The sequence below is a fragment of the Microcaecilia unicolor genome, chromosome 2, assembly GCF_901765095.1.
Source record: "Microcaecilia unicolor chromosome 2, aMicUni1.1, whole genome shotgun sequence".
Classification (NCBI taxonomy): Eukaryota; Metazoa; Chordata; class Amphibia; order Gymnophiona; family Siphonopidae; genus Microcaecilia; species Microcaecilia unicolor.
This window is the reverse complement of record NC_044032.1, coordinates 633,164,806-633,236,894: the sequence shown is the minus strand read 5'-3', so window position 1 is coordinate 633,236,894 and position 72,089 is coordinate 633,164,806.

Genomic DNA, 72,089 nt, shown 5'->3' with positions numbered 1-72,089 from the left:
ATTAGATGAATTAGATGCAAGGTGCTAGAAAGGTGTTGTGAGAGGCGTTTTTGATGCACCTGAGTGATTTGAGGAGTGATGTATTAAGGATGTCTTTCGTAGGCTTTGTTGAAGAGGTGTGTCTTCAAAGATGTGCGAAAGCTGGTTGGATTGTCCATATTTTTCAGGGCCATGGGTAGTGCGTTCCAGATCTGGGTGCTTTTATACGCAAAAGTAGTAGCGTATGACTGTTTGTATTTAATTCCTTTGCAGCTGGGGAAGTTTAGATTGAGGAATTTGCGGGCCAAGAATGGCATAATTCAGGAGTATTTTGGTTATGAAGAGACATCTCAGTGTTGAAAGTTCAAGGCAAATGCAACACCACATGGCTGCCATATTTAGCTTTCTACCAGACGGGCCTGTCACTCCTTCCTGCCTACGTGGAGCTATATACAGTTTAGTCTCACTTTGATCTATGGCATTAAACAGCACTTAGCCTGTAAAATAATCTTCATTCTATACAGTATCAGCAACTGAAGACATATGAAGACGAGGGGGGGGGGGGGTATGAGGTCTTAAAAGCACATCAATTGTATTTGATTGCCAGTCCTTTCAATGGTGTCACATCTATAGCGACTGCATTTTTCTCCAGTACTCCAGGATTAGTACAGGAATTAGAAGCACATTATAGCAACAGACAGAGGGGCCTGAGAGGTTTTGAGGCTGGGTTAGGTGTGTGTTTTTTTAAGGGGGGGGATATTTGTATACAAACAGGTAGTTATCAATGAAACTTCATTGTTTTGTAATGCAACAGAGGCTGTTATTGATGGACAAAAGGATGGAAATGAAGCACTGGGGTAAAGTTCACAGGATGGTGTTTACAACCCTGAAAGGCAGTGATATGGATCTGCAGCTGAGGTGAGGGACACAGGGGATGTTGCATCCATATGAGAATCTGCATGCTTAGCTACTCAAAGTAGACAGATCATTGCTAAGCAACCTAGAATGGGCCATTTTGTTTTTTGCCTGCCCTCATTAAACTCTGGAATCCGTTGCCAGAAAATTTGGTAAAGGCGGTTAGCTCAGCAGGGTTTAAAAAAGGTTTGGCCAGCTTCCTAAAGGAAAAGTCCATAGACCACTATTAAAATGGACTTGGGGAAAATCCACTGCTTATTTCTGGGATAAGCAGCATAACATGTTTTGTACTTTTTTGGGATCTTGCCAGGTATTTGTGATCTGGATTGGCCACTGTTGGAAACAGGATGCTGGGCTTGACGGACCTTTGGTCTGTCCTAGTATTTCAATACTTATGTACTCATTTACAGTTATAGCCTCCATGGTCTCTTGTTCCTTACTAGTGGTGGATTACTCTGTGGGGAGACCTGGGGCACATTTCTTCATGGGGGCATCACCATCCTATTCAGGTCTATCACCCATGGTATCACAGGGTGGTGGAAAAGGATCAGCTAGGCTGGGAGGCTACTGGCCCCTCGGTTCACTCACTTTGCCACTTGCTTCCACTTCCAAAAACTCTCTGTTCAATCTAGGTTTTGTTCTGAACAATTACATTTTACTGCGAGTATTTAAGTAATCAATACAAAAAGGAGTTTATCCGGATGCAGAATTTAAAATAGTAAAAGGTTACAGTTCCCCTTTCCTCCTCCATTTGGTTGAGAAACTCTTCTTCTTTAATATTCATTGTAGGTGGGGAATCCAGACAGCTCCAACTCCGCTTCAGACTTTGTCGTTGGATGCAGATCCCAGGCACAGGCTGCAGGCACTTCTGGCCCTCCTGGATTCAGTGGCGTAGCTACGAGGGGCCATGGGGACCTGGGCCCCCCTAAATTTCCTCTGGGCCCCTGGTTTTGCTGGCGGGGTCCCCAACCCCCACCAGCTGAAGCGTTGTCCAGCATCGGTCTCCGGCACACATAGGCGGTCGGTGGCCCAACTGTTTGGGGAGGCTAAAGGGGGCAGGGTTAGGGGTGGGGCTAGTGGTGGAGCTTAAATCCATAATTGTCTGATAACACGCAGAAAAAATAAATAAATAAATACAAAGTCACAATTAATACCTTTTATTAAATTTAGATATTAGATATGTATCATATGTCAAAGAATAAAGTGGTTGCTCAAAGCATATTCTAACCACAATCGCTCAACTGCAAAACACTATGCACAACTTTGTCCAAAAACACACTCAGAACCTTACTGTACCATAAATATTACACTGGGCAGAACCTAATACACCAATATACCACTCATACGGAAAATGCAGACCATCAACAATATGAAACAAGGGATCATATCATCACAATTCTCATGTAGAGCCATAAAACACCCTAATTCATGTTTAATGTGGGATAAAATGCCATAAATAAGTAAATAAATATATACTTTTAATGCTGAGCACCTGATTCTCAAAGTGGACATATTCCAAACACTATAATGAAAATAAAATGATCTTTTCTACCTTTGTTGTCTGGTGACTTTTTCTGATCATGCTGGCCCAGTATCCGTTCTGCTGCTATCTGTCCTCAGTGCAGGTCAGGAAGTCCTCCTCCTTAAATATCTCCCTGGCAACCTCCAGCCAACCCCCCCTGCTTTCCCAGCAGTAAGGTAAACAAACCATAAACCAATTTCTACAACTGCTAGAGGGCTTTCACTGCAGCTCCTGCTGTGAGGATGGAGGTAAATCAACAATTTAAGCCCCTCAGAGCAGCTGGACTCCACAGCTGATCCATTCTGCTGCAGCAGGGAGGAGGCTTAGCCTCTCCAAGCCTCTTATACCGGGCGCCTATGCTGGCACAGCTGCGTTGCCGGCCCCGCTCTGTCTTCCGCTCATGTCTGGCACGCTCCTTTTAGTGAAACTGAACAGGGCATGCAACACTACTGGTGCCAGAAATGGTATTCAAAGCTGACGAGTCTGAGAAACTGAATGAAATCCCTTTAAACCTGGAAGATGTAATGGCACAATTGAAGAGTAGCAAATCACCTGCATTGGATGGTATTTATTCCAGAGTACTGATAGAATTGAAAAATGGACTTTCAGAGCTATTGTTAGTAATATGTAATTTATCTTTAAAATCAAGTAACTCATTAAAGAGTCCAGAGGAAATTGGAGTGTCATGGGATAGGAGGTAGTGTTCTATTGTGGATTAAAAACTGGTTAAAAGATAGAAAACAGAGAGTAGGGTTAAATGGTCAGTATTATCAATGGAGAAGAGTAGATAGTGGAGTTCTCCAGGGGTCTGTACTGGGACCGCTACTTTTTAATATATGTATTAATGATCTTGAGATAGGAGTGACTAGTGAGGTTAATAAATTTGCTGATGACACAAAGTTATTCAAAGTTGTTAAATCGTGAGAGGATTGTGAAAAATTAGAAGAGGACTTTATGAGACTGGGCGTCTAAATGGCAGATGACATTTAACGTGAGCAAGTGCAAAGTGATGCATGTGGGAAACAGGAACCCAAACTATATCTACGTAATGCAAGGCTTCACATTATGAGTCACCGACCAGGAAAGGGATCTAGGTGTCACTAGGAAAGGAATGGAAAACAAAACTGAGGACGTTATAATGCCTTTGTATCCCACACATTGTCAGATTGTGTGGGAGCAGCCATACTATCTGTCACTGTGTGTAATGAGGTGCAGCCACTCAAAACAAAATAAGTAAAAGCCAGCATTGTTGTAGCGTGCATACCCTGACCTCTACCCCCCCCCCCCCTGCTCATAGCCCCATCTCTGATCCCTGATCCCTCTCAGCTCACATCCTCACCCTCCAAAGGTCTAAACCCTGCTCCTTAAAGATCAAAATCCAGTGTAAGGCAGGTTACTTCCCCCATGCCTTTTTTTATGGGAGGTTGTGCCTGCTGTGCTTTGCAGGTTTACTTTCCCCATGATTTCTCTGTTTAAACGCAACAATCATTTCACAACTCTTTTGAGCTGAGGTGCTCCGTTCCTGGTTTCCATCATGTTTCCTATTATTTTTATTATTATTTGTTACATTTGTATCCCAGATTTTCCCTCCTATTTGCAGGCTCAATGTGGCTTACATAGATTTGATAACATTGTCTTAGCAGGATATCGGATACAGTTAGTAATGTGTAGCGATTAAGGAAGGGGAGAGGGAAGAAGGAAGAGAGTTGTTAGGGTAGTTATGGAAGGTGTGTGTTCATAGTTGAGTGGACTTAGTGAGGTTATAGGTTCTCATTGTAGGCCTTGTTGAAGAAGAATGTTTTCAGAGATTTTCGAAAGATAGATGTTTCTTTGATTGCTTTCAGGTCTGTAGGTAATGCATTCCATAACTGCGTGCTCTTGTAAGAGAAGGTAGTGGCATGCATCAGCTTGTATTTAAGTCCTTTGCAGCTGGGGTAGTGCAGGTTGAGAAATTTGCGGGATGATCTTGTGGCGTTTCTGGGAGGTAGGTCCACTAGGTTTAGCATGTAGGTTGGGGCGTCTGCGTGAATGATTTTGTGTACAATCGTGCAGATCTTGAACGCAATGCGCTCCTTAAGTGGAAGCCAGTGAAGTTTCTCTCTTAGGGGTTTTGCACTTTCATATTTGGTTTTATCAAATATGAATCTGGCGGCTGTATTCTGGGCCGTTTGGAGTACATATAAGTATATAAGTACATAAGTAATGCCATACTGGGAAAAGACCAAGGGTCCATCGAGCCCAGCATCCTGTCCACGACAGCGGCCAATCCAGGCCAAGGGCACCTGGCAAGCTTCCCAAATGTACAAACATTCTATACATGTTATTCCTGGAATTTTGGATTTTTCCAAGTCCGTTTAGTAGCGGTTTATGGACTTGTCCTTTAGGAATCCGTCCAACCCCTTTTTAAACTCTGCTAAGCTAACCACCTTCACCACTTTCTCCGGCAACGAATTCCAGAGTTTAATTACACGTTGGGTGAAGAAAAATTTTCTCCGATTTGTTTTAAATTTACTACACTGTAGTTTCATTGCATGCCCCCTAGTCCTAGTATTTTTGGAAAGCGTGAACAGACACTTCACATCCACCTGTTCCACTCCACTCATTATTTTATATACCTCTATCATGTCTCCCCTCAGCCGTCTCTTCTCCAAGCTGTATAGCCCTAGCCTCCTTAGTCTTTCTTCATAGGGAAGTCGTCCCATCCCCGCTATCATTTTAGTCGCCCTTCGCTGCACCTTTTCCAATTCTACTATATCTTTCTTGAGATGCGGCGACCATTGTTTGTTCTTTGCACCCGGCGTCTAGTGCATTGCAGTAGTCCAGATGGCTTATTACCATTGACTGTACCAGGGTACGGAAGATCCACTGTGCTTGTTCCACTCCTTTTTGATAGATAGCCAAAGTAATTGTAGCTCACAGTTTTGCTCTGTGGGTTGTGTTGTTTTGCTAAATTAAACATTGCCCCCCACCCCCGTGTTCACCCCTGCTGAAACAAAATGACAACAAAGACCATCAGTAAAGAAATGAAGGAGACACAGTCCATTAGCATTACCACAGAGACATGGCTGTAGAGGGGTCGGAGCAGGGGGGTGGGGGAAGGAAGAAACACACTCATGACTAAAATTTGCCAGCACTTAATTTGTTGACATGCTTGGACTATATGTTCTGTGAATTAAAACGAAGAAATATAAATGGGAAAAACATATCAACACTTTAAGGTTTTCATTAATTACTTCAGTCCTTCTTTAAGACAAACAAAAAGAAAAAGGAAAAAAAAAAGAAAGAAAAAAGCTGAGTTGATAATGCAGTGACTCCCTGACCCACCGTAATTCATGTTGCTTTGAAGATTGATTGGGTTCCAGCAGACTTTATTTTCCTGAACAGCTGGGAGGTGTAGGCCTTGGCCCTAATCCAGAGAGACATCACATCTCCCCTCTGTTCTAATTAATGAATCATTACCCGCCCATTCCCAGTGTGGTCAGAGGTGTTAAATGACTCCTGGCCACACTCAGGGAGAGCTTCCATCCAGCTTTTGTGTTCTATGATGGGGTTAAGCATGTTTAGCACCAAGCACCAATGTTTCAGAGCATCAGATGCGGATTCGGTTACCTTTGCACCTTTCTTGCCTGGGAATGGAGCCCAAGAAACTGGATCCAACAAAAGAAACAGAGCTACCCTGACAAGGGGTTTCAGATGTTTGTGTGCATAATGCAAGACAATTGAGCCTTCCTTTTACAGATAAAAGCAGGGAAAATAACACCCTGTATTCTAAGGACATTCATCTGCTGTGACCATGAAAGATGTTTTGCACTGGAAGCAGGGGCAGATTGACCATATGGGCAACCGGGCATTGCCTAGGGACCCAGAGAGTCGGGGGGGGGGGTTCCAGTGCCTCTCTCCCCCCCCTGCATACTACAGCCCCCCCCAGCCTCAGTGGGCCCTCCCCGGAGCTACCTTGAAGGTCACTGATGGTCTAGTGCGGTGATGGCGAACCTATGGCACACGTGCCAGAGAGGGCACGCAGAGCCCTCTCCATTGGCACACGCGCCATCACTGGTCCGCCCACTCTCCCTCCCTCCCAGCACCAGTTCGGCATCCCTCCCGCCCTCCCTCCCTCCAACCAAAGAAGCATCAGGCCGCCCGCCCATCTTCCCTCCCAGCACCAGGAACCCCCGTCCTCCTTTGAAATTTAAAAAGCGTACCGTCCTACTCCTCGGGGTTAAGGCGGTGTGCATCAGCAGCGGCAGCAAAATACGCATTCTTCGTACGGCGCATCTTCGGCCTTCCTTTCTGTCTCTCAAGCTCTGGTCCCACCTATAGGGCGGGACCAGAGCTTAAGAGACGGGAAGACCGAAGGCGCGCCGAGCGAAGAACACATGCTTCGCTGCCGACGTACGCTGCCTTAACCCCGAGGAGTAGGATGGTACGCTTTTTAAATTTCAAAGGAGGAGGGGGGTTCCTGGTGCTGGGAGGGAGGACGGGCGGGCGGCCTGATGCTTCTTTGGTTGGAGGGAGGGCGGAAGGGAGGCCTGGTGCTGGGTGGGTGGGAGGCTTTGTGCTGTGTGGTGCTGGGTGGGAGGGAGGGAGGCCTGATGTTGGGTGCTGGGAAGGCCTGATGCTGGGTGCTGGGAGGGAGGGCAGGGGGAGAGGAGGGTGGCTGGACATGGGTGGCTGGAGGGGAGAGGAGGGTGGCTGGACATTTGTGGCTGGAGGGGAGCGAAGGGTTGCTGGACATGGATGGAGGGCAAGAAATGAAGAAAGGAGGAAAGTAAAGAAATAAATGGAAAGGAAGCCCTGGAAACGGAGTTAAGAGGACAGATAGCAGCAGAATCGGATACTGGGCCAGCATGATCAGAAAAACAAAGTCACCAGACAACAAAGGTAGAAAAAATCATTTTATTTTCATTTTAGTGTTTCATCCATTTTGATACAGAAAGTGAAAGTGCCTTGGTGCTTTGTAGCTTTTACTACATGAGACGTGGGGTAAGGAATAATATATTGTAGAGGAATATATTCGAGTTATTCCCCAAGTTTTCCACATCATCACTGTGACCCCTGACGCAGGTGCTAGTCACCGAAACACGGCCCGTGTCGGGTCTTTTTGTCAAGGCTCATTCATTAAAGAACTGTGTTCCATTTTTAAAGGCCCGTGGTGCTGTTTTTTTTGTTTTGTCTGTTTATATGCGCCATGGCTGGTGTAAGGGGTGTGGCTATCCTAGGGGTGGGGTCATATGTGGTGACCCCGCCCATAATGAGTACCGGCACTTTGCGATAAATAATTCAATTTTGGGTTGCTGTTTGGGCACTCGGTCTCTGAAAGGTTCGCCATCACTGGTCTAGTGGCTTCTTTGGGGGCAGGAAACAACCCCACTCTTTCCTGCCTGCTGTGATGCTCTGTCCAGTATTGCCCCATCTTCAAAATGGCTGCCGAGTCTTCCTGCAGCAGTCTCGCGAGAGTGGGGTTCTTTCCTGCCCCCTGAAGAGGCCACTACATCACAAAGGTGGGAGCGGTGGCAGGGGTCCAATGACCCCCTCTGCCCGTGGGCCCACATTGCTGTCAGTCTGCCTCTGACTGGAAGGTACTTGCAAGGGCCTAAGAAATGAGATAGATCTCTCAGCTATTACATGTTGACTTGTTTTTAGCTAAAGTTGAGCACAACTGTCTTAACTTGTGATTTTGATGTAAATCTCACTCATTCTCCTAGTAAACATGGCTCCATAAGTACATAAATATTGCCACACTGGGACAGACCAAAGGTTCATCAAGCCTTCTCACAGGGTCGCCCAAATCGGCATGATCGAAAGCCGATTTTGGGTGTCCCCAACTGCTTTCCATCCCAGGGATGACCAACGTTCACGGGGGCATATCAGAAGCATAGCAAAGGCGGGACTTGGGCGTGCCTAACACATGGGCGTCCTCGACCCATAATAGACCTGATGAGCATTTGGACGACTTTACCTGGTCCTGTTTTTCTTTCGACCAAGCCACAAAAAGATGCCCGAACTGACCAGATGACCACCGGAGAGAATTGGGGATCACCTCCCCTTACTTTCTTTGTGGTCACTAACCCCCTCCCACCCTAAAAAATATATCTTTAAAATTATTTTGTGCCAGGCTTTAGGCCAGCTTCAAATGTCATACTCAGGTCCATCACAGCAGTATGCAGGTCCCTGGAGCAGTTTTAGTGGGTGCAGTGTACTTCAGGCAGGTGGACCCAGGCCCATCCCCCCTGTTTCACTTGTGGTGGTAAATGGGAGCCCTCCAAAACCCACCACAAACCCACTGTACCCATATCTATGGGCCCCCCTTCACCCTTAAGGGCTATGGTAGTGGTGTACAGTTGTGGGTAGTGGGTTTTGGGGTGGTTTGGGGGGGCTCAGCACACAAGGTAAGGGAGCTATGTTCCTGGGAGCAATTTGTGAATTCTACTGCAGTGCCCCCTAGGGTTGGTGTCCTGGCATGTGAGGGGGACAAGTGCACTAAGAATGCTGGCTCCTACCACGACCAAAGGGCTTGCATTTGGTCGTTTCTGAGATGGGCATCCTAAATTTCCATTATCGCCGAAAATCAGAAACGACCAAGTCTAGGGACAACCATCTCTAAGGATGACCTAAATGTCAAGATTTGGGCGTCCCCGACCGTATTATCGAAAAGAAAGATGGACGTCCATCTTGTTTCAATAATACAGGTTTTTTCCGCCCCTCCACAGGGACAGTTTGTGAGGACATCCTCAGCAAAACTTGGGCGTCCCCTTCGATTAAGCCCCTTCACGTCACTCAAGGAAGACAGATATATATTTTACAGAATTCAAAGATATAAAAAGCAGCCATGTATAGGAGTAATGAACAGTAGCTCAGAGTCAACTACTTCCTCCACCTTCCTCAAGCTGTGCTAAATCTGTAATCTTTCTGACCACAAAAATTTGACTGAGGAAGGAAGAACCTTGCGTGCTTTCAGATAAGCATCTACTACAGCTGCAGGGATACTTCTTTTTTGTTGATCCAAACAAAACTGTATAGTATAGACCAGCAGTGGCGTACGAAGGGCGGGGCGGTGGTCCACCCTGGGTGCACGCTGCAGGAGGGGTGCTGGGAGCAGTCACGCGGCTGTCGGCTCCGCCATTTCCCTGCTCCCTCTGCCCCGGAATAGGAAGTAACAGCAGAGGGAGCAGGGAAATGGCGGAGCCAACAGCCGCGTGACTGCTCCCAGCACCCCAGCAGGTAAGAAGAATGCACCGGGGGGGGGGGGGGGGGCAGATACAACCAGAACTCATTTCCACAATTGCTCTATTCATAGTACCTCCTGCTAGTTGGACAAGCTCATGCTACTGGCATGGAGAGGCTGCAGCAGGTCAGGCTAGTGGGCACGTTGCTCTGCACATGTGTGTGTGTGCACACACAAATGGTAAATAGGGAATTGGTGCCTTGCCTTCATAGCTATAGCAGTTGAGGGCGTCAGTGGAGAGAGGAAGCAAGGGAGGGGGAGAAGCAGGTGCTGCAAATGGGACTTGATATACAGCCTTTCTGAGGTTTTTGCAACTACATTAAAAGTGGTTTACATATATTCAGGTACTTATTTTGTACCAGGGGCAATGGAGGGTTAAGTGACTTGCCCAGAGTCACAAGGAGCTGCAGTGGGAATCAAACTCAGTTCCCCAGGATCAAAGTCCACTGCACTAACCACTGGGCTACTCCTCCACTAGCAACATTCCATGTAGAAGCCTGCCCTTGCTGATCAGCAATGCAGCCGCGCAGGCTTCTGTTTCTGTGAGTCTGCGCGGGCACATTGCTGATCTGCAAGGGCAGGCTTCTACATGGAATGTTGCTAGTGGAATAGTAACATTAACATTCCATGTACAATGTCAAATAGTAGCAACATAATCTCAATAGTAGCAACATTCCATCTAGAATCTCCAATAGTAACAACATTCCATGCAGAATCTCAAATAGGGAAAGGGCAATGGGACTTGATATACTGCCTTTCTGAGGTTTTTGCAACTACATTCAAAGCGGTTTACATATATTCAGGTACTTATTTTGTACCAGGGTCAATGGAGGGTTAAGTGACTTGCCCAGAGTCACAAGGAGCTGCAGTGGGACTTGAACCCAGTTCCCCGGGATCAAAACCCACTGCACTAACCACTAGGCTACTCCTCGAGAGGAGAAAGAAGGAGGGCAAGGGAGAAAGGATGCTTTGGGTAGGAAGGAAGGTGTCAGATAAGAAGTGGCTTTCTCCCAAATCTAGCTTAATAACTGCTTATGGGCTTTTCCTCCGGGAACTCTGTCCTGTGGCATTCCTTTCCTTTCTATTATTTTTATCATTGTAAATTGCCTTGCTGTGTGTTCAGGAAAAGCAGTATATGAAGTTAAATAAACCATAAAAATAGCAGGGGAGAGAACGCTTGGGAAAGAAAGGAAAGAGGTAGGGGAGAGGATGATGGATGGAGGGCTAGGAGCAGGAGGAGGAATGCTTGAAACGTAAATGCTGGGCAACAGAAAAATGGAGGGTTGTGGATAGCAAAAAGTAAAACTTGCAAAGGAGGCATGACAGGTATGAGGAAGATGTAGAGATGAAGGAATAGGTGATAGGAAGCAAAAGAAATAGAAGGAAAAAGGGAATGGAGTGGAAGGATACGTGAGAGATAGAAGATGTAAAAAGGCCTATGTCAGAGTCAGGGCCGCCGAGAGGGGGGGGCAGGGGGGGACAAAATTCCCGGGGCCCGGGCCTCCAAGGGGGGCCCGGCGCCGCAGTCCCACCCACCACCGCCACCGGGCCCCGTCCACCCGAACCCCCGCCAGCTGAAGTGCTGTCTTCTGACTCCGCCGTGCGCGGCCCACACAGACGCGCTCCTCTCAGCTGATCTTCGCTGTACTCTGCAGGGCTTTTGTGCGTCTGACGTCCTGCAGGACGTCAGACGCACAGAAGCCCTGCAGAGTACAGCGAAGATCAGCTGAGAGGAGCACGTCTGTGTGGGCCGCGCACGCCAGAGTCAGAACCGAAGATAGCACTTCTGCTGGAGGGGGTTCGGGTAGAAGGGGCCCGGTGGCGGGTGGGACTGTGGCGCCAGGCCCCCCTCAGGGGGGGGGGCGGCGACAACCTGGGGGTTGGGGTGGCAGTGGGGGCCGGGCTGGGGGCCCGGGGGCGGCCTTGTCCCGGGCCTGGCCCAGTCTCTCGGCGGCCCTGGTCAGAGTAAGAAGATATGAAAACTGAGAAGTGAAAAATGGAGAAAATAAAAGCTTTGGAACCCTGGTCGTTGGATGGAGACAGAACTAAAGGGTGGCACTATGTGCCAATTTCTCTTACTGACTGGGTGAACACAGGATGAACCCACTGGATGGGTCTCCTGCTTGAAGGAATGTGCCAGTAAGAAGTAGGACGAATATCGTGTTATTTTACCGTGAGATATATAGTGGATGAAGCGTGATGATAAGTCGCTACGGCTAGCGATTTATGAGCAGCTCCTGAGGACGCCATCGGCGAAACACAGCCCTGTGTAGAGCTGCGAGGATTTTTGTACCCATGGAAAGCAAATGAAGATACTATTTACGGCATGACTATCCAGTCGTAGGACTGGGGTGGAGAAGAACGTTTGCGGAGCAATTTGATACAGTATTACGGGACTTTCACACTATTCATCAATTAATCATATGAATATCAAATTGTGGTCCATACTAGTATGATTAAAACGCAGGATATGTATGGAAACAATGAGTGAAATCTGGAAGCAACTGAAAGGTTTCTCGTATTGATCATTGTACTAAGACAAATTAATTCATTGATTAATGAACAGATTGTGATGATGTGATCTCATATGAAATCATCAGTAATGTGATAGTAATAAAAACAATTTTAGAGAAATCATAGATTTATTCCTAGTTTTGTATGTCATTTGAGGAATATTGGAGGAATATTATACAATAATAGGCCCCTATTTTGAATTTATTTCTGTACTAGTAAAAAAGCCCCGTTTCTGATGCAAATGAAACGGGGGCTAGCAAGGTTTTCTTCTGTGTGCATGTGGGAGTGTGTGTGTCCCTGCCCTCTCTCCCCTCCCCCCTCTGAGTCCTTCACTGCTTTGCTGTGTTTTCCTTCACTGACTGTTTGTGTTACAGAGAGGGCGGGCAGACACTCATGGGGAAACCGGATATCTCTCCCCCTTCACACTTCCGGCTGGAGGCTTCATAGAACGTTGGTGTTGCCTTTTATATAGAGAGATAGGGCACTATGGTAGAAACAGCTGTTGGGAACCTTCCTTCCTCCCCCAGGTGCACTTGAAGAAATTATGCACCCTTTAAACCTTACCTGTCTTGGGCAGATGATCAAAAGTCCCGCGCTGTTCCAAACAGCGCTCTAAAAATAACGCTGGAACAGCGCAGAGCTTTACCGCACCTATGACCAGAGATAATTACATGCAAATTTAATCATGCAATTCTCTCTGATCATGGGGGGTAGAAGTGTGGGAGGATTGTGCTCAGGCACAATCCTCCCACACTTGTGTGAATCCCCGCCCAGCGCACCCCAGGATACACTGGGCAGGGCTGGGCGTCGCCATGTTGCAGGTGGCGCTGATGGAAGAGGAGGGAGGCCACCTCCATCCTCCAACCTAAGGTAGGGTGGTGGGGAAGGGCTGCTAGACCACCAGGTGAGTGGGTGGGGGATTGATCGTGGCCCACTGGGCCACCAGGGACATCTCAGGAATGCTGAAAGGGGGTTAGAGGGGCTGGAGACCCATCGGATCTCCAGCCCCCCCTGAACCTGTGTCAGGGGGGTCAGGGGGACTGGAGGTCCGCTGGACCTCCAGCCCCCTGTCGCTGGGGGGAGGGTTGATCGTCAGTCGGGTCGAGGTTGCTGCGGGGGGCTGCTGCATTGGCGGGAATGGGGGCCTGCTAGCATGCAAATGCATGCTGGACAGTGCTCACCATTCCTCCCCAATGGTCTGCAAACCCTAACGCCAGGTCCAAGCTGGCGTAGGGTTTGCCGCGGCCAGCAAGTCAATCTTTGGCGTGCTGGTCGCAGATCATTGGGGATGAATAGGTTTAGCATGCATTTGCATGCTACTCGCGCTAAGAACCCTGTTTTGTATGCATTCGCATTCAGAGCCCGCGAGCGCATCATTTCACACGCTCGGGGGCTCTGATTGCGGGGCTGTAGCAAACGCAGGTGCTAGTATGGCGTTAGCAGCCTCTAGCGCTTGCGTTTACTTCTGATCATCGGCCCCTCAGGAAAAAATGGAAGGAACATTGTCAAAGAGGATCAGTGGTAGCTCTTGCCATGAATGCCGTTGATGCCAAGGTGGGGAAGAAGTAGGTGGTTGGCGGAAGAGAAGGCCCCTCTAGGATTCAGTGTCGGCAGCCGGCAGCATGTCGCTGGCATGGAAAAAGAGGTAAGAGCAAGGAGGACGGAGTCCAGTTTTGGAATAGGAGGTGCAGCCAGGAGACAGCATCAGCGGCTTTCAGGGGGTTCCTGAGCTGGACAAGGCGTAGACCGAGTCAGTAGTGGGGTGGGCGGGTCCCTGCTTGGAGCATGCACTTTTCAACTTCCTAAATAACGTCCTTATGTCCTGTTATAAACTTACAGTAATAGATGCTTGACTTTAGCTGTTGCTTCAAGGCATTCATTATGCTAAGTTCTTATACTCTGACTTCTATATTCGGCTATCGTTTCCCCCACCTGCACCAGGATAATGAGGAGGCTCTGTTCCTAAACCATTCTTGCTGTCTGTCTTTTCTCGATCAGAGCTCGCTTTTAATTTTGACCAAGGCAGCTTAATATACTGCTTTTTTCCTTCTTCGCTCTGTGGTTTCCAAACTCTAGTATAGGGTTGACTTTAGCTTCGGGTTTGGAAGGAGCCGAGAGTTTGCATTTGTGAGACTCTAGAATATGTTCACTTTAAATAGACCATGCAATGAATTTGCAAAGCTTGCTGGTTTGGGACGAGAGAAAGAGAGAGCATAGCTCTGGGTGCTCACTTTATACTCACAGTCACCATCTAGAGCAAAGAACATAAATGTTTAATTGCCTGTGAATAATATCCAGGAATACCAAAAATATACACAGGAATTTGTTGATAAAGGCCAGAGTATAGTCTAGAAATAGTACAGTACTACATGTTATGTCAAGCTGTAAATTATTTTGCATGCATCTACCCTCTTCCAGAATTCATTTCATAGCTCTGAAACACTCTGGAAACTTGTATTGGCCAAAAAGATAATATGGTGTGTGATCTTTCAAAAACACACTGGTGCTTCCTTCAGATGTGAAGCCAGACTCCAGTTATTCCCAAGCTCAGAGACGCAGCAAGAACTATGCATGGCAAAATCCTTAAATATTATAAGAACATAAACATTGCCGTCAGACCAAAGGGCTATCAAGCCCGCTATCCTGTTACCAATAGTGACCTATCCAGGTCACAAGTACCTGGCAAGATCCCTTGAACAGCAAAATAGATTTTATGTTGCTAATCCTAGAAATAAGCAATGGGTTTTCTCAAGTCCATCTTAATAATTGGCTTATGAACCTTTTTTAAGGAAATTATCCGAACCTTTTTTAAACCCTGCTAAGCTAACTGCTTTCACCAGATTCTGTGATAATGAATTCCAGAGTTTAATTATACATTGAGGGCCATGTTTACTAAGCTGCACTGTAGGCCTGCTAGCGTTTTTAGCACATGCTAATGCTAGAGACACCCATATATTCCTATGGGTGTCTCTAGCATTACGCACTAATTTTTAGCATGCACTAAAAATGCTAGGGCACCTTAGTAAGCAGGGCCCAGAATGAACAAATATTTTCTCTGATGTGTTTTAAATGTATTACTTAGTAGCTATATTGTGTGACCCTTAGTGTTTGTATGTTTGGAAAGAGTGTAGAAGTGATTCACACAGGGGCGTAGCCAGACTTTGACGGGAGGGGGGGTCCAGAGCCTGAGGTGAGGGGGCACATTTTAGCCCACTCAAAGCGCTGCCAAACCCCCCCCGCCACCACCAACTTTGACCCCCCCCCCCCTGCCGACAACCCTCTCGACCCCCCTCCCGCCGCCAACCTGCCCCCGCCGCCACCATCGCCTACCTTTGCTGGCGGGGGACCTCAACTCCCACCAGCCGAAGTCCTGTTCTTCCTTCGTTCTGTTTCTGAGTCTGACGTCCTGCATGTTGTACGTGCAGGACGTCAGACTCAGAAACGGAACGAAGGAAGAAGAGGGCCTCGGCTGGCCGGGGTTGGGGTCCCCCGTCAGCAAAGGTAGGCGACGGCGAGTTGGCGGCAGGAGGGGGGGTTGAGAGGGTCATCGGCAGGGGGGTCCAGGGCCAAATCTATGGGGGCCCAGGCCCCCGTGGCCCCACGTAGCTAAGCCACTGCATTCACATCTACCTGTTCCACTCCATTCAGTATTTTATAGACCTCTATCATATCTCCCCTCAGCCGTCTCTCCTTCAAGCTGAAGAGCCCTAGCCACTTTAGCCTTCCATCATAAGGAAGCTGTCCTATTGCCTTTATCATTTTTGCTGCCCTTCTCTATTCCTTTCCTAATTCTGCTATCCTGCTTATAATCGAAAGAGAAAAACGCCTATATTTCGACCCAAATCGGGAGATGGGCGTTTTTCTCGCAAAGGCGCCCAAATCGGTATAATGGAAAGCTGATTTTGGGCGTTTCCAACTGCACTCCGTCACGGGAACGAATAAAGCTGATGGGGGGCGTGTCGGAGGCGTGGTGGAGGCGGGACTGGGGCGTGGTTATCAGCCGAGGAGAGATGGGCGTCTGTAGCTGATAATCGAAAAAAAAAGGCGTTTTTACCGCGATTTTGGGTCACTTTTTTTGGACCCTTTTTGTTCACGAACAAGTCCCAAAAAAGTGCCCCAACTGCCCAGATGACCACTGAAGGGAATCGGGGATCACCTCCTCGGACTCCCCCAGTGGTCACTAACCCCCTCCCACTCTCAAAAAACCAACTTTCAAAACTTTTTTTTGCCAGTCTCTATGCCAGCCTCAAATGCCGTACCCACCTCCATGACAGCAGAATGTGTTCTATCTTCTGACAGCATTTCCCTGGATCAGATGTGGCTCTCGGGTGCACTACAGGGTCACATCAGCATTGCATTGTGGTGGGTGTAGGGTATTGGGCTCCGTGATTTCATTAGCTTGGTAGGCTCTTCTTCCATGGTGCTTTTCCCCCTGCCTACTGGGTCAGAGTGTGCCCTGTTGTGTTTCCTGTTGTAGTCCATGCGGTAGTGGCCATTTTTGTAAGCCATTTTTAGTTCCCTTTCCTGTGTTAGCCACGTTAGAGAACTTAGTTCTTACCTTGAATGTGGCTGAAAGATGGCATTATACAGCATTCTGCCAGCTCTGACCTACTGCTCATCTCAGTACCAGGGAGACTCGTTGCCAGTGGGGCACAACCTCTGATCTGCAGTTAACTGTGAGTAAGCGTGCATATTCCAATAAAGGACGTTTTCGGAGAGATTAGTCCTCAGGTGTGCCAAGGTTCTACAGCAGCAACAAGTCCTAGAGGCCTGCGTGTATGCAGGTCCCTGGAGCACTTTAGTGGGTACCGCAGGGCACTTCAGGTAGGTGGCCCCAGGCCCATCCCCCCCCACACCTGTAACACTTGTGCTGGTAAATGGGAGGCCTCCAAAACCCACTGTACCCACATGTAGGTGCCCCCTTCACCCCTAAGAGCTATGGTAGTGTTGTACATTTGTGGGTAGTGGGTTTTGGGGGAGGCGGGTTGGGTGCTCAGCACCCGTGGTAAGGGAGCTATGCATGTGGGAGCTTTTTCTGAAGTCCACCGTACTGACCTCTAGGGTGCCCAGTTGGTGTCCTGGCATATCAGGGGGGCCAGTGTACTACGAATCCTGGCCCCTCCCACGACCAAATGGCTCGAATTAGGACGTTTTTGAGCTGGGCGTTTTTTCTTTCCATTATCGCTAAAAAAACAAACGCCCAGCTCAAAAACGTCCATTTTTTTCGAAAATACGGTTCGACCCGCCCCTTCACGGACCCGTTCTCGGAGATAAACGCCCATGGAGATAGGCGTTTCCATTCGATTATGCCCCTCCACATCTTTTTTGAGATGTGGTGACCAGAATTGCACACAGTATTCGAGGTGCAGTTGCACCATGGAGCAATACAAAGGCATTATAACATCCTCATTTTTGTTTTCCATTCCTTTCCTAATAACTGCTAACATTCTATTTGCTTTCTTAGCCATCGCTGCACACTGAGCAAAGGGTTCCAATGTATCATTAATGATGACACCTAGATCTCTTTCCTGATCAGTGATTCCTAATGTGGAACCTTGTATCACGTAGCTATAGTTTGGGTTCCTCTTTCCTACATGCATCACTTCGCACTTGCTCACGTTAAATGTCATCAGCCATTTGGATACCCAGTCTCCCAGCCTTGTAATGTCCTCTTGCAATTTTTCACAATCTTCTTGTGATTTAACAACTTTGAACAATTTTGTGTTATCAGCAAATGTAATCACCGTCCTCACTTCTTGTTCTCACTTCTAGATCATTTATAAATATGTTAAAACAAAACAGTGGTCCCAGCACAGACCCCTGGGGAACCCCACTATTTACCCTTATCCATTCAAATTATCTCCCAGGGTCGCCCAAATTGGCATAATCGAAAGCCGATTTTGGACGTCCCCCAACTGCTTTCCATCGCGGGGACGACCAAAGTTCCCAGGTTCATGTCGGAAGTGTAGTTTAACAGAAGGGCATCCTCGGTCAATAATGGAAAAAAGAAAGGCGTCCCTGACGAACACTTGGCCGACTTGGTCCATTTTTTCTTGCGACCAAGCCACAAAAAGGTGCCTGAACTGACCAGATGACCACCAGAAGGAATCAGGGATGACCTCCCCTTATTCCCCCAGTGGTCACTAACGCCCTCCCCCCCTAAGAAAAACTTTAAAAATATTTTTTGCCAGCCTCTATGCCAGCCTCAAATGTCATACCCAGCTCCATTACAGCAGTATGCAGGTCCCTGGAACAGTTTTAGTGAGTACTGCAGTGCACCTCAGGCAGGCGGACCCAAATCCATCCCCCCCGCCCTACCAGTTACACTTGTGGTAGTAAATGTTAGCCCTTCAAAACCCACCAGAAACCCACTGTACCCACATCTAGGTGCCCCCCCTTCACCCCTTAGGGCTATTGTAGTGTTTTACAGTTGTGGGGAGTGGGTTTGGGGGGGGGTTGGGGGTTCAGCACACAAGGTAAGGGAGCTGTGCACTTGGGAGCAATTTCTGAAGTCCACTGCAGTGCCCCCTAGGGTGCCCAGTTGGTGTCCTGGCATGTCAGGGGGACAGTGCACTACGAATGCTGGCTCCTCCTACGACCAAAGGGCTTGCATTTGGTCGTTTCTGAGATGGGCATCCTCGGTTTCAATTATCGGCAAAAACCGGGGACGACCATCTCTAAGGTCGACCTAAATGTGGAGATTTGGGCATCCCCGACTGTATTATTGAAACAAAAGATGGACGCCCATCTTGTTTCGATAATACGGGTTTCATCGCCCCCTTGACTGAGACGTTCCTGCGAGGAAGCCCTCATGAAAACTTGGGTGCCCCGTTCGATTATGCCTCTCAATATCAACCAACTCACCCTAATCCACATATTTCTTCACCCATTCATAGCCCAATGATATATTAATCTGGGGCAGACTGAGGGTGATCTGGGCATCCTGGCTAGCCACTGCCCGACACCCCCCCTCACCGCTGCAACCGAAGCCCCCGCTGCCCCAGTCCTTCCTGAGGGGTCCTGGTGATATGGTGGCCTCTGCGGGGCGGGGCATGTTCTTTCCTGCCCGCTGCGCTGCCACTATTCCCCCACCTGCCGATGCCGCCATGTTTTCAAAATGGCAGACGAGACTTCCCGCGGTAGTCTCGCAGGTCTCGACAGTCTTAGGTGCCATTTTTACAAGATGGTGGTGTCAGGCGGGGGGGGGGGGGGGAATAGCAGCAGCACAGTGGGCCAGGCAGACAAGCACATGTTACCCCCCTCACCCCCCATCCCTTAGAAGCCACTAGATCACCAGCGGTGGGCCTTTCAAGGTAGGACCAGGGAGGGCTGTAGTGTGCACCGGGCATCCTGGCAGAGACTCTGTGCCCCCTAGGGTGCCCGGTTGGTGTCCTGGCATGTCAGGGGGGCCAGTGGACTACAAATGCTGGCTCCTCCCACAACCACATGCCTTGGATTTGGCCGGGTTTGAGATGGCCGGCATTATTTTCCATTATTGCCGAAAACCGATGCCGGCCATCTCAAACCCGGCGAACTCTGACATTTGGCCGGGCCCAACTGTATTAGCGAAGAAAAAGATGGCCGGCCATCTTTTTCGATAAAACGATTGGCTCCGCCCGCTTACGGCGCCAGCCCCGGAGATGGCCGGCCAGCTATTTGGCCGGCGCCGTTCGATTATGCCCCTCTATGTGACCATAGTCTGGCTACATGCTATTCTGTACTTGCATGCATGTCTTGGAAAGCATGTACTTTGCAGGTGGGCATTCAGATCGGCAGAGTCTGGGCGGAGCGTTTGCAGGGCATACATTTTTGCATGTAACCTAAGGAACGTTTTAAGTGACACATATATCTCCCAGGTTACATCCAACAAAAATAGTGATTATATAAAGCTAAAACACCATCACTTATCTTCCACTTGTTGTCTCTTATTGCTCATCTGTTGCTCGGAGCCTGTAATGAGAAGATGAGCAACAAATCTTCCCAAAACCTTGAACACAGTACAGTACTGCCTCTGTCCAACATCACTTACAGCCAACCAGTAGACCATACATTGGCCACCAAATATGCATTGCTGGGCCCCTATATTGCACCCAAGGGGAGATCAAAGAGGACCCCATTTGCACTGGTACAGCACCTGGAAAAACATCTGGTTCAATCCACAGTACTCACCCACACTGACTACTGCAACAGCATCTTCATTGGTTGCAAAGCCCAAATCCTGAAAAAACTCCAAACCGCCCAAAACACGGCAGCCAGACTCATTTTTGGCAAATCACGATTTGAAAGCGCAACACCACTCCGTGAAAAACTCCACTGGCTCCCTAGCAAAGAACGAATAAACTTCAAAGTCCACACACTGATCCACAAGGTCCTCCACGGAGAATCTCCAAGCTACATGACCAATTTGATCGACCTTTCAGCCAGGAACGGGTCCAAATCTTCCCGAACGTATCTCAATCTTCACCTTCCCAATTGCAAAGGTCTCAAATACAAAACCTATTATGCATCCAACTTCTCTGCTATAGGCAGCCAACTCTGGAACGCCATACCAAGACACATCCGAACAACCAGCGAACACCTACCCTTCCGAAAGCTGCTGAAAACTTGCCTCTTCAAACAAGCCTATCCAAATGAACCAACTTAATTAACGAACCTTATCCACACAACTAACACTACCCTACTACTACTACTACTATTTAGCATTTCTATAGCGCTACAAGGCGTACGCAGCGCTGCACAAACATAGAAGAAAGACAGTCCCTGCTCAAAGAGCTTACAATCTAATAGACAAAAAAATAAATAAAGTAAGCAAATCAAATCAATGAATGTGAACGGGAAGGAAGAGAGGAGGGTAGGTGGAGGCGAGTGGTTACAAGTGGTTACGAGTCAAAAGCAATGTTAAAGAGGTGGGCTTTCAGTCTAGATTTAAAGGTGGCCAAGGATGGGGCAAGATGTAGGGGCTCAGGAAGTTTATTCCAGGCGTAGGGTGCAGCGAGACAGAAGGCGCGAAGTCTGGAGTTGGCAGTAGTGGAGAAGGGAACAGATAAGAAGGATTTATCCATGGAGCGGAGTGCACGGGAAGGGGTGTAGGGAAGGACGAGTATGGAGAGATACTGGGGAGCAGCAGAGTGAGTACATTTATAGGTTAAGGTTACTACTACTATTTAGCATTTCTATAGCGCTACAAGGCATACGCAGCGCTGCACAAACATAGAAGAAAGACAGTCCCTGCTCAAAGAGCTTACAATCTAATAGACAAAAAATAAAGAAAGCAAATCAAATCAATTAATGTGAACGGGAAGGAAGAGAGGAGGGTAGGTGGAGGCGAGTGGTTACAAGTGGTTACGAGTCAAAAGCAATGTTAAAGAGGTGGGCTTTCAGTCTAGGTGGCCAAGGATGGGGCAAGACGTAAGGGCTCAGGAAGTTTATTCCAGGCGTAGGGTGCAGCCAGACTCATTTTTGGTAAATCACGATTTGAAAGCGCAACATACCTTTATCCTTCCCCCCCACTTCTTTTCCTCTTGTCCCACTCTATACAACTGTGTTATCTCTGGGATACTCTCCACCTTATAATCGAAAGAGAAAAACGCCTAGATTTCGACCCAAATCGGGAGATAGACGTTTATCTCACAAAAACGAATAAATCGGTATAATCGAAAGCCGATTTTGGACGTTTTCAACTGCACTCCGTCGCAGATGCGGACAAAGTTGATGGGGGCGTGTCAGAGGTGTGGCGAAGGTGGAACTGGGGCGTGGTTATTGACCGAGGAGAGATGTACGCGTTAGAGCGATAATCGAAAAAATAAAGGCGTTTGTAGCGAACATTTAGGACACTTTTGTTGGACCCTTTTTTCACACGAACAGGTCCCAAAAAAGTGCCCTAAATGACCAGATTACCCCCAAAGGGAATCGGGGATTACCTCCCCTGACTCCCCCAGTGGTCACTAACCCCCTCCCACCACAAAAAAATGATGTTTCACAACTTTTTATTTTCACCCTCAAATGTCATACCCACCTCCCTGGCAGCAGTATGCAGGTCCCTGGAGCAGTTGTTAGGGGGTGCAGTGGACTTCAGGCAGGTGGACCCAGGCCCATCCCTCCCCTACCTGTTACAATTGTGCTGCTTAATGCTTATTAGTCGTCCAACCCCCCAAACCCACTGTACCCACGTGTAGGTGCCCCCCTTCACCCCTTAGGGCTATAGTAATGGTGTAGACTTGTGGGCAGTGGGTTTTGAGGGGGATTTGGGGGGCTCAACACACAAGGGAAGGGTGCTATGCACTTGGGAGCTCTTTTACCTTTTTTTTTGTTTTTTGTAAAAGTGCCCCCTAGGGTGCCCGGTTGGTGTCCTGGCATGTGAGGGGGACCAGTACACTACGACTCCTGGCCCCTCCCACGAACAAATGCCTTGGATTTATTCGTTTTTGAGCTGGGCGCTTTCATTTTCCATTATCGCTGAAAAACAAAAACGCCCAGCTCACAAATTGTCGAATAAAACATGGACGTCTATTTTTTTCGAAAATACGGTTCGGTCCGCCCCTTCACGGACCCGTTCTCGGAGATAAACGCCCATGGAGATAGACGTTTTCGTTCGATTATGCCCCTCTCTGTACCCTACATTGTAAGCCGCACTGAACCTGCTATCGAGCGGGAAAGAGCGGGGTATAAATGCTACAAATAAATAAATGAATAAACATGGCATCCGACCTTCATGTGTGTTCACAGCGACACCACCATACTCCTAGTTGTGGAATCACTCCAAACTATCCATGCTGTCATCATGCATCCAAAGGAACAGCAGAAACACTAAGACATTCTGCTGCCTGTACACGTGTCTCAAAAAACATAGAGGCGGTGGCAATGTTTTGTTATTGCCAATCAGCGTTGGGACTTCTGCATTCCTAAGCCGCATTCCATCTGTCCACACTGAAGATGTGGTACATTTGACTCCAATGTAATAGTGAATGGCTGACTGATTCTGCTAATGTGGGTGAGCTACAGTCTAGCTGATCGCAGAGACATTTCCAGGATTCAGGCACGGTCTGCACACAGCACCGATGACAGAAAAATCTACAGATTAGCAAACAGAGACAGTCTGAGTATTTTGCTACCTGAACCACTTTTCTTCACTTGACTTTTCTGATTTATTTCTTTCTTGAAACCTGCATTCCACAGGTTTGCCCAAGTCACTACAGAACGGGAATACCTAGTACTGACATTCAAGAAGGCCGGCGAGGAGCATGCCGAACAGCCGCCAATAACATGGCGGCTGCCACGCAGCAGCTCCCCGAACCGAGCAACTCTTCCCTTCCAGCTTCCCTCTGAATGACGTAGGGGAGAACCTCGCCTGTCATTGGCTGGGGAGCCGGAAGGGGCGGGGCTTCCCTCTCGCACCGCTTAAAAGTCGCCAACGAGACAAGGGGAGTCTCTTGGTCGGCGGTTAGCGGTGCGGGAAGATTGCCCGCTTCAGGCAAGGGACAGGACCACTCACTGCTGGCAGACCAATCACCTCGCTGGTTACACATGGCAGGTGGGACTCTGGTCTGGGGTGCAGTCCCAAGCTGGTTTGCCCGCTTCATGCAAGGGACAGGAACACTCACGGCTGGCAAACCAATCACCTCGCTGGTTATACATGGCAGGTGGGACTATGGTCTGGGGCGCAGTCCCAAGCGGGCGGATGCACGGCCACGCTAAGGGCGTAGTAAAGGCTGGCTGCCGCGAGGGCGGGGATGCTGGCTCTCTAGCTGGATAAGCATGGCGGAGGGCTGGAGCATCTGCAATGTCCAACCCAAGGCTCGGGTGCTTCCTAGGGGTAGTTTAATGTGTTGTCAATAAAGCTGTGGCCATTTATTCCCCAAAATCTGTCTCATGCCTGGTTTGTGTGTGCTTGAGGGGAAAAGCGAGGCAGGGGGCACGAGAGTGTGCAGCCTGCCTATGTTACAGGCAACACCAAGATCCACAGATATTGCTGGACATGGGACTTTGTTTATCTGTCCTACCTTTATCCATTATTTGTACTGTCTGTCTGTCCTGATTTAGATTGTAAGCTCTTTTGAGCAGGGACTGTCTTTTCTTCATGTTCAATTGTGAAGCACTGCGTACAACTGGTAGCACTATAGAAATGATTTATAGTAGTAGTAATTATACCTTTTTATTCCATACATGCATCTTGCCCCCTGAAGAGTTAAGTTGCTGAAGCTAGCATTATAAAGAAAGGCCCGAGAGCTTGTCTCGATGGGCCCAGTTAAACAAGGGTTGGGCCTGTTTGAGAAGGCTCTGAGCAGGAAGGAGGGAGCGCGTGGGTGGGGGTGGCGGGGTCAGTGTTCTCGGCCGGAGGGCACGAGGGCTGGCATGATTGGTTGGCTTAAAAGAAGCCGGCCAGCTCTTGAGCCTGATTTTGGCATCTGATTGGTGGAGAGGTTGCCGGGGGTGGGGCAATTGGGAAGGAATAAGGCTAGGATTCCTCCGAGGCTCAAGGCGTTTCCTGATCCTCGGAGGCGGCTTTGCCCTTCCTCCCGCCCTCACATTGAATTTGAGGGGGCGAGGCTTCCGTTGTTGTGTTGTGGAATTTGTTTTTTCAGGTGAATGGCGCTGGAGTTGTCGCAGCGGCAAAAACCCGAGCTACAGGAGCAACGGCTCATGGGGATGAGCCAGGTCATTAAAGGCGGGTCGGGCGACCCGGGATAAATGTGTGGAGGTCCACACGGGACATGGCTCTTGCTGTTAGGGCGGAGCCGGGAACAGGAAGAGTTGTGATGACAACAGGAAGTGGAAGTTGCTGCTTTGCTATCATGGCGAGCGGCAGAGGGGGGGGGGGCAGCTGTTGATGTTATGCATTGACAACTGTAGCACGGGGGTGGGGTTATCCTTTACTGATGTTAATTGAAAGTTTAAAATGTCAATAAATCAAGCTGCGGCCTATGGTTATCCCACAATTGTGTGCAGAAGAGTTATTGAGCGATGAGGTATGGGGGGAAGCAGAGGTAATTGGGGGGGGGGGGGGGGGGGTATGCCGGGTCGAACGGGTCCCGGCTTCAAGGATTAGAACTGATTACTACTACTACTACTAACTAACATTTCTAAAGCGCTACTAGGGTTACGCAGCGCTGTACAATTTAAACATAGAAGGACAGTCCCTGCTCAAAGAGCTTACAATCTAAAAGACAGCTACATTGTTGCAGACACCTTCCAGGAATAAACCAGACTACCTTGTTTGCCACAGAAGGTTGTATGGCTGATATTTCATTATTCTTTGGGCAAAGGATCAGCTAGAAGTTTTCCTGTGTTCTTTGAAGAGTGAGTCAAACTTGGGTGTTTGTTTCATTAGGAATTTATATATTAGTTGTTATAGGAAATTTGTTTAAGAAATTAAGAACAAAATTACTGCTAAGAGAAATACTGCTAGCTTTGCTTATTTGCTGTTTGCCATTTATACAATAACATCAATAGAAATCAAACAAAATAAAACATGGAAAAGAAAATAAGATGATCCCTTTTTTATTGGACATAACTTAATACATTTCTTGATTAGCTTTCGAAGGTTGCCCTTCTTCCTCAGATCAGAAATAAGCAAATGTGCTAGCTGACAGTGTATATAAGTGAAAACATTCAAGCATTACTATGACATTAAAATAGATACTATTGGAGATTGTACATGGAATGTTGCTACTGTTGAGATTCTGTTGCTACTATTGGAGATTCTACATGGAATGTTGCTACTATTGGAGATTCTACATGGAATGTTGCTATTCCACTAGCAACATTCCATGTAGAAGGCTGCGCAGGCTTCTGTTTCTGTGAGTCTGACGTCCTGCACGTACGTGCAGGACGTCAGACTCACAGAAGCAGAAGCCTGCGCGGCCACATTGGTGATCTACAAGGGCCGACTTCTACATGGAATGTTGCTAGTGGAATAGCAACATTCCATGTAGAATCTAAAGAAATCAAACAAAATAAACATGGAAAAGAAAATAAGATGATACCTTTTTTATTGGACATAACTTAATACATTTCTTGATTAGCTTTCGAAGGTTGCCCTTCTTCGTCAGATCGGAAATAAGCAAATGTGGTAGCAGATAGTATATATGAGTGAGACATCCAAGCATTACTTTGACAGTCTGACAGAGTGGGAGGGTGGGGGTATGCATGGGGACCTCAAAGCATTTCATTGATATTCTAACAGGATGGGTGTGGGTAGGTGAGAGAAGGGTGATAACCTTAAGAGTGGAGTGGACTAACACAGCTACCACACCTCTCTACAATTACATCTTAATTTGCATGGGAATGTTTGCTGTCAGGACACTAACTGCCAATGAACTAAATGAATTCAGGACCAGGGGTTATTGTAAATAATTGCCTAGACACAACACACCTCCCTTCAGATTTGGGAACTCATTCTGTGATAACCATATTCCCCTACAGATTTGGGTTCTTTTCCGGGATTGTGATATTTCTTTGCAGACTTGCAGTTGTATGTGAGATAGCGATCCCTACAATGTCCACTCACATGTGGCACCAATGTTGCATACCTACCAAAGGCCAATGTGCAGTTTTCAAGCCAAAAGCTCAGAGATAGTCCATTTGGTACTGTGTGTTCCAGACATGGCAACTTCTGTTCTCTTGGACCTTGGCTTTCAAATGTTCCCTCTCCAAAATACATCTTTTGAGTCTGCGATAGTGACATAGCATACAGGCTGATACCTATCTAGTGCACCTTAGCACACATTGCAGACCATTATGCAAGGCCTTTGGATGAGGCATTTAGCAAACCTACCAAAATTACAATATGTGTGGAAGACCATAACGGACACAGCGAAGATGACTCAAGAACGTAAGCTTGAGATGATGTGGGAAAAGTCCAAATTTATTATGTAGCTCAATGGATATGATGACTCCAAATCAACAGTATAATCAAAGAGACTCGACACGGCCGTGTTTCAGCCTTCCGGCCTGCCTCAGGAGTCTTTTGGTCTCTGAAGTTATCCGTAGAAATAGTCTTTGTCTGTTGATCTGCTGCCAGAACAAAACGTGGTATATGAAAATCAATGCTCAGAAAAGCTCGTTGTGTCGGGTCGGCAAAACTTGTCACATCTTCAAAAGAGTCCTGAGGTAGGCCGGAAGGCCGAAACACGGCCATGTCGAGTCTCTTTGATTATATTGTTGATTTGGACTCATCATATCCATTGAGCTACATAATAAATTTGGACTTTTCCCACATTGTCTCAAGCTTACATTCTTGAGTCACCTTCGCGATGTTCGTTGCTATTTTCATATTTGCAAAGACTGTGTTCTTCTGTGTCCATATCAAAGACCATAATAGTTCATTCTCAAAACATGTTTCTCATGGTCATAATACCCTAACAAACACCAAGTGATGACCAGACTTCTAAGGAAAACTTCAGGGAAGGTGAAACATCAAACATATAAATGACAAGTGACCGAATCACCCGCAAATGCGCAGTAGAGACCGAACGTTGAGAGTGCAGAAGTCCAAGCCCCACCTCCACAAGCAGTGCAGCCCAATAGGGAGGAGGGCTTGGACATGGGCGTGGAAATCGGAGGAGGAGGGAGCAGGGAGGGAAGGAGAGGGTGGAACTGAGGGAAACATGCAGCAATGGAGGAGAACTGACGGCACGACAGGAGGAATCACGGGAGGTAACAAAAGCAGCTGAAGGAGGACACGATGACGGTGGAAAGAGGGGGGGGGGGTGACACCAGAGGGGGGTCAAAGGTGGCGGCGGAGGGAACGGCAGGGCAGAGGAGGTCACAATCGCGGTACACTTAGGAGATGGGTGGACATGGATGGGAGACCGAGGATGGAGGGTAGGGGAGAGAACAGTTGATGGACACGGGTGGATGGAGCGGATGGGAGAGGGGAGAGGAGGGTTGCTGGACATGGGGGGAGGCCATAGGAAAACAAAAAACTTGCCCGTTGTTACGGGCTTAACGGCTAGTAATAATATAGTTAAGGTAGTCGATCCGATGCTAAGATTTCTCAGGTGCTGATCAACAGGGTGGCCATTAGGTAGCAAGGAGCACTGAATGTGGACTCCTCACCCAGAGGGATAGAAAACTGTCCCTGAAATAATGGCAGATGCACCTGACAGGCTGCTGACTCAGTTGGATTCCCTGTTGCAGGAGGTGAGGGAACTATAGAGAGACCATGGACAACTGCATACCAGCAACCCTACCACCATGGCACTTTTGGGAACACCAGCACTAATTCCACCACCATCTGCAGCATCTTTGCCACAGTGCCCTGTGATGTCACCACTGTCCTTGTCATCACTGCCCACATCCTCAGTCAAACTTCACCCATTGCTTTCATCCTCATCATCGCTGGCATCCCCAGTAGCAAAACAAGTGCCCACACATCCTGTGGGAGCAGAGGACCCCATGATTTTTCCTGATTTTTATGGGGCTGCATGATGTGAATGGATGCTGGATGAGGACACACTTGTTCCTTATGGATCAGCGGCAGCTCAGCTCATAGAAGTTGGATTGCCAAAAGAGGAGAGGGGGGGGGGGGGGGAGGAGAGGAAGGGATGTAGAAAGGGACAGAAGATGTAATTCTGTAAAGAGAAAAATAAATTAATTATTTTTCACACATACTGTCAATAAATGTGCATTGGCTCACTAAAAGTGCCTTGTGATGAGATCATTTCTTGCTGTCAAACGCTGCTGGTTCTGACATGCGGTCATCTCTTCTGCTTCAGGTTCTGTATCCTATTCAGTGTCTGGTTGCTCCACTTTACCACCTTCTAGAGTGGTAGTCTGTGTCTTAGGGCTAGATTGTAGATAAGTATGCTAGGAAGATATCAAACACCTTTGGTCGGTGGAGGTGGAATGTAGTAGTCACCCCCTCCCCCCCAACTGTCTAGACACCAGAAGCAGGTTTTGTGGAGGTCGAAGGTTTAATGTATTTGATTGTAATTCGATGGGATTGTCCATTTGTTTTCTTTTGTATTGTGATCCACCTTGAGCCTTTTAGGTTAAGTGGAATTAAAATGCTCGTATTAGATTAGATTAGGATGGTCTTGTACTGCTCCTATTTCTATGTCTGGAATGCTGCTGGGGGGGGGGGGGGGGTCATATGCCACCTCCTTGAAAGTAGAGTCATGCATTAAGAGATAGACTGGGAAGTACACTTGTGCATTAGGGCATGTGGTGGGAGCTGGAAGGGGGCAGCAGGAATTTGTAGTTTATGCATGCAGAGGTGTGTGTGTGTGTGTGTGTGGATTTACCAAGCAGAAATCTTGGCCACTCTTGAACCTGTCATGGATGCCTCAGGATGTTAGATATCTTCAGCATTGTAGACTACTTGCATTTTTAGGGAGTCAAAGGCCTTTCTGTTGCAGAAGATCCACTCTCTTCCTCTTGTTCATTGGATGGCAACATGGCAACATGTGTGTAGTCTATGAGCTCCAGATACAGGAAATAGGCTTTTATATAAAACTGGGTCATAGTTTGCTGTCTGAGCCACACAGCGTGGAAGACTATATGTTGAAAACTGTACAGAAACTGTGATGCAGACTGAGGTTGTAAACTGACCGAGGCCTGCAGTGACTGCCCATATAGACTGAAAGCTGCAAGAAAAGCAAGAGCTGTGGGTGACCTTCAGGTGGACTGTTATGGGCTGACCCCTTCGTATGCTGGGGTGGAGGAGAGGGTTGAACTGCTTCCAGAGATGGCGGACAGTGGCTTTATCAAAGCAGAGCCTACTGAAACACTGCTTCCTTATGAGGTCCAGAAATGGGATCCTGAGCCAATATAATAAGGCTGCCTCCTCCTGGCCTTGCTCTGTGCCATGTGTGAGTCCAGTAGCCTGGCCTACACAGCCCAACTATTGTAGTGTGAAATGTTGACTCCCCTGTTCTACCACCAGCACCCTATATGAACCTCCAGAAGCTCAGACATATGCTACATATTGGTAGCCAACACACACTTTTCCACTCACAGACACTCACTGTTGAGGGACACACATAAACACAAAGGGGGTCATTCTATAACTGTGCAATTAGATACGTATTCTATAATGGAATTTAGGCATCTACTTTCCTTTATTGAATCCTAGCTTAACAGTGTTGGGCAGACTGGATGGACCGTGCAGGTCTTTTTCTGCCGTCATCTACTATGTTACTATCGTTACTATGTTAGTGTATGTACCAGGGGCGTAGCCAGACCTCGGCGGGAGGGGGGCCAGAGCCCGAGATGGGGGGGCACTGTTTAGCCGCCTCCCCCTACTGTCAAACCCCCTCCCTGCCACTTTGGACCCCCCCTACCACCGCAACCCCCCCACCACCGCCCGCCCGCCCCCTGCCCCGCTGCCGCATCAGGTACCTTGTTTGCTGGCGGGGATCCCCAATCCACGCCAGCTGAAGAGTCTTCTTCAGCGCCGGTTGACTCCAGCGCCTTCGTTTTGAGATCATCTGTTTCTGATGCCTTACGTCCTGCACAGGGCTACATGCACGGTGCAGGACGTAAGGCGTCAGAAATAGATGATCACAAAACGAAGGTGCTGGAGTCGACCGGCGCTGAAGAAGACTCCGCCTGGCGGGGATTGGGGACCCCCGCCAGCAAACAAGGTACCTGATGATGCGGTGGTGGCGGGGCGGGCAGCGGCGTCTTGCTGAAATGTAGAGGGGGCCAGGGCATAATCTGTGGGGTCCCATGCCCCCGTGGCCCCACGTAGCTACGCCCCTGGTATATACAGGTACTTATGCACTTAAGTTTGATCACTAACATCAGCCATAGAATCGGTGTCAATGATCAGGGATATCCTGAAAACCCAACTGGCTGGTAATCCCCCTGGACAAGTTTGACAACCGTTTTTCTAAAATAATGCTGTTCTGTAGTGTAATAAATTACTTGTTACTTATGAGGCTAATCAAAGAAAAAAATGTTTTCTTTTATGCTGATTAAGAAAAAGTTTTACATTATCACAAGATTAGATATATTCTGCCCTTATCCAGGGCAGATTACAAATGTACACCCATAATCATAAAACACAGAGAACAAATTACCTTACGACCAACTAAAATAACCAACCAAACAATCAATAGCTGTGATGTCCTCTCAGCCTTCTTAGGCTTAGTCACATCCCTTTCAAGAGAAATATTTGGATTCTTCACAGGGAGCAGCCAGCACTGAACTTTCACATAGTATAGGGGGGAAAAAAAAACAGCTGCAATTTATTTTTACAGTATCACATGTTCTTTTTTTTATTGCAACATAATTCTTACAGAGTCACTGTTGGAACAGTGAAAAAATGAAAAAAAAAAAAAGCCATGGTAGATTGAGAAGTATTTATGATTAAAGCAGTTATTAATGTAGCCTGAAACAGGAGACAACTACACAGTTGTGACAATGCTCATAAAGCAGAACATTGGAAGATGAGATAGTTACGCTTGGCCTGTCTCCTGATGTCCAAGCTAAACCAGCTTTCCTCCCCCCCCCCAGACATGAAAAGAGTGAGCTGGCAGAATTCTAGACCCCCCCAAAAGCCCAATTAAGCAGTGTCATTCCTAGGGGGGCTGACACTCGGGGTGGATCGCAGATGCGCCCCGCCCCCGGGTGCAGCGCCCCCCCCCCCGGATGCAGCGCGACCCCCCCGGTGAAAGGACACCCCCCCGTGAAGGAACCCCCCGGGTGCAGTGACCCCCCCCCCCGGTGAAAGGACACCCCCGCGAAGGAAACCCCCCCGGGTGCAGCACCCCCCCCCCGGATGCAGCGCGACCCCCCCGGTGAAAGGACACCCCCCGCGAAGGAACCCCCCCCCCCAGGTGCAGCACCCCACCCCGGATGCAGCGCAACCCCCCCCTGGTGAAAGGACACCCCCCCCCCCCCGTGAAGGAACCCCCCCCGGGTGCACGCCGCTGGGGGAGTGCCGCGCGCGCCTGTCCTCCGTTCGTTCCATGCTTCTTCTCTGTCCCGGAACAGGAAGTAACTTGTTCCGGGGCAGAGAAGACGCATGGAACGAACGGAGGACAGGCGTGCGCGGCACTCCCCCTGTGGCGTGCACCCGGAGCGGACCGCACCCACCGCCCCCCTAGGAACGCCACTGCAATTAAGTCCCCTACTACCATCACCGCCAGCTGTGGAAAATGCAATTTTAGTACGGGGGTTGAATGAAATACTACTACTACTACTACTACTTAACATTTCTAGAGCGCTACTAGGGTTACGCAGCGCTGTACAATTTAACAAAGAGAGACAGTCCCTGCTCAAAGAGCTTACAATCTAAAGGACAAGTGAACAGTCGGTCCGATCGGGGCAGTCAAATTGGGGCAGTCTGGATTTACTGAACGGTAAGAGTTAGGTGCCGAACGCAGCATTGAAGAGGTGGGCTTTAAGCAAAGACTTGAAGATGGGCAGGGAGGGGGCTTGGCGTAAGGGTTCAGGAAGGTTGTTCCAAGCATAGGGTGAGGCGAGGCAGAATGAGCGGAGCCTGGAGTTGGCGGTGGTGGAGAAGGGTACTGAGAGGAGGGATTTATCCTGTGAACGGAGGTTACGGGCGGGAACGTAAGGGGAGATGAGGGTAGAGAGGTAGTGAGGGGCAGCAGACTGAGTGCATTTGTAGGTAAGAAGGAGAAGCTTGAATTGAATGCGGTATCTGATCGGAAGCCAGTGAAGTGACCTGAGGAGAGGGGTGATATGAGTATATCGGTTCTGGCGGAATATGAGACGTGCAGCAGAGTTCTGAACAGACTGAAGGGGGGATAGATGGCTAAGTGGGAGGCCGGTGAGGAGTAAGTTGCAGTAGTCCAGGCGAGAGGTAATGAGAGCGTGGACGAGAGTTCGGGTGGTGTGTTCAGAGAGGAAAGGGCGAATTTGCTGATGTTAAAGAGGAAGAAGCGACAGGTCTTGGCTATCTGCTGGATATGCGCAGAGAAGGAAAGAGAGGAGTCAAAGATGACTCCGAGGTTGCGGGCAGATGAGACGGGGAGGATGAGGGTGTTATCAACTGAGATAGAAAGTGGAGGAAGAGGAGAAGTGGGTTTTGGTGGAAAGACGATAAGCTCGGTCTTGGATATGTTCAGTTTCAGGTGGCGGTTGGACATCCAGGCTGCAATGTCGGATAAGCAGGCCGATACCTTTGCCTGGGTCTCCGCGGTGATGTCTGGTGTGGAGAGATACAGTTGGGTGTCATCAGCATAGAGATGATACTGGAAACCATGAGATGAGATCAGGGAGCCCAGGGAAGAGGTGTAGATTGAGAAGAGAAGGGGTCCAAGGACCGATCCCTGGGGAACACCAACAGATAAGGGGATGGGGGTGGAGGAAGATCCATGAGAGTGAACTTTGAAGGTGCGGTGGGAGAGATAGGAGGAGAACCAGGAGAGGACAGAGCCCTGGAACCCAAATGAGGACAGTGTGGCAAGAAGTAAGTCATGATTGACAGTGTCAAAAGCAGCGGATAGATCCAGGAGGATGAGGATGGAGTAGTGGCCTCTGGATTTGGCAAGGAACAGGTCATTACAGACTTTAGAAAGTGCTGTTTCTGTCGAGTGAAGAGGGCGAAAACCGGATTGAAGCGGATCAAGGATGGCATGAGAGGAGAGAAAATCAAGGCAGCGGCTGTGGACTGCGCGCTCAAGTGTCTTGGAGAGGAAGGGTAGGAGGGAGATGGGGCGGTAGTTGGAGGGACAGGTAGGGTCTAGTGATGGTTTTTTGAGGAGTGGCGTGACTACAGCATGCTTGAAGGTGTCGGGGACAGTTGCAGTGGAGAGAGAGAGGTTGAGGATATGACAGATGGAGGGGGTGATAGTAGGAGAGATGGTGTTAAGTAAGTTGGTGGGGATGGGATCAGAGGAACAAGTGGTGCATTTTGAGGAGGAAAGAAGGCGGGCGGTTTCCTCCTCGGAGATATCAGGAAAGGAGGAGAAAGAGGTCTGGGTTGGTTGGTTGAGGGAGAGGGTTGAAGGGTGAAGAGGAGGAGGTGGCTTGGTAGTGAACTCAAGGTTGATCTTTTGCACCTTGTCGCGGAAGTAGTCAGCCAGTGATTGAGGAGAGAGTGACGGGGGGGTGGGAGCGGAGGGCACTTTGAGGAGGGAGTTAAGGGTGGCGAAGAGACGACGAGGGTTAGAGCTGAGAGAATTAGTCAATTGGGTGTAATAGTCCTGTTTGGCAAGGAATAGTGAGGACTGGAAGGAGGATAGCATGAATTTGTAGTGAAGGAAATCTGAATGGGTGCGAGATTTCCTCCAGAGGCGTTCAGCAGATCGGGCGCAGGAGAGAAGGTAACGGATGCAAGGGGTCAGCCAGGGCTGGGGATTAGTACGCCTTGTGGGACGGGAGGTGGATGGTGCAAGGGTGTCCAGAGCAGAGGAGAGAGTGGCATTGTAAGCGGAGACAGCCTCGTCAACAGACTCGGAGGACATGATGGAGGGGAGGAGATTAGAAATACTAGATGATAAGGTGGGAGGGTCAATAATCTGGAGATTCCTGGAAGTAGTGGTTAATGTTGGGCGGGGCTGAGGGGGAGGGTGAAGAAGTGTGAAGGTGATCAGGTGATGATCAGAGACAGGAAGAGCTGAGGTGTGGAAATTGGAGGGTGAGCCGGAAGAGGAGAGGACGAGGTCAAGGCAATGGCCATCACGGTGAGTAGGGGTGGTGGAACAAAGCTGGAGGTTGAAGGATGATGTTAGAGTGAGGAACTGAGAAGCGTGAGAGTTGGACAGGTCATCAACGTGTATGTTGAAGTCTCCGAGAATGAGGGATGGAGATGAGGGTTCAAGAAAAACAGAAAGCCAGGCATCGAAGTCGGTGAGGAAGGAAGGGAGGGATTTATCAGGGGGGCGGTAAATGACTGCCACTCTGAGTGGCAACGGGTAGAATAGACGGATGGAGTGGACTTCAAAGGATGAGAAGCAGTGAGACTGTGGTAGGAGGAGGGGTTGGAAGCTACAGGAGGGCGAGAGTAGTAACCCGACGCCTCCTCCACGGCCAACTAGGCGGGGAGTATGGGAGAAGAGATAGCCTCCATGGCATAGAGCCGCAACTGAGGCAGAGTCGTCAGGGGAGAGCCAGGTTTCAGTTAGGGCAAGCAGGTGAAGGGAATGAGAGATGAAGAGATCGTGGGTGAAGGGAAGTTTGTTGCAGACCGAGTGGGCATTCCACAGTGCACATGAGAAGGGGAGGGAAGAGGGGGGGAGGAGGGGAATAGATATGAGATTGGAGACATCCCGGAAACGTTTGCATGGATAGGACGAAGACAGGTGTGGGGGACCTGGATTGGGATTGATGTCTCCTGCGGATAGCAGGAGGAGGAGCAAGAGAGTGCGGAGGAGGGTGGGGGAGGTAGGGCGACGAAGGCGACGAAGACGGGATGCGCTTAGGAGGAATGGGGATGGGTTAATGGCAGGAAGGAAGTGTTGAAGGTTGAGAGCTAGGAAGGAGGAGGGGGACAGGAGAGATGGTGAGGTGGTGAGGGACGGGGGTGAGTAGGGTATTGCAGTAGTGAGCAAGATGGGAGAGGACATGGGTGGGCAGTGAGTTCCAGTGGTAGACAGCGGTAGGGGGAGGGGAAAAAGATTAGGAAGGGACAGGGCAAGGAAGAGAATGTGTAAAGGGGCCATAAGTAGTAACTGAGGTGTTATGGGTATATATGTAGTGACTGAGGTGTTAAGCGATAGATAGAACGGCAGAGCTGGATTAGAGGCTTAAAACTGGAATGGTAGGCAGCAGGCAGGTAGGCACTGCCCAGTAAGAACAAGTCACACCCACTATGTTTGAAAAATGTGGGAGGAAAGGAGGTGAAGAGCCTGAACACAGAGACAGAGCAGTTATCTGCAGGCAGATTAGGTTGCTTGGGAGGGTATATAAGAACTATCACCCTAGGGGTGGGTGGGTAGAGGGGTGGGTGGGAGGGATCTAAGTCTAAAATGTACAGACAGAGCTGCAGCACAGCCAGTTAATCTGTAAAAAATACCTCCGCCCCCCCCCCCCCCCCCCCCCCCCGTCATTCATCAACGGATGATATCACTGGTGTGTTGCATGTGTTCAGTTCTTGGAATCGTCTTCCTTCACCTCAGCTGACGAGAAGTGTCTGCGTGAAGAAGCTGTTTTGCTATTGCTCATGAAATGGAAGCAGTGAGCAATCATATTAACTGCACTTTCTATTCCCTTCTACTCAGAATAGAAAGATGTTATGAAATTCTAAAAGTATCTCACTGCATCTCAAAAAAAGATGTAGGGGAATTAGAAAAGGTACAGAGAAGGGTAATGGAAATGATAAGGGTTCCAGGATGATTTCCCTATGAGGGAAGACTAAAGAGGCTAGGGCTCTTCAGCTTGGAGAAGAGACGGCAGAGGGGAGACATGATAGAGGTCTATAAAACACTGAGTGGAGTGAAACTGGTAGAGATCAATCCCTTATTTACTTTTTCCAAACATACTAGGACTAGGGGGCAGTCAATGAAGCTACTAAGTAGTACATTTAAAATAAACCAGAGAAAATATTTCTTCACTCAACATGAATCCGTTCCTAGAGAACGTAGTAAAAGCAGTTAGCTTAGCAAGGTTTAAAAAGTGTTTGCATAATTTCCTAACGTAAAAGTTCCTAAGCCATTATTAAGATGGACTTGGGTAAATCCACTGCATATTCTAGGATAAGCAGCATAAAATCAGTTTTTGGTGGACCTTCGATTTCTCCCAGTATAGCAATGGTGATGTTCTTATGTACTTATCTATTCCAAATCTGTTTAGAGGCAATACTATATTGTACCACCTAGACTTAGAGTATAGAGCATGCATTAAGAGCCTATTCTATAAAGAAAAATAGGTGCCAATGTTCCTTTATAGCAGGGTTGCTCAATGGAGGCAGTGCATGCAAATAGATTTCATGCATATTCATTGGGGAAATCCTGAAAACCCTGACTGGGTTGCTGACCTCGAGGACTGACATTGAGCAACCCTGCTTTATAGATTACAAGCATACCAGGGTACATAAGTACATAAGTATTGCCATACTGGGAAAGACCATAGGTCATCGAGCCCAGCATCCTGTTTCCAACAGTGGCCAATTCAGGTCACAAATACCCAGCAAGATCCCAAAAAAGTACAAAACATTTTATACTGTTTATCCCAGAAATAGTGGATTTTCCCCAAGTCCATTTAATAACGGTCTATGGACTTTTCCTTTAGGAAGCCGTCCAAACCTTTCTTTAAACTCCGCTAAGCTAACCGCCTTTACCACATTATCTGGCAACGAATTCCAGAGTTTAATTACACGTTGAGTGAAGAAACATTTTCTCCGATTCGTTTTAAATTTACTACATTGTAGCTTCATCGCATGCTTCCTAGTCCTAGTATTTTTGGAAAGCGTGAACAGACGCTTCACATCTACCCGTTCAACTCCACTCATTATTTTATAGACCTCTATCATATCTCCCCTCAGCCGCCTTTTCTCCAAGCTGAAGAGCCCTAGCCGCTTTAGCCTTTCCTCATAGGGAAGTCGTCCCATCCCCTTTATCATTTTCGTCGCCCTTCTCTGCGTACCTATCATTCAGGCAGAATCACTTATGCCAGCCATAGATCTGGTGTAAGTGAAAGCACCTACATGCTTTTCCTTCTAATGAAACCTGTAACTTGAGGCTATTGGTGCTTATAATTGTCTTGCTGCGCAGTTTCATGTCTGTCATGTCATTCTCTTCACTCTTTCCCTCCCTATCAGTGTTGTTCAAAGTGTTAGACCAAAGTATTTAAGTAAAAATAAAAATAAATGTATATTTTAATACTTACGTAAAAGTACAGTAAGGAACACATTAAAAACAATTAAGTGAAAGTATAAAAAAGTTGTTGCCTAATGTAATACTTTTTGAGTAAAAAGTAAAAGCAACACAACTATAATGAATGCAAATATCGTTAACGTTATTGCTCTATAATTAATCCACTTTGATTTTAGTAGAACTACATTTTTCAAAAATGAGTGTCGCTCATGTGAGTGCGCTTATGAGTCATTTATCCAGTACAGCTAAAAAGGTGTTCAACAACTATACTAGCAGGAAGTAGATTGTTCAGTCTGATAAAAAAAAAAAAAAAAATCCTTCAGATCAGGCCAAGTTGCATTATTACTGATGGCTTCTGACTGGGTCTGCAGGTTTTGATCAAGGGAATCTCTGAAACACTTGACTTCCATATAGCAAAGAATACTTTTGGGCTTATTTTCGAAAGAATTTGTTGCCTGAGAATGTGGTAGGGGCAGTTAGCTTAGCGGAGTTTAAAAAAGGTTTGGACGGCTTCCTAAAGGAAAAGTCCATAGACCATTATTAAATGGACTTGGGGAAAATCCACTATTTCTGGGATAAGCAGTATAAAATATTTTGTACTCTTTTGGGATCTTGCCAGGTATTTGTGATCTAGATTGGTCACTGTTGGAAACAGGATGCTGGGCTTGATGGACCTTTGGTCTTTCGCAGTATGGCAATACTTATGTACTTATGTAAGGACGCCCATCTTTCGACACAAATCGGAAGATAGACGTCCTTCTCACAGGGTCGTCCAAATCGGTATAATCGAAAGCCGATTTTGGACGTCCCCAAATGCTTTCCGTCGCAGGGACAGCCAAAGTTCAAGGGGGCATGTCAGAAGCATAGCAAAGGTGGGACTTGGGCGTGCCTAACACTAGGAAGTCCTCGACCCATAATCGAAAGAAACAAGGACATTCCTGTCGAACACTTGGATGACTTTACCTGGTCGTGTTTTTCTTACAACCAAAGCACAAAAGAGCACCCGAACTGACGAGATGACCACCGGAGAGAATTGGGGATGACCTTCCCTTACTCCCCCAGTGGTCACTAACTCCCTCCCACCCTCAAAAAACATCTTTCAAAATATTGATTGCCAGCCTCTATGCCTGCCTCAGATGTCATACTCAGGTCCATCACAGCAGTATACAGGTCCCTGGAGCACTTTTAGTGGGTGCAGTTCACTTCAGGCAGGTGGACCCAACCCCATCCCCCCCTACCTGTTACGTTTGTGGACAAAACAGCGAGCCCTCCAAAACCTACCACAAACCCACTGTTCCCACATCTAGGTGTCCCCTTCACCCTTAAGGGCTACGTCAGTGGTGAACAGTTGTGGGTAGTGGGTTTTGGGGGGGGGGGGTTGGTGGGCTCAGCACACACGGTAAGGGAGCTATGTTCCTTGGAGCAATTTCTGAAGTCCACTGCAGTGCCCCCTAGGGTGCCCGGTTGGTGTCCTGACATGTCAGGGGGACCAGTGCACTACAAATACTGTCTCCTCCCACGACCAAAGGGCTTGCATTTGGTCGTTTCTGAGATGGACGTCCTTGGTTTCCATTATCGCTGAAAATCAGAAACGACCAAGTCTAGGGACGACCAAATCTAGGGATGACCAAATTTAAGGATTTGAACGTCCCTGACTGTATTATCGAAACAAAAGGTGGACGTCTGTCTTGTTTCGAAAATACGGGGTTCTCCACCCCTGGATCAGGACGTTCTGCGAGGACGTCCAACTCGAAACGAGGACGTCCTTTTCGATTCTGCCCCTCTTTGTCATCATCATCATCTGCATTAGAAACAGTGTAGTCTAATTCATCACTTGCATTTTAAGAACATAAGAATATCTATACTGGGTCCAACCAATGGTCCATCCAGCCCAGTATCCTGTTTCCAACAGTGGTCAGTCCAGGTCCTCATCTTTGTTATTATCCTCATGCTGTCCAGTTACAAAGAAGGCTTTCATAACGTTGGACTTGTCTAACAATTTTTCGTTTGATGGCGAACTGTTTGAATACCTTCAAGAACTGATGTAAGAATGTCAAATGTGTGGGAACCCTTCAGTCTTAAGGCCAGACAAGCAAACTTTCTATCAATCCAGTGGACAGTCACCCCAATGTAAAATTTACCATGGGATGACCAGCAGTCTCTGTTGTGATCGAGACCTATGTCTGCTCACCAAGAATTGCTAAAAGCTTCAGCTTCATCTCCTCTCATGCATTTTATGTTAAACTAGTAAAAAAGGCCCGTTTCTGACACAAATGAAACGGGCGCTAGCAAAGTTTTCCTTGGAGTGTGTATGTTTGGGAGAGTGTATGTGAGAGTGACTGTTTGAGAGTCAGAGTGAAAGTGTGAGTGTGTGAGAGAGAGAGTGAGTCTGGGTGTGAGTGTGTTTGTGAGAGAGTGTGTGTGTGAGAATGAGAGTGTGTGCAAGTGTGTATGTGAGACACAGTGTGAGAGAGAGTGTGTGTATGAGACCAAGCGAGTGTGTGAGTGACTGTGTGGCACATAGAGAGTGAATGTGATACAGTGTGAGACAGAGTGTGTGAGAGTGAGAGTCAGAAAGACATTGTATATGAGAGAGAGAGTGTGAGCCGTGCCCTCCCAATCCATGGTCATCTGTCCCCTGCCCCCTCCATTCATCCTTTTCCAGCAATTCCCCTCTCTCCCTGAGCCCTGCCCTCCCAATCCATGGCCATCCATGTTTCTCTGTCACCTGCCCCCTCCATTCATCCCTATCCAGCATTTCCCCTCTCTGCCTGAGGCCTGCCCTGCAATCCATATCCATCCATGCCCATCTGACCCCTCCATTCATCCCTATCCAGCAATTCCCCTCTCCCTGAGTCCTGCTCTTCCAATCCATGCCCATCCATGCTGCTCTGTCACCTGGCCCCTCCATTTTTCCCTATCCAGCATTTCCCCTCTCTGCCTGAGGCCTGCCCTGCAATCCATATCCATCCATGCCCATCTGTCCCCTCCATTCATCCCTATCCAGCAATTCCCCTCTCCCTGAGTCCTGCCCTTCCAATCCATGCCCATCCATGCTCCTCTGTCACCTGGCCCCTCCATTCATCCCTATCCAGCATTCCCCTCTCTGCCTGAGGCCTGCCCTGCAATCCATATCCATCCATGCCCATCTGTCCCCTCCATTCATCCCTATCCAGCAATTCCCCTCTCCCTGAGTCCTGCTCTTCCAATCCATGCTCATCTGTCACCTGGCCCCTCCATTTTTCCCTATCCAGCAATTGCCCTCTCTACCTGAGGCCTGCCCTGCAATCCATATCCATCCATGCCCATCTGTCCCCTCTATTCATCCCTATCCAGCAATTTCCCTCTCTCCCTTAGTCCTGCCCTCCCAATCCATGCCCATCCATGCTCCTCTGTCCCCTGGCCCCTTCATTCATCCATTTCCAGTAATTCCCCTCTCTCCCTGAGCCCTGCCCTCCCATTCCATGCCCATCCATGCTCCTCTGTCCCCTGCCGCCTCCATTCATCCTTTTCCAGCAAGTTCCCTCTCTCCCTTCCATGACCCCCCCCCCCCCCTCGCATCCATGCTCCTCTCTCTCCCATGTCCCAGCCTGGCCCGCCCTCTTCTCCCCCCCCCCCTTCGCATCCATGTCCCCCCCTTCGCATCCATGCCCCCCCCCTTCGCATCCATGCATCCCTTTTTTTTTTTTCTTCTTCGTTTAACTTTACCTCCGTGGCGGTTCGTGCAGCGAAACGTCAGGGAAGGAGGCGGCGCTCCCGACGTCTTGCTTTCCCTTCGCTGTCTCCCGCCTTCTTTTGAAGGCGGAACACAGCGAAGGGAAGGCTAGACGTCGGGAGCGCCGCCTCCTTCCCTGACGCTTCGCTTCCGGATTTGTTTGGTTTGAGGCGAGGGCGGGGCAAAGACGGCTGGCTGGCTTGAAGGCTTCACACCACGAATCCGGCGCGAACCCTTCAGCCTGGGAGTGACGTCAGATGGCTTCAAGGCTTCAAGGCTTCAAGGCTTCAAGGCTTCAGGCTTCAGGCTTCAAGGCTTCAAGGCTTCAAGGCTTCACAGAACGTTGTCCTCAGAACGTTGAGGGTGCGTTTTATTATATTAGATTTCTGGGAGCTTTTAATCTATTAATAAAAACTGTTTTTATAAGGTCTGCCTTGTTGATTTATCTTCCATATTGGATTTGGCAGACCACCCGCCTCGCTGCTTTTTGACCACAGAAATGAAGTACGTCAAGGGCCAGATTCAATATAAGGAGGGGTGAGAAGCGCACGTTAAATTGTGTCTGCGGCCAATTCATGCGCCCTACTCAATTGGCTGATAACAACCAATTATCATCACTAATTGGCAATGACTGAAATTTAGGTGCACTTCTTTTTAAGCCTATTCTAAAAAGAGGTGCACGTAGCTGAAGAGGGAGCTTGGCCATGGGAGGAGCGTGGGAATGTCGGGGCATTACTTGAATTTGCGCACGTTGTTATAGAATTCAGAGGAATGCACCCAAGGGTGGCCCAACCATTAGCTCACCATTCTACAGGAGCGGCATCTCGGGGAGCAGCTTCGTGCTGTTTTACCTCGTCACGGTGACATTCCAAACCCAGCAGCAGCAGCAATTCCCATACGCTGCCCTGCCACCGCTGGCATCTGCCTCTTCCCTTTACTGTGGCCGCCTCTCTGAAGTAAAGGGAAGAGGTGGGTGCCGACGACGACAGGACAGTGTATATGAGTCGCTGACATTGCCGGGTTTGGAACATCACCGTGGTGAGATAAAACACCCGGGGGGGGGGGGCGGCATCTCAGCCCAGGGGGGCCAGCATGTTAGCTCCGCCTCAGGTGGCATCTTGCCTTGGGCTGGCCCTGAACGCACCTACTTTTTGACGCGGGTATTTACCACACAAACAAAAAAAAAGCAACACTAGGCCTTCAGGAAAGAGAGAATAGCCGTCCTTTAAGAGATTCGACACGGGCCGTGTTTCGGCGCGCAAGCGCCTGCCTCAGGGGTCTCTTGCTGAGAGCTTCTTGGTGTTGATTATCTTGGCGGCGTACTCATGTCCAGTGCAAAGCTTAAGGCAGCGTCGTACTACAGAGAAGGCCCCCCTGAGGCTGCCTGTGTCGGCCCTAGTGTCTTCCTTCTGCCATGCCCCTGCAGAAACAGGAAGTTACATCAAAAGAGGCAGAGCAGGGCGCGGGTATTTACACCAGGTTTTCAGTGTCAAATTTAGCCTACGTTCCCCAGCCCTGTGTCGTATACACCATGCTTCACTTTAGGCACATAGGGTCAGATTCTACATACGGTGCCTGAAATCTCCATGCAGAATACATTTCCACCTGAGAGTATTTTGTAAGTAGCACCTATATTTAGGCGTAGTATATAGAATACACTTAGTTGATATCAAAGCGCTTAAAACTATGCGTATCCATTTACACCAAGGGAAATGTGGCGTAAATGTCGGCACACAGATTTAGGTGCACACAGGCATATTCTATAACAGTCCATGAAACACCCATTTCCCCAACCATAACCGTGCTCCTTTGCGTCTGCGCGCATTAGAATTTAGGCGCAGCAAGTTCCAGAATGTGCTTAGCGAGTTGTGCATATGAATTCTAATTATTGCCAATTAGGGCTCGTTATTGCTCATTAAGATGTGTTATCAACACTGATTAACTTGTTAAGCCAATTAGGTTACAAGCACTATTATAGAGTACACCTGGATTTCGGCGCGGAAAACTAGAAGCGCTATATAGAATCTGGGGGATTATATAGAAAAGCACTAGGCAGGGCCGCAGAGACAAAATTCCCCAGGCCTCCAAGGGGGGCCCGGCGCCGCAGTCCCCGGTCTCACCTGCCCGCCCTCGGCTCCGTTGACAGCCCCCCTCCATCCGCCACCAGGCCGGGTCCCCTGCATTCAAATCACAGCGCCTCACCTCCGTGTGAAAGCACAGCAGTGGCAGATCACCTCCCTTTGAACCTTCCCTCCTTGTGTCCCGCCCTCGTCTGATGTAACTTCCTGTTCCGCGAAGGCGGGACACAGGGAGAGAAGGCCCAAAGGGACTGCTGTGCTTTCACATGGAGGTGAGGCGCTGTGGTTTGAATGCAGGGGGCCAGGCCCGGTGGCGGACGGAGGGGGACTGTCGACGGGACAGGGGGTGGGCGGGTGGAGTCTGGGGACTGCGGTGTGGCAGCCTTGGGGGGGCTGCGGAGACAGGGCCCAGGGGGTGGCCTTGCCCTGGGCCTGGCCTAGTCTCTCGGCGGCCCTGACACTAGGCATGTTAATCGGATACTTCTAGGTTTTAGACACCATTTACAGAATCTGGCCCCAAATGCATTAACCCATTACTTACAAATCTGTAGTTCTCTGTTTCCTTTTTGATCCTATCAGGGTGGAGGGGTAGCATCTCTGCCTTTCACTGGTCTCTCAAAGATCCACATTGATTAATGACAAACTGAACAAAGTTATGAGGAATTGACTCAGTATTCTCCTAAGCTCCTTTTTTTCCCTGGAATATCTCATCAGGTTCCATTGCCTTGTCTGCTTTTAATTGTTTTTTTTTTTTTAAGACACTATCCTGCTTATAATCGAACGAGAATAACGCCCAAGTTCCGACCTAAATCGGGAGATGGGCGTTCTTCTCACAAAAACAAATAAAGCGGCATAATCGAAAGCCGAACTTTGGACGCTTTCAACTGCACTCCGTCGCGGATGCGGACAAAGTTGATGGGGGAGTGTCGGAGGCGTGGTGAAGGCGGAACTGGGGCGTGGTTATCACCCGAACAGAGATGGGCGCCCTTCGCCGATAATGGATGCGTTTGTAGCTAGAATTTAGGGCACTTTTCCTGGACCCTGTTTTTTGACGAATAAGGCCCCAAAAAGTGCCCTAAATGACCAGATGACCCCCAGAGGGAGTCGGGGATGACCTCCCCTGACTCCCCCAGTGGTCACTAACCCCCTCCCACCACAACAAATGATGTTTCACAACTTTTTACTTTCACCCTCAAATGTCATACCCTCCTCCCAAGCAGCAGTATGCAGGTCCCTGGAACAGTTGTTAGGGGGTGCAGTGGACGTCAGGCAGGTGGACCCAGGCCCATCCCCCCCCTACCTGTTACAATTGTGCTGCTTAATGCTACTAGTCGTCCAACCCCCCCCCAAACCCCCTGTACCCACATGTAGGTGCCCCCCTTCACCGCTTAGGGCTATAGTACTGGTGTAGACTTGTGGGCAGTGGGTTTTGAGGGGGATTTGGGGGGCTCAACACCCAAGGGAAGGGTGCTATGCACCTGGGAGCTCTTTTACCTTTTTTTTTGTTTTTGTAAAAGTGCCCCCTAGGGTGCCCGGTTGGTGTCCTGGCATGTGAGGGGGACCAGTGCACTATGAATCCTGGCCCCTCCCACGAACAAATGCCTTGCATTTATTCGTTTTTGAGCTGGGCGATTTCATTTTCCATTATCGGTGAAAAGCAAAAACGCCCAGCTCACACCTTGGCGAATAAAGCATGGGCGTCTATTTTTTTTAAAAAATACGGTTCACTCCGCCCCTTCACGGACCCGTTCTCGGAGATTAACGCCCATGGAGATAGGCGTTTCTGGTCGATTATGCCCCTCTATGGGGCCACTTTTTCTAAGCCGCGTAGATACCACTTTGGAACTATCGCGTGGCCCGGGTGGTAATTTCATTTTTTGTGCTCGTCCACTATGCGAACCGAAAAAAACCTGGAACGCAGCGCTAACCGGGCATTAATCAGCAGTGTACGCGCGCTGACGATTACCGTCCCGGTTAATGCGCGAGACTTTACTGCTAAGTCAATGAGCGGCGGTAAGGTCTCAGGCCCAAAATGGACACGCGCCAATTTTTATTTTGCCACATGTCCGTTTTCGGCCCCCCAAAAAGAGGCCTTTTTTGCAGGTGCGCTGAAAAATGGACCTGCGCACGTCCAATACACGCGTCTACACCAGTGCAGGCCATTTTTCAGCGCACCTTCGTAAAAGGACCCCTAATGTAATTACATTTTAAACTCTGCAAGAGCCTCAGAGAAGATGGCATTACATAAAATGGTATAAGATTTTTAAAAATATATTATTATAACTGTATAATCATAGGCTAAGATAAAGCTCAGCATTATTTTAATTTTTTTCAATATGCAAATAGCATTGCTCTTTAGAAAAGAAATGGCATATTTTGCTTTGCTTCTGATAAAACAAACAATCAGAGGCTGAATTGAAACCAACTATGGGCACAAGGTGGATGAGTAATTGTGGTTTTTTCCAAACATACAACTTGCTTTTTTTAAATACTCAGTTTAGAAACAGACAATCTGACGGGTCACTATAATTAACCTGCACATCTAGGGAGTAATTTCATGAGATGGTACTTAAGTGAAATGCATAAAATAGATTCTCCCACACAAATTGACACCTGCTGGAAAGAAGGTACAAATGTGTTGGTGTAGAGCCAACACCCCCAACTTCTCCTACATAGGCACACAATTATGGAACGCTTTACCCAAATCCGTAAAATCAACCCAGAACGATCTAAATTTTAGAAAATTATTGAAGACCATCCTGTTCAAGAAGGTTTACTTCCCTGACGCAACTTCACTGGCTCCCTGTCCGCTTCCGCATTCAGTTTAAACTTCTCGTACTGACCTTTAAATGCATCCACTCTGCAGCCCCCCATTGCCTCTCCGCTCTCATCTCTCCCTGCATTCCTCCCCATGAACTCTGCTCACTGGACGAGTCTCTCTTGTCGTCCCCCTTCTCCTCCACTACTAACTCCAGGCTTCGCTCCTTTTCTCTCGCTGCACCTTATGCCTGGAATAGACTTCCTGAACCTATACGTCTAGCTTCATCTCTACCTGTTTTCAAATCTATGCTGCTTTTTAGCTCCCATTACTTCTCTAACCCGTAACTGTCTTGTCTGTCTGTATTATTTAGATTGTAAGCTCTTATGGGCAGGGACTGTCTCTTTGTATCAGGTGTTCAGCACTGTGTGCATCTGGTAGCGCTATACAAATGCTAATAATAATGTAACTTTGTATTATCTTTTGATACCTTACTTGTTTAAATGATACCTATTTGTCTATTACCTTAATCTTACATTGTTTAATTGTACTTTTCTGTACTGTGTCTTCCCTACGGTTCTATGTAAGCCACATTGAGCCTACAACTAGTGGGAAAATGTGGGGTATAAATGTATTAAATAAATAAAATTCTATAAACGGTGCCTTAAAAATCAGTGCCGGAAAACCACACGGTTAGCGTGATTCTATAAACCACACCTAAAGTTACGTGTAGTTTATAGAATATGCGTATGTGCCATCCTTATGACTGAAATTTAGGCGCACTCATTTAGGCCACCTTAAACCAGGCCTAAATACCTACACCTATGTTCGGCGCAGATCGGGGGTGTATTCCATTCCATGCCCCCTTTTCAACTACACACTTCACGCGCACCGCGTTAAGCTGTGCACATAAAATTCTAATTAAAGCCAATTAGTGCCGCTATTTGGTTGTTAAGTATCAATTATTGGCACTGATTGCGTGCGCTAATTTGGCCGTGCACCATATACAGAATTTGGGGAGTCGTCTCTGAGGTATTTCTATAACAATGAACCTAGGGGCCCTCGTACGAAGCGGTGGTAAGCCTAATGCGGGCTTACTGCTCACTAAAAGGGAAGTACCACCCAGCTACTGCAGCTGCCCGGCGGTAGTTCCCGCCTCCAGTATGCGCCATTTCCAGCGCTGCTAAAATATTTATATTTTTGTTGCGCTGGTGTGTACCTGGTGGCAATCGGGCATAGCTGCTTGCTGCCCGGTTACCACCAGGTTAGCACAGGAGCCCTTACTGCCACCTGATGCAGTAAAAAGTGGCCTCGATGCGTGTCAGAAACATGCGACGATGCCAGCGCAGGCCCCCTTTTGCCGCAGATTCGTAAAAGGGCCCCCTAGTTTTAAGCACAAAGAGGACATCTATTTGGAGTCTTTTCTGTAAAAAAAAAAAATGTCTACATTTCTTTATAAAATACCAGTGTAACAGGACAAAAACACGCCTATGTTTTAGGTGCAGTCACTTATAGCAGCCATAAAGCTGATGCATATGTTCATATTTAGGGCACCTTTTACAAAAGTGTGATAAACAGGGCCCTGTGGTAGTACATAAGTATTGCCATACTGGGAAAGACCAAAGGTCTATCGAGCCCAGCATCCTGTTTCCAACAGTGGCCAATCCAAGTCACAAATACCCGGCAAGATCCCAAAAATGTACAAAACATTTTATATTGCTTATCCCAGAAATAGTGGATTTTCCCCAAGTCCCTTTAATAACGGTCTATGGACTTTTCCTTTAGGAAGCCGTCCAAACTTTTTAAAAACTCCGCTAAGCTAACCGCCTTTACCACATTCTCTGGCAACGAATTCCAGAGTTTAATTACACGTTGAGTAGCATTCGCGTGTGGATTTGCTGACCACTGAAGCCCCTTTTACTGCAGTGGGTATTTTTTTAAAAAAAGGAAATGGCCTGTGCGGTAAGTACAAATTTGCCGCATGACCTTTCCTGGGGGAGCCCTTACTGCCTCCTATTTAGGAGATGATAAGGGTTCCCACACTAACCCGGTGGCAAAAATAAAGAAATATTTTTGGTCATGCCAGAAATGGTGCACGCTGGGGGCGGTACTACCACCGGCTCCCGTGGTGTGCCAGTGGTAGCGCCAGATTGGCACACGGCAACACCGCGGTACCTGTACTGTAGCATTCTAAAAGGGCCCCTTAGATTGCAAAAAAACTATGCATAATATTTTATAATTTATATGCATAACAGTGTGCATATTTTATAATTTATGTGTATAATTGTGTGCTCTGCCAAGATTCTGCCCATGTATACACCACCCATCTTCAAACTAGCACCATTGTATTTAGGTGCTAGTTTATAGAAGGGTGACTGAAATGATAGCGGGGATGGGACGACTTCCCTATGAAGAAAGACTAAGGAGGCTAGGGCTTTTCAGCTTGGAGAAGAGACAGCTGAGGGGAGACATGATAGAGGTATATAAAATAATGAGTGGAGTGGAACAGGTGGATGTGAAGCGTCTGTTCACACTTTCCAAAAATACTAGGACTAGGGTCATGCGATGAAACTACAGTGTAGTAAATGTAAAACAAATCGGAGAAAAGTTTACTTCACCCAACGCGTAATTAAACTCTGGAATTCGTTGCCGGAGAACGAGGTGAAGGCGGTTAGCTTAGCAGAGTTTAAAAAGGGGTTAGACGGTTTCCTAAAGGACAAGTCCATAAACCGCTACTAAATGGACTTGGGGAAAAATCCACAATTCCAGGAATAACATGTATAGAATGTTTGTACGTTTGGGAAGCTCGCCAGGTGCCCTTGGCCTGGATTGGCCGCTGTCGTGGACAGGATGCTGGGCTCGATGGACCCTTGGTCTTTTCCCAGTGAGGCATTACTTATGTACTTACGTAGCATGTAACCAGAATATTGGATTTACATGCATATGAACATAGGAACATAAGAACAGCCATACTGGGGCAGACCAATGGTCCATCTAGCCCATAATTCTTCTTCCAACAGTGACCAATCCAGCTGACAGAATCCCAGAGTAGCAATATTCCATGCTACCGATCCCAAGGATAAGAAGAGGTTTTCCCCAGGTCTATCTTAATAACAGATTATGGATTTTTTTTTTCTCTTGGAACCCAGATACACTAAATGCTGTTACCACATATTCCTGCAATGAGTTCCAGAGCTTAACTATTCATTAAGTGAAAAAAAAAATGTTTAAAAAGTGAGGTGAACGAAGCTATTAAAGCTAAAAGAAAATTCTTCAGAACATGGAAGAAGGATCCAACTGAAAATAATAGGAAACTACACAAAGAATGGCAAATCAAAAGCAAAGCACTGGTAAGAAAGGCAAAGAGAGACTTCAAAAGAAGATTGCATTGGAGGCAAAAATGTATAGTAAAAAAACTTTTTTCGGTATATTAAAAGGAAGAAGCCAGCAAACGAATCGGTTGGACCTCTAGATGACCGAGGGGTAAAAGGGGCATTCAGGGAAGACGAGGCCATAGCGAAGAGATTAAATTAATTCTTTACTTTGATCTTCACCGAGAAAAATGTCGGAGAGCTACCGGTCAACAAGTAAAGCAGATTGTGGAGTACCGCAAGGATCACCGCTCTCATCGATACTCTTCAACCTAATGATGACCCCAGTAGCCAAGACCTTATCCAACCAAGGCCTTAACCCTTCCATATATGCAGACGACGTCATAATATACATTCCGTACAATGCCAAACTGACAGAAATCAGCAACGAAATCAAGCTCAGCCTGAACATCATGGACTCATGGGCAAATGCATTTCAACTAAAACTTTAATAAAGAAAAAACACATTGCCTCATTCTCTCATCACAACACAGCGCCGACAACCCTACAAGTATCAACACCCCAGATTACACCCTTCCTGTATCAGACAGCCTAAAAATCCTCAGCGTTACAATAGACCGCAACCTACCACTAGAAAGCCAAGTGGCATCCATAACAGAGAAAATGTTCCACTCAATGTGGAAACTCAAACGCTTGAAACAATTCTTCCCGAGGGAAACATTTTGCAACTTGATACAATCAATGGTGCTATGCCACGTAAACTACTGCAATGGAATTTATGCAGGTTGCAAAGGACAAACCTTAAAGAAACTCCAGACTGCTCAAAACACGGCAGCTAGGCGTATATTTGGAAAAACGCGATTTGAAAGCGCAAAACCCCTGCACAAAAAACTGCACTGGCCCCCCAATCAAATAATGCATTGCCTTCAAAAGCTGCACGCTGGTCCACAAAATTATCTACGGTGAAGCCCCGGGATACATGACAGACTTGATTGACCTACCAACTAGAAACACATCAGAATCAACACGATCACATCTAAATCTGCAAAGGACTTAAATACAAATCGATTTACGCATCCAGCTTTTCCTACATAAGCACACAATTGTGGAACGCATTACCAAAAGCCTTGAAAATGACGTTACACCACCTAAACTTTCGGAAATCACTAAAAACTCACCTTTTCAAAAAGGCATACCCCACCGATCCAACTTAAATGCCTGATCCCTGCAACACAACAAACCTAAAGTACGTAATGGACAAAACTCAACTCTTCCGTTGTACGATTCCATAATGTGGCTGTGTCACATGAACTTTATTTTGCCACTACATCACTTTGTATTTGTTTACACCGGAGTCTGCAAACGCCTCTCCGGTACTATGTAAGCCACACTGAGCCTACAAATAGGTGGGGAAATGAGGGATACAAATGTAACAAATAAATAAATAAATAAAAGAGGACGAAAAACCTCATGTAAATGTGAGCAACAAACAAAGAAGTGAGGTAAACTCAAGGCACAAAGGCCTGCCTCAGGGGTCAAGTGTTACTCAGCAAAAATACTAGGATTAAGGGGCATGTAATGAAGCTACTAAGTAGTAAATTTAAAACAAACCGGAGAAAATATTTCTTCACTCACTGTGTAATTAAACTCTGGAATTCATTGCCAGAGAATGTGATAAAAGCAGTTAGCTTAGCTGGGCTTAAAAAAAGTTTGGATGATTTACTAAAAGAAAAGTGCATAAGCCATTATTAAGATGGACTTGGGAAAAACCACTGCATAACATCTGTTTTCTGTTTTGGGATCTTGCCATGTACTTGGCTAGTGTTGGAAACAAGATACTGAGTTTGATGGACCTTCAGGCTAACCCAGTATGGCAATGCTTATGTTCTTAAGTAGATGCCCTTTGCAAAATGGGGTTTCATATATATTATTACTGCAGCTATGCATTTCCAGCATAAACTTATTTTGCTCTTTGTCAAAAACTGGACTATATATTCTTTTGTTACTATGGAACTTTGTAAGTGAAAATATGCCTCGTTACGTGGGCTACAGGGGAATTAGGGGCTTAGTTATGAAGTTAAAACATGTTAATTTCCCAGTAACTTGTGCTGTTTTAGCTTAGGCTCCATTTTATGCAGTGGGACCTTGTTGGTACTTATACTGAGGATAACAGTAGACTAACACGTCTCATGGCAGGCTCAATGCAGCTTACGTGGGGCAATGGAGGGTTAAGTGACTTGCCCAGAGTCACAAGGAGCTGCCTGTGCCTGAAGTGGGAATTGAACTCAGTTCCCCAGGACCAAAATCCACCACCCTAACCACTAGGCCACTCCTCCACTGTTGCTACTATTGGAGATTCTACATGGAATGTTGCTATTCCAACATTCCATGTAGACGTCGGCACTTGCAGATCACCAATGTGGCCGCGCAGGCTTCTACATGGAATGTTGCTAGCAACATTCCATGTAGAATCTCCAATAGTAGCAACATTCCATGTAGAATCTCTAATAGTATCTATTTTATTTTTGTTACATTTGTACCCTGCGCTTTCCCACTCATGGCAGGCTCAATGCGGCTTACATGGGGCAATGGAGGGTTAAGTGACTTGCCCAGAGTCACAAGGAGCTGCCTGTGCCTAAAGTGGGAATCAAACTCAGTTCCTCAGGACCAAAGTCCACCACCCTAACCACCAGGTCACTCCTCCACAGTTGCTACTATTGGAGATTCTACATGGAATGTTGCTATTCCACTAGCAACATTCCATGTAGAAGTCGGCCCTTGCAGATCACCAATGTGGCCGCGCAGGCGTCTGCTTCTGTGAGTCTTACGTCCTGCAGGATGTCAGACTCACAGAAACAGACACTTGCGCAGCCTTCTACATGGAATATTGCTAGTGGAATAGGAACATTCCATGTAGAATCTCCAATAGTATCTATTTTATTTTTGTTACATTTGTACCCTGCGCTTTCCCACTCATGGCAGGCTCAATGCAGCTTACGTGGGGCAATGGAGGGTTAAGTGACTTGCCCAGAGTCACAAGGAGCTGCCTGTGCCTGAAGTGGGAATTGAACTCAGTTCTCCAGGACCAAAGTCCACCACCCTAACCACTAGGCCACCCTTTACAGTTTCCTTGGCAGTGTTGTCATGTTTAATCCATGTTAAAGTCTCTTGAATTTAATTAGTGCTCTTTATACTACATTAGCGTGCCAGTGACTTGAAAAAGGCCACAGTATCTATTGCTAAAGTAAAGGTTATACACTTGTGAGGATTTCCTGTTGGAGAATACGTGGGAAGCACAGTCTTGCACTGAAATCATCCAAAATGAGCAGCTGTTTTCCCCAAATGAAACATCCCAAATATAAACTCCAAAAACGTAGGCAGAAAAACGTCTGTCTAGTACAGTGATGTTTGCTGGCAAATTGTTAACAACAGGCTCTCTCCCCGGTCCATCTCTGCGCCCCACCATCCACCTCTGTGTCCCCCCTTGTCCACCTCTATGCCCCCCCCCCCCCTCAAATTGCAAAGCTGGCTATACCCGGGGAGAGAGTGTGAGGGGGGGGGGGGGTGGAAAGCATGACTCTTTCCGGGAAAAAAAAATAAATGCTCCCAGGTTCCAATCTAATTCATGTTTAATGTGGGATAAAATGCCATAAATAAGTAAATAAATAGATAGAAACTCTGAACATTGAGCACATGATTCCCGTAACATGATGTCTGTTTTAGAAGCCCTTTACCAGGAGAAAAAAAAAATCCTTGCACCAATTACAGGGTTAGGTGTCCCTATAACCAGCCCCTCCAAATGACACACTGATTACGATTTATAACAAAGTGCTACTCTACCTATGAAAAGTTGTTCCCTTATTATACTTCCTCTGTATACATACATCTCTTTGCACAAGCCAGCGGCATTTTTGAAAATTTAACATTTTTTTTTACAGTACCCACCCCACCCCACCTCACCTCAGCTACCTATTACAGTCTGCAGACATCCTCCCTGCTCCCCCGAGCCGAAGGGTCCCACTCCCAGCATATACCTCAAGGCAGCGTCCCTGGTGGTCTAGTGGATTCTTCGGGGCAGGAAAGATCCCTAGTGTTTCCTGCCCGCTGCCGGCGCTGACCCTCCTGCAGTCGCATCTTGTTTAAAATGACTACTGAGACTTAGAAATGCGGCCTCACAAGACTTCACCGAAAGTCTCGCGAGGCCCAGGGCCGCCGAGAGACGAAGCTGGGCCCGGGGCAAGGCCGCCCCCTCCACGCCGCCGCCGCCCCCCGCTCTCAGGCCGCTGGCACTGCAGTCCCAAGTCTCCACCCACCCACCCCCCTCCGTCTGCCACCGGGCCCCCTGCATTCAAATCGGTAGCGCCTCACCTCTGTATGAAAGCGGCAGATCGCCTCCCTTCGGGCCTTCCCTTACTGTGTCCTGCCCTCATCTGATGTAACTTCCGGTTTCCACGAGGGCGGGACACAGAGAGGGCCCAAACAGAGGTGATTTGCCACTTTCATACGGAGGTGACGCGCTGCCAATTTGAATGCAGGGGGCTCGGTGGCGGACGGAGGGGTGCTGTCGATGGAGCCGAGGGCAGGCAGGTGAGACTGCGGACTGCAGCGCCGGCAGCCTAACCCCACCCCCCCCCTCTTGGCGGGCCTGGCAAGGCCACCCCTGGAACTCTCGGCAGCCATTTTTAAAGAGCAATGCGGTGCAGGAGGGTCAAAGATTGGGGATCTTTCCTGCCCCGTAAGACTCTTGTAGACCACCAGGGATGCTGCCTTCAGGCATGTGCTGCATCTCCGGGGGGCGGGGGGGGGGGGGGGGGAGGAGAGAGAGGCATGCCGGCTCGCACTCCCAGAACAACCGACTAGAAGATGCCAAAAAAATGTAACGACTGTTTCTTGCGAGCCGGCTCCAACACACCACTGATCTAGCATCATTTGTATAAAAATGGCCACACAAATATTGCTGCAGTGCCGAGAAGCAGCCTAGTGGTCAGTGCAGTGGACTTTAAACTGTGGACTCAGGTAAAAATCCCACCTTAATTTCATTATATGTTATTGTGAGCCCTCCGGGAACAGATAAAAACCTTTTGTACCTAAAGGTACATCACAATAGCCATCGTGCTTGCGAGTGTCTTATAAATTCAGGTATAGTAGATATTTCTATTTTCCTGGTGGGTTTACATATTTGTATGGAAATAAGAGTTAAAGTGGGAGCTACACCTGGGTCTCATTGTTCGAAGTCCACCGCACTGACTACTAGGTTACTCCTTACACTTGCTAGTTGGGTTTCCAGGATACCCACAAGGAATATGCATGAGAGATATTTGCATGCAATGGAGGAAGGGCATGCTCATACATCTCATGCATATTCCTTGTGGCTATCTTGAAAACCCAAGTGGCCGCTAGGCAGTCCCCGAGGACTGGGTTGAAAACCGTTGACCTAGATAGAAGCAGGTTCTCTTGATACGGGGTACCAGTGACATATGAATGTATGTATTGGAGGTTCCAAATGCATTTATTGGAACAAATATTTGAAAGGTATTAATCCGCAAACAAACCTTTTCCGGAGAGGGGAAGGCGGTAGAACGAGAGGACATGAAATGAGATTGAAGGGGGGGCAGGCTCAAGAAAAATGTCAGGAAGTATTTTTTCACAGAGAGAGTGGAGGATGCTTGGAATGCCCTCCCGCGGGAGGTGGTGGTGAAGAAAACGGAATTCAAACATGCGTGGGATATACATAAAGGAATCCTGTGCAGAAGGAATGGATCCTTAGAAGCTTAGCCGAAATTGGGTGGTGGAGCCGGTGGGGGGAAGAGGGGTTGGTGGTGGGGAGGTGAAGATAGTGTTGGGCAGACTTATACGGTCTGTGCCAGATCAGGTGGTGGGAGGCGGGACTAGTGGTTGGGAGGCGGGGAATAGTGCTGGGCAGACTTACACGGTCTGTGCCAGAGCCGGTGGTGGGAGGCGGGGCTGGTGGTTGGGAGGAGGGAATAGTGCTAGGCAGACTTATACGGTCTGTGCCAGAGCCGGTGGTGGGAGGCGGGGCTGGTGGTTGGGAGGAGGGGATAGTGCTAGGCAGACTTATACGGTCTGTGCCCTGAAAAAGACAGGTACAAATCAAGGTAAGGTATACACATGAGTTTATCTTGTTGGGCAGACTGGATGGACCGTGCGGGTCTTTTTCTGCTGTCATCTACTATGTTACTATGTAATACCCGACATTGCCATGTTTCGCCCTCAGGCTGCGTCAGGGGTACAAACTATCAAAAGTGTATATAAATATATCATACACACTAATAGTGGGATGAGAACCGTTATTCCAAAAATCTAATTCCACTTATCTGCTACTTCCAACTTAAACTTGTACCCCTGACGTAGCCTGAGTGCGAAACGTGGCCACGTCGGGTATTGTTCCAATAAATGAATTTGATTCCACTGCTTTGTTGTTTTTTATATACTGTTTTATAAGCAGTTCTGCGCCTTTTTGCTTTTTTGTATTGGAGGTTCTGCACGCCAAATTTAGGCTTTTAGATAAAAAGTTGAAATCCAGAACATCTAGGGTAACATTGCCAGAAATTCACCCTGTTCTATGAAAACTCGAGGCATGAAGAGATTCAGAGAGAGGGGTATGGAGAGCTCTGTGTCCACATAGATATACTACTACTACTACTACTACTATTTAGCATTTCTATAGCGCTACAAAGCATACGCAGCGCTGCACAAACATAGAAGAAAGACAGTCCCTGCTCAAAGAGCTTACAATATACTGTACAATAGGGGCGTAGCCAGACTTTGGCAGGAGGAAGGGCCAGAGCCCGAACTGAGCGGGCACATTTTAGCCCCCCCCCCCCCGGTGCCGCCGACCCAACCCCGCCAGCCGAAGTCCCCTTCAGCGCTGGTCTCTGAGCCCGACGTGTTCGCTGATCTGGATTCTGTTTCTGTGAGTCCTGACGTCCTGCACGGAACACAGAAATAGAATCCAGATCAGCAACGCACTGGAGACCGGCGCTGAAGAGGACTTCGGCTGGCGGGGACTCCCGTCAGCAAAGGTACCTGACAGTGGCGGCGGGGGTGGGTTGGCGGCGGCTTCAGGGAGGCAGAGGTATGCTGGTGTGAGAGGAGGAGGCTGCAAGGAAAGATAGACCAATGTGGCTTGGGGGTGATGCAAACCGAAAAAGTTTGGGAACTCCTGATTTAAGGTGATCCTTTAGTGGCCCTTTTACTAAAGGGCAGTGGCGATCCTAGGTTGGCTGCCACCCGGGGCAGATCGCTGCTGCGCCCCCCCCCCCCCCGCCCCCGGGTGCAGCACGACACCCCCCCCCCAGCGCATCAAGCCCCCCCCCCGGGTGCATTCGTGGCTGCTGGAGGGTGCAGAGAGCAGCCACGCGCCTGTCGGCTCCACTGGCTCCCTGCTCCCTCTGCCCCGGAACAGGAAGTAACGTGTTCCAGGGCAGAGGGAGCAGGGAACCAGCAGAGCCGACAGGGGCGCGGCTGCTCTCTGCACCCTCCAGCAGCATGCATCCGGGGCAGACCGCCCCCACCGCCCTTGCTACGCCACTGCTAAAGGGTTGCCGCACGGCAACCTGGCACTACCGCCAGTGGCCCAACGCGGCCACTGGTGGTAGTTCCACCTCGAGTGCACACCCTTTCTGGCGCTACGGAAAATAATTCCATAATTTCTAGCGTGGCGCTAACCTGGCAGTAATTGAGTTACCACAGGAGCCCTTACTGCCTCCTCAATGGTTAATGGAAAGTGCTTCACCCCACACAGTGTGGGCAGATGGGAAAAATTTTCCCCACCCAAAATCGGCCCTAAACCAGCCCAAAACCCACCCAAAGTCAAACCCCGCCTCCAACGTCACCGATCCCCATCTCCAACGTCACCGACCCCGCCCCCAACGTCACCGACCCCGACCCCTGATGTCACCTCTGACGTCATTAGCCCCGCCCCTGACGTCACCTCTGATGCCATTAATCCCGCCCCTGATGTCAACCCTACCCCGGAAAAGCTTCTATTGGACCAAATTGGACCAAATTGGACCAATAGAAGCCCCCGAAAAAAGCGCAAACCCTGCACAGCTGCAACGAAAAAGAAGCCCAATTTCCCGCAGTCCGCAGCCTTCGAAAATTTCCAGCATCCTGGCTTAAAACCAGCCTAATTGGGTGGGAAACCCACCCATCTGGCAACGCTGCCCCCACATGACCACATGCTAAGAATAAGTTTACTGCATGTCCATGCCTTTTTTTAGGGGCTTTTTGTCCACTGCAGTAAAATGGCTCCTGCTGCTACCGCAGGGCCCTTTTTAAAACAGCTTGGTAAAAAGACCCCTTGATGTCTTTTTAACATTTAGCACATCCACATTAAAGCATTCAGTTTTATTAATTCATATAGGCATTAAAAAAAAAGAAAAAGAAAGAAACTCTCTCCTTGCAAAGCTGTGAAGACGAAACATATGTTGTGATATGGATCCTCAGGTTCCTGAAATGGCCTTGTGAATGTGTTCTTTACAGGCCTGCCCCCTAGTGGTCAAACTCATGCCCTGCAGTTTCTTATATTAAGAGCTGGATAAAGTTGAGTGGTTCACCTTGTTTAGTCCACTTGAAAGTACAGAAGTAAACGTTCAGACATAAATACAAAACATACATGAACATATAAGGCACTACCTTTTCATTGTTTGACTAGTTTTGTGAGCTAACCCCCCCCCCCCCCCCCCCCACCTTTATTTTTCAAGTCAGGATAGAATAAACAAAATGACAATACTAGAATATACGTAAATCGTACAATCATTCCAATGATACATTCTTCCTTAATCAACAACACACTATCCCAATACACACCCCTCCTCCCACTCCCCACCTCTACCACCCTCCTCCTTTACCCATCTTACTTACCCACATCTAATTGTCCACCTCTTTATACACAATATTACAGCTGTTATCCATTCTATGTTACTTTGTAAACCTGTTATACTATGTAAGCCGCATTGAACCTGCTGATAAGTGGGAAAGCGCGGGGTATAAGTGTTACAAATAAAAATAAATAAATATGTGAAAGTCTTCTCTGTAATTGGACAGCAGGACAATGATAATGAAAATGAAGATGAAGATGCAAGGGATGAATTAGCACTCTTACTAATGCAGCTGATAATGACAGAATGATGATAAAGCATATTCTTTGCTGTAAGGAAGTCAAGTGCTTCAGACAGAGATTCCTTTGATCCAGTGGCGTAGCTACGTGGAGCCAGGGGGGCCTGGGCCCCCGTAGATTTGGGCCTGTATCCCCCTGCTGACAACCCTCTCAACCCCCCTCCTGCCGCCAACCCACCGTCATCGTCGCCTGCCTTTGCTGGCGGGGGACCCCCAACCCTGCAGGACGTCAGAAACAGAAGGAAGCCTTTTGCGAGAAGAAAAGGACCTCGGCTGTGGGGGTTGGGGTCCCCTACAAGCAAAAGTAGGCGATGGCGGGTTGGCGGCGGGAGGGGGGTCGAGAGGGTCGTCGGCAGGGGGGTCAGCAATGGTGGCGGGGGGGGGGGGTTGTCGGCGGCGGGGGGGGGGGGGCTAAAATGTGCCTCCTCACCTCGGGCTCTGGACCCCCCTCCCGCCGAAGTCTGGCTACGCCCCTGTTTTTATCAGTACCTGCAGATCCAGTTAAAAGGCATCAGTGATATTGCAGCCTGGTCTGATTTGAAGGAACTTTTTATTTATTTATTTGTTACATTTGTATCCCACCTATTTGCAGGCGCAATGTGGCTTACAATGCTCCACCATGGCATTTGCCATTCTAAAGTAAAAGATACAATTGGTATTACATAAAGACAATGGATGATATAATAGAATTAAACAATCAGGTATAGAGAGAAAACATACAGAACATATCAGACTGAACAATCCACCACTTCCTGGTAGCTGTAGTGGATTAATGAATGACTCGCAAGCGCACTCACATAAGTGACAGTCATTTTCAAAATGTAGTTTTACTAAAAGCAAAGTAAATTGAATTGTAGAGGAAAAAATATTTTAGGGATAAAAATGGTATTTGTAGTTTTGGTACTTTTACTTTTTACTCAAAAAATATTATATTAGGCAGTAACTTTTTTGCTTTTACTTAAGGAGTGGCCTAGTGGTTAGGGTGGTGGACTTTGGTCCTGAGGAACTGAGTTTGATTCCCACTTTAGGCACAGGTAGCTCCTTGTGACTCTGGGCAAGTCACTTAACCTTCCATTGCCCCATGTAAGCCACATTGAGCCTGCCATGAGTGGGAAAGCGCAGGGTACAAATGTAACAAAAATAAAATAGATACTATTGGAGATTCTACATGGAATGTTGCTACTATTGAGATTCTACACGGAATGTTGCTATTCCACTAGCAACATTCCATGTAGAAGGCTGTGCAGGCTTCTGTTTCTGTGAGTCTGACGTCCTGCACGTACGTGGGCTGACTTCTACATGGAATGTTGGAATAGCAACATTCCATGTAGAATCTCAAATAGTAGCAACATTCCATGTAGAATCTCATTAGTATCTCTTTTTGTTACATTTGTACCCTACGCTTTCCCACTCATGGCAGGCTCAATGCGGCTTACATGGGGCAATGGAGGGTTAAGTGACTTGCCCAGAGTCACAAGGAGCTGTCTGTGCCTGAAGTGGGAATCGAACTCAGTTCCTCCCCAGGACCGAAGTCCACCACCCTAACCACTAGGCCACTCCTCTACTGTTGCTACTATTGGAGATTCTACATGGAATGTTGCTATTCCACTAGCAACATTCCATGTAGAAGGCTGCGCAGGCTTCTGTTTCTGTGAGTCTGACGTCCTGCACGTACATGCAGGACGTCAGACTCACAGAAGCAGAAGCCTGCGCGGCCACATTGGTGATCTGCAAGGGCCGACTTCTACATGGAATGTTGGAATAGCAACATTCCATGTAGAATAGCAACAGTGGAGGAGTGGCCTAGTGGTTAGGGTGGTGGACTTTGGTCCTGGGAACTGAGTTCAATTCCCACTTCAGGCACAGGCAGCTCCTTGTGACTCTGGGCAAGTCACTTAACCCTCCATTGCCCCATGTAAGCCACATTGAGCCTGCCACATGAGTAGGAAAGCATGTAAATAAGCACATTTTTAATGAGTTCTTCATTGCACTTTTTTTTACTTTTACTTAAGTACTTTGATCTAGTACTGTGAACAACACTTTGTAATCTAACATTGTCATGTATGTTAGATTGTGCTTATTACACCTTCCTTAAACCATAGTTCAATCCAAGGCATTTTACAAAGCAATCAAATGAATATTTTCCTCATTTTATCCGGACATAAGGAAGATGGTTTTAGTTCCCAAAAGCTGGTGAAAAATATTCAGTAAGGCCCCCACCCAAAAATAAGTATCACCTTATTTTTGTTTTGTTTTTATTTTGAAACATTTATTTCTATTATATTAAGAAAGTACTTCTCAACCATTAATACAGTATTTCTGAATCAGGAAGTGCATTTAAGGCCCAGGGCCGCCGAGAGACTAGGCCGGGCCCGGGGCAAGGCTGCCCTGCCCCCCCCCCCCCCCCCCGTTGCTCCCCCTGCCGCTGCAGTCCGCGGTCTCACCTGCCTGCCTCTTCGGCTCCGAGCCCCCTTCATTCAAAGCGGCAGTCGCAGATCGCGTCTCTTCTGGCCTTACCTCCCTGTGTCCCGCCCTCGTCTGATGTAACTTCCGGTTTCCGCAAGGGCCAGACGCAAAGAGGGAAAGCCAGAAGAGAGGCGATCTGCGACTGCCGCTTTGAATGCAGTGGGCCCAGAGCCGAGGAGTCAGGCAGGTGAGACCAGGGACTGCAGCGCCGGCGGCCTGACCCCGGTGCCGGGCCCCCTTGGAGGCATGGGCCCAGGGAATTTTGCCCCCCCTCTTGGCGGCCCTGTTAAGGCCTTGTTTACTAAGCCATGCTATAGGCATGCTAGCGTTTTTAGCATGTGCTAAAAATTAGCGCATGCTAATGCTAGAGACATCCATAGGAACATATGGGTGTATTTAGCGTTAGCGTGCCTTAGTAAACAGGGCCCTTAGTCATTCATGTTTTTAGGATTATCACAAAGAATATGCACAAGATAATTTACATACATTTGAGACCCACTACATAACTCTAGGAAGTTACAGGGAAATACTTTTAAAACAAATAAGAGGAAATATTTTTTCACTCAAAGAATAGTTAAGCTCTGGAACTCTATGCCGGAGGATGTGGTAACAGCGGTTAGCATATCTAGATTTAAAAAAAGTTTGGACAAATTCTTGGAGGAAAAGTTCATAGTCTGCTATTGAGACAGACATGGAGAAGCAACTGGGTTTAAAAAAGGTTTGGACAAATTCCTGGAGGAAAAGTCCATAGTCTGCTATTGAGGCAGACATGGGGAAGCAACTGCTTGTCCTCGGATTTATAATATGGAGTGTTGCTACAATTTGGGTTTCTTCCAGGTACTTGTGACCTGGCTTGACCACTGTTTGGAAAACAGGATGCTGGGCTAGATGCACCACTGGTCTGACCCAGTATGGCTACTCTTATGTTCTAAATATCTTTCTTCCATATTCAATGGGGTAATCCTGAAAGCCTGACTAACTAGGTGTGCATCCAGGAGAGAGTTGAGAAATACTGTGTTAAGAAGTTGATTCACTTCTGACTTTTCCGCCATTCTGTGTCGATGATGAACAAGTTTAAAAAATCAGGTTCAAACTTTCAGTGGACCAGTTTCAGGAAAAAGTAGGGCAGAAGAAGACGAAAAAAAGTAAAATCAGTTTCTGCAAATCAGTCACTGGCCAAGTTTTGAATAGCGTATGCTTTGCCCAAGGACTTAATTTCCTTTTGACAACTGAAAAGAAAATAATAATTCCAGACAAAATGTCATGTTTTTGCTCTGATCTGCTCAATTTTTTGACCCGAGGAAGAAAGTGTTGGCTCCTAAAAGTTATTCAAACGATCTTTTGCACTAGTCCAATAAAAGATATCTGACCTTTATTTCTATGCAAAACAAACCATGAATGCAACATTTGTGTCGCAGGAAACTATGGAACTTTTTTTTTGCCCATTTCTTGAATTTAGTACAAGGCCACACACTATACTTGGCAGAAGATTTTATATAGAGACTTTTTATGAGCGTGTCCAAGGCTTTGTTTTCTCACTCTCCAGGCTGCAACACATTGAAACTCTTATACGGCAGATACACCGCTTCAAAATTTGTGCAGTAAAAATTAATGCAGCCATTTTTTTTTTGTACCCCACACTTTCCCACTCATGGCAGGCTCAATGCAGCTTACATGGGGCAATGGAGGGTTAAGTGACTTGCCCAGAGTCACAAGGAGCTGCCTGTGCCTGAAGTGGGAATCAAACTCAGTTCCTCAGGACCAAAGTCCACCACCCTAACCACTAGGCCACTCCTCCACTGTTGCTACTATTTGAGATTCTACGTGGAATGTTGCTATTCCACTAGCAAAAACAAAAAAGGAGGTGAAAACCCTCACGAAACCGTGGGATATAAAACAAAAAGTGAGGAGAGTGGGTGAGGATACCAACACTTGTATATTTATTTAAAAATGAAAAATTAAAAAATAACAATGTACATAAAGATGACCCGACACGGCCGTGTTTCGGCCAAAAGGCCTGCCTCAGGGGTCTTTACAACCTTGGTAGATGTAACTCGGAATGTGTACTCCAAGGGAACTGTCGAGACACAATCCTCTTAGGTCTCCTCTCTTCAAAAAGGTATATGTAAAATATATAATAAAAGGCAAAACGGACTTGTAATACTCCTCTCCGAAGAGATGTCTACAATTGCGAAATATATTGAAAAAAAAAAATATATATTGTGGGAATTGAACTCAGCTCCTCAAGACCAAAGTCCACCACCCTAGCCACTAGGCCACTCCTCTACTCCACTGTGTTTGAGTGTCCTCCTTGTTTTTAACTAGAATTTAAGGGGTCCATTTACTAAGCTGTGGTAAAAAAAAAAAGAAAAGGCCCCTGCGCTAGCGGTGAAGGCTGTTTTTGCTGCGAGTGGCTCTTTTTAACACAGTCGGTAAAAAAAGGCTAAAAATAGCCATGGCAATGCAGTAAGATTGCTCTTATCGCTTGGCCATGCAACGGGCAGCACATACCACCACCCACTGAGATGGCAGTAAGGGCCCCCATGCTAACCTAGCGGTAACCAGGTAGGGAGTGGTGCTGCCTGATTACCGTGAGGTAACCGCTGTGCAAAATAAAAATTGAGCCCTATTTTCCCCAGTGTGTGAAATGGTTCATGCTGAGGCTGCAACTACTGCCGGTGTCTGTCGATAGCTCCAAATTGGCATGCAGTAAGCCCACGTCGGGCTTATCGCCAGGGCCGCCAAGAGACTAGACCGGGCCCGGGACAAGGCCCCCCCGCCTCTGCCCCCCCCCCCCCCCCCGTTGCTCCCCCACTGCTGCCACCCCCGCCGCTGCAGTCCACAGTCTCACCTGCTTGTCTCCACGGCTCCGGGCCCCCTGCATTCAAGGCAGCAGTCGCAGATCGCCTCTCTTCTGGCCTTCCCTCCCTGTGTCCCGCCCTCATCTGATGTAACTTCCGGTTTCCGCGAGGGCGGGACACAGGGAGGGAAGGCCCGAAGGGAGGCGATCTGTGACTGACACTTCGAATGCAGAGGGCCCGGAGCCGAGGAGGCAGGCAGGTGAGACTGGGAACTGCAGCGCCGGCGGCCTGACCCCGGCGCCGGGCCCCCCTTGAAGGTCCGGGCCCAGGGAATTTTGCCTCCCTACTCTTCCTCTCAGCGGCCCTGCTTATCACTGCTTTGTAAAAGTCCCCTAAGTGTCTGTTCACTTTACTTCTTTGTGCTCTACATAGTCCACGTTACTGAAATGCAATGCACACGCTCCTAGCAATGCAGGGATCTCGCCTTTTATCTACATATTTCCCAGGATGCAAATTCTCCCTCCCCCAACCTTTGCTGAGCGGCTAAGTACAGCTATTATAGTGGGTTCCTTAAGCATAGGATTAGATGGGGGTGGGGCATCAGTTAGCTGGCTGACACCGATTTTCAGAGCTAGGAAGTTAAATTAAAAAACATTTTATGCAAAGGCATCTATTTGGGGCCTATTTTATAAAGAACATATAAAGACCCATGACCCAGTCATACTGGGTCAGACCAAAGGTCTATCTAGCCTAATATCCTGTTTCCAACAGTGGCCAAGTCAGGTCACAAGTACCTAGCAGAAACCCAAATTGTGGCAACATTCCATACTACAAATCCCAGGGCAAGCAGACTATGGACTTTTCCTCCAGGAATTTGTCCAACTCTTTTTTAAACCCAGATATGCTAACCACTATTACCACATCCTCTGGCAAAGAGTTCCAGGGTTTAACTATTCATTGAGTGAAAAATATTTCCTCCTATTAATTTTAAAAGTATTTCCATGTAACTTCATCGAGTGTCCCCTAGTCTTTGTACTTTTGGAATGAGTAAAAAATCAAATTACTTCTACTCGTTCTACACCGCTCAGGATTTTGTAGACCTCAATCATATCTCCCCTCATCTGTCTCTTTTCCGAGCTGAAGAGCCCTAACCTCTTTAGCCTTTCCTCATACGAGAGGAGTTCCATCACCTTTAACATTTTAGTCACTCTTCTTTGAACCTTTTCTAATTCCGCTATATCTTTTTTTGAGATACAGCGACCAGAACTGAACATAATATTCAAAGTGTGGTCACACCATGGAGCGATACAGAGGCTTTATAGTATTTTCAATCTTATTCACTATCCCTTTCCTAATAATTCCTAGAATCCTGTTTGCTTTTTTAGACTAGGTGCCAATGTGCCTTTGTAAAATAGGCCCTGAAAAGCTGCAGAAAATCAGGGCTAAAATGAAGCTGTGGATCTTTGTTAAAAATGTTTGTGTAACCCTTGGTTATAATAAGGACTTCTAGATGAAGCCCTGGCTGGGAGGAGCTCAGCAGGTAGAGTTATGAGTCAATATAGCAACAAGAGAGTACCAGTGACGTAGCCAGACAGCCAATTTTGGATGGGCCTGAGCCCAAAGTGGGTGGGCACAATATTTCTCTGCCCTGCCCTACCCCAACTGCAAAATATAAATACATTAGCTAATAAGGATCCTCAAACTCTGTCAGCTGAAGACTGTCTCCGAAGGTGGCCAGAACTCCCTTTTAGCAAGCTTAGTAGGCAGCAGCAACATCCCTAAGCCACTGATGCCGGCCCCCTATGCATGCGTAGCTGCTGGTAACTCAAGGATGCTTTTGCCGACTGCAGAGCTTGGTAGAAGGAAGTTCTGGCCATCTTTGGAGGAGGTCCTCAGCTTGGGATCCCTACCATGGTTGTCACTGATTGGCTCATGCTAATGAGTAGCTTCTATCTTGCTAACATGGTTTTGTCTTTAGCTCGCTTGACCACAAATCTTAAGCAAGACCCTGCATCCAGCTACACCTTTCCTTTCTCACACCATGGCTGACCACAATCCTGCTCACAGGAAAGTCTCATTTCTCAACTTGTTTTTCTAACCTACATTAGAGAAAATTCCACTCTGCAACAGATACGGCTTCCATTTTGTGCTGAAATCCTCCATTTTGTTTCCATATCTATTAACCTAACTTCTCCTAATTTAGCTTATTTAGGCCTCAATCCGGGCTACAAACTAGGCCATACTTATAATTATACACTATACAGCAAGGGTCAGAACTGGTGTTAGACACGCTAGGGCTCCCTCCCTGATCCCCTCTCCTCCCTGCCTTCCCTCCGATTTCCCCACCTGCCATTACAGTCACACCGACAGACCCTCACCAAATACAGAACAAGGGATCACAAATCAGAAAAAAAAAAATATTTAAACAAAAATTGAACTGGGAACCCTAAAAAGTAAAATTTAGCATCAGGGTCGCTGAGAGACTGAGCCGGGCCCGGGGCAGGGCTGCCGCCCCCCAGGATCGCCACCCCGCCCGCCGGAACTGCAAATATCTTGGCTGGTGGGGATCTCGATGTCCCGCCAGCAGAAGTGGTCTTCCTCCAGTGCTGCTCTTTCCTCTGCCACATTACCTGCCCCCATGGCTGCTTTTTCTCTCATGTCGTGCATGCTCAGTTTCAAAACCGGGCATGTACGGCCTGAGGGGAAAAGCAGCCGCTTGGCAGGCAATGCAATAGAGTGAAGAGCAGCGTTGGAGGAAGATCTCTTCTGCTGATGGCTGTGTCTTCTCCTCTGGGTCCGCCTGGCACCGGAGTTTTCTCTCTCCTGTTTCTGTCGGGACGCGATCACCTGGGTCCCATCAGGAGAGAGAGAAAGAGACCCTGGCACCGGGCCCCTCTTGGAGGCCTGGGGAATTTTGCCTCCCCCCCCCCTGCCCCCCCTCTTCGGTGGCCCTGCTTAGCATGTACTGCAACACTGGAGAAATAAAATCAGAAATGCTTTTCCTTCCTACTGAACACAATACAAATCTATGCTGAAAACCCACCTTTTCACCGCTGCTTTTAGCTCCTAGCCACAATTGCCCTCCCCTTGTCCCTTCCTCCCTTCTCACCCATTACTTCCCTCACCCGTAACTGTCCTGTCTGTCTGTATTACTTAGATTGTAAGCTCTTTTGAGCAGGGACTGTCTCTTTGTATCAGGTGTTCAGCGCTGCGTGCGTCTGGTAGCGCTATACAAATGCTAATAATAATAATAATAATTTGCTATGCAAGCTTCCCAAAGCCAAACATATTCCATTTAAAACATTAAAAATAAATTACTTTTTTCTACCTTTGTGGTCTGGACATTGTATTTTTCCATCATGTTGGTTTCAGTTTCTCTTCTGCTTTCTTGTCTGTCATCTTCTAATTCTCTTTCATGCGGCTGCTGTCCATTTGTCTTTTTTATCCTCACTACACCTGCTTCTGACAGGTTCTTTTTTTAGTTCTTTCCTCTCTTTTTTTCCTTCTTTCTGCCTCCCTGTCAACTCAGATTTCACCCTCTCACCGTCCTCCTCCTTTTTAGTTTACAGCTACCTATCAGAATTCCATCTTCTTCTTCTCTCACCCAGTAACTTTTCCATTCCCCATCTCACTCCTTCCCCAGCCCTCCTTTCCATTTCATTACCATATTTCTATCCTCTGTAATCACTTTCCTCTCATTCATTTCCTTGCCACCCCCTTCCTCCCCCTCCTGGCCTCTCCCACATAGTTCCACCATTTCCAGCATCTTCCTCCCTCTGTCCTTCTAGTCCAGCATCTGCTCCCTCTTTCTCCCCTCCCCACTCTTGAAGTCTTATATCTCTCTGTCCCTTCACTCTTACATTCTTCCCTCTCTTCCATGTTCCAAAAGTTTTCCCTCTCTTTTCCCTCACTCCCACTGTCCGGCATCACTCTATCATTCCCTTCTGCTCCTGGATCCAACATCTTATCCTTTCCTCTACATCCGATGTATCTATCTCTCTCTCCCTCTCATCCACCCCCAGGTCCAACATATCTCCCTTTCTTGTGCCATGGGTCCATCACTTCTCTTCCCCTCCCCCCATGCAGCATTCTCTCCCTTCCTCCCTTCCACTGCTATGTCCAACATTTCTGCCTCTCTCTCTCACTGTCCACCATACCTCTCTAGCCCTCCCTTGTACCCCGTCCAACATCTCTCGCTTCTCCCCTAAAGCATCTCTTCCTCCCCTCTACCATCATGTCCAACATTTCACCATCTCCCCCTCCTCACCACCCCATGTCCAACATTTACCATCTCACCCTCCCCACTACCCCTATATCCAACATTTCTCCCCCTCTCATCCCTCCCCCTCTCTATGCAGTAAGTCCCTCTCCCCTTCACCACCATATGCAAGATTTTTTCCTTTCTTACCCCTCTCCACCCTATGTCCCACAATTCTCTCTTTTGCCCCTCCCCACCTTGTGTGCCCCCATGCAGCATCTCTCTTTTGGAAGGAGACCTCCCCCAACTCTCCCTCTCATTTCAGTAGGACAGCACCCTTAACAACATCAGTATTGGAGGAAGCAGACTGAGCTCCCACGATCCTGTATCTGCCTCTCTCAGCAGCACCTGTAACAATTCCCACCCACACTGCCTGCTGCCACTAACCTGGAAGCATCTCCTCTGCCATGTCCTGCCCCAGCAGAAACAAGAAGTTGCGACAAAGGGGGCAGGATGCGGCAGAGGAGACGTTTCCGGCTTAGCAGCAGTAGGCAGGAATCACTATGGCTGCCGCTGAGAGAGGGAGGCAGATACAGAATCGTGGGAGCTCAGCCTGCTCCTTCCACTAACGGTGCTCCACTGTCGGCACAGTTAAGGGTGCTCCACTTCTGGGTGGGCCTGAGCCCAAATTGGGTGGGTCTAGGCCCACCCAAGCCCACCAGTGGCTACACCATGGGGGGTGTCTTCAGGGTGGAGGGATATACATAGTAGCATAGTAACATAGTAGATGACGGCAGAAAAAGACCTGCATGGTCCATCCAGTCTGCCCAACAAGATAAACTCATATGTGTATACCTTACCTTGATTTGTACCTGCCTTTTTCAGGGCACAGACCTTGCAAATCTGCCCAGCAGTATTTCCCGCCTCCCAACCACCAGTCCCGCCTCCCATCACCGGCTCTGGCACGGACCGTATAAGTCTGCCCTCCACTATCCTCGCCTCCCAACCACCAACCTCTCTTCCCCCACCTGCTCCGCCACCCAATTTCGGCTAAGCTTCTGAGGATCCATTCCTACTGCACAGGATTCCTTTATGCATATCCCACGCATGTTTGAATTCCGTTACCGTTTTCATCTCCACCACCTCCCACGGGAGGGCATTCCAAGCATCCACCACCCTCTCCGTGAAAAAATACTTCCTGACATCTTTTTTGAGTCTGCCCCCCATCAATCTCATTTCATGTCCTCTCGTTCTACCGCCTTCCCATCTCCGGAGAAGATTTTTTTGCGGATTAATACCTTTCAAGTATTTGAACGTCTGTATCATATCACCCCTGTTTCTCCTTTCCTCCAGGGTATACATGTTCAGGTCAGCAAGTCTTTGTTCATACGTCTTGGAACGCAAATCCCATACCATTCTCGTAGCTTTTCTTTGCACCGCTTCCATTTTTTTAACATCCTTCGCAAGGTACGGCCTCCAAAACTGAACACAATATCATTTGAGGGGTGATCAAATGATCTCCCTCCACCCTGAATACCTCCCCCCCCCCCATTACCCAAAGCAACTGCCTTTCTCCTGCAGCCCAATGCTCCTGGGATGATAAAAAGGTGCTGTTAGTGAACGCTGCATTGAAAAATTGGGGTTAGACAAGATGCAAATGTGATCACAAGAATATGTGAATATCATCTTTTGGGATATTGTAAGAAAGTTGATGCACGGCTCCTGATGAAGCAAGTAAAGTGAAACTACTACTACTTATCATTTCTAAAGCGCTACTAGACCTACGCAGCGCTGTACACTTGAACATGAAGAGACAGTCCCTGCTCGAGAGAGCTTACAATCTAATTAGGACAGACAGGACAAATAAGGGAAAAGGACAAAGAGTAGCAAGATTCCGGAATCGCAGAGTAGCAAGATTCCATGCAGAATCCCAAAGAGTATCAAGATTCCGGAATCCCAAAGAGTAGCAAGATTCTACTACTTATCATTTCTATAGCGCTACTAGACGTACGCAGCGCTGTACACTTGAACATGAAGAGACAGTCCCTGCTCGACAGAGCTTACAATCTAATTAGGACAGACAAACAGGACAAATAAGGGAAAAGGACAAAGAGTATCAAGATTCCAGAATCGCAGAGTAGCAAGAGTCCATGCAGAATCCCAAAGAGTATCAAGATTCCGGAATCCCAAAGAGTAGCAAGATTCTACTACTTATCATTTCTATAGCGCTACTAGACGTACGCAGCGCTGTACACTTGAACATGAAGAGACAGTCCCTGCTCGACAGAGCTTACAATCTAATTAGGACAGGCAAACAGGACAAATAAGGGAAAAGGACAAAGAGTAGCAAGATTCCGGAATCGCAGAGTAGCAAGATTCCATGCAGAATCCCAAAGAGTATCAAGATTCCGGAATCCCAAAGAGTAGCAAGATTCTACTACTTATCATTTCTAAAGCGCTACTAGACCTACGCAGCGCTGTACACTTGAACATGAAGAGACAGTCCCTGCTCGACAGAGCTTACAATCTAATTAGGACAAACAGGACAAATAAGGGATAAGGGCAAAGGAGTAGCAAGATTCCGGAATCCCAGAGTAGCCAGATTTCAGAATCCCCAAGACTACTACTACTTATCATTTCTATAGCACCACTAGACGCACACAGCGCTGTACACATGAACATGAAGAGACAGTCCCTGCTCGACAGAGCTTACAATCTAATTAGGACAGACAAACAGGACAAATAAGGGAAAAGGACAAAGAGTAGCAAGATTCCGGAATCGCAGAGTAGCAAGATTCTACTACTTATCATTTCTATAGCACCACTAGACGCACACAGCGCTGTACACTTGAACATGAAGAGACAGTCCCTGCTCGACAGAGCTTACAATCTAATTAGGACAAACAAACAGGACAAACAAGAGTTTGGCCACCGTTGAGCCATAGCTAAGTGCTCAACAACTTTTTATTATATATAAAAAATATAAAAAGAAGAGCTTGTTTGAGAATAAAGAAAGATTTGAAATTTTAAATACATCGTGTTGATAATTTGATTAAGTACATACACTGGACACGTGTTGATGCGTATGAGGGATCCCATCAATTCATGCACATGAGATTTCTGTGTAGTAGAAATAATTGTCAATTATTGTCTACACAACAGACGTCGCTTAGAATTTCAGGCAAGATGCTCCAGCAAGAAGAAAAAGGCATAAAAGTTATGCTTGATAATTGTGGTGTGGGTGTGAGGAGGAAAGCGGAGCCCATGAGATCAACATGATGGATGAAGTGTGCTTGAGAAGCACAACACAACCCCTGAAGAAATTAATTACTATTCTGCTTTTCACCACCCCTCAGTTCTACCACCTTAGTGAGATTAAAAGTCTTTATCTAACGTCTGCCTGCTCTCAGTTCTTTCCATGAAATACGCATGCAGATAGAGATTCCCACCGTATATTAGAAAAATTAAAACACTCTGAAATTATATTGCTGAGATGGTTACTCTGCAAGAACCATTTATCTCAAACATACGTTTAAATGAATTTGGCCACCTAGTCAATTTTCGGAAATCACTGAAGACCTATCTCCTTAATAGAACATATCACAACGACCCATCGCCTGAACTTTAGTACATTACTGTTTTAATTGTTATTTCATCATTGATCTCGTTATACTTAATGTTTTATTCCACTATGTTACTCATATTCTTGTGTTATTAT